The 62,173-nt window shown below is 43.0% G+C and overlaps 1 protein-coding gene and 1 long non-coding RNA gene across 9 annotated transcripts; one reads left to right on the top strand and one right to left on the bottom strand.

The window, feature by feature from the left end:
• Positions 1-29,656: 29,656 nt before the first annotated feature.
• Positions 29,657-41,640, top strand: LOC146755707 (uncharacterized). Of its 5 annotated transcripts, none has more exons than XR_014937943.1 (6): positions 29,657-29,737; positions 31,291-31,437; positions 31,763-31,848; positions 32,447-32,556; positions 32,863-32,986; positions 39,950-41,640. It is a non-coding gene; the product is annotated as an uncharacterized LOC146755707 (long non-coding RNA). The 5 variants fall into 5 exon arrangements; XR_014937942.1 differs by lacking the exon at positions 29,657-29,737 and having other exon boundaries at positions 30,032-31,437; positions 39,950-40,084; positions 41,099-41,640; XR_014937939.1 differs by lacking the exon at positions 29,657-29,737 and having other exon boundaries at positions 30,032-31,437.
• A 1,774-nt stretch (positions 41,641-43,414) lies between these two features.
• Positions 43,415-61,381, bottom strand: LOC146755706 (pre-mRNA cleavage complex 2 protein Pcf11-like). 4 transcript variants are annotated; one of them, XM_085525393.1, is made up of 16 exons: positions 60,959-61,381; positions 57,628-57,753; positions 55,339-55,527; positions 54,730-54,921; positions 52,705-53,813; positions 52,244-52,433; positions 51,517-52,156; positions 49,711-51,023; positions 48,682-48,769; positions 47,883-48,005; positions 47,249-47,354; positions 46,768-46,951; positions 46,247-46,369; positions 45,656-45,748; positions 44,947-44,982; positions 43,415-44,248 (listed from the first exon to the last, which is right to left on the bottom strand). In XM_085525393.1, the coding sequence occupies exons 1-16, from the start codon at positions 61,145-61,147 to the stop codon at positions 44,123-44,125; spliced, it is 4,827 nt and encodes a 1,608-aa protein (XP_085381519.1). In that variant the 5' UTR covers positions 61,148-61,381; the 3' UTR covers positions 43,415-44,122. The 4 variants fall into 4 exon arrangements, with proteins under 4 accessions (XP_085381519.1, XP_085381517.1, XP_085381518.1 ...); XM_085525391.1 differs by having other exon boundaries at positions 43,416-44,332; positions 60,959-61,378; XM_085525392.1 differs by having other exon boundaries at positions 43,416-44,332; positions 47,249-47,351; positions 60,959-61,378.
• Positions 61,382-62,173: the final 792 nt, after the last annotated feature.

Raw genomic sequence — 62,173 nt, 5'->3', positions numbered from 1 at the left:
AGCATCTTTCCAAAATCCCATTCACCCAGCCAACAGGAACAAACAGGTTGGTTCTGCAGAACAACTAGCAAGGATATGGCCTGCCTCACTGATTTCCACAGCAAAGCTGACTTATCCCAAGGAAGACAGTGAAATGGCATCTGAACTCCTTACAGAAATGTGAAGGAGAACTCTACGGGTGATTTTAAGGAACTCATCTGAGTTCAGACTCCTTCCACAGCATCCTGCTGAAGACCAAGGAGATTTTTTTGCCTAAGGCCCTGAAGCCAGCTGCTGTGACAGCCTGTGCAATGGGGCAAAGACATATCTGATTGCTCTGGATCTGGATCTTCAGGATGTTAGGTCTCACAAAAACTGCTCAGTTGCCTTTTTCAAGGGGCAGGAAAACCCATAGGAATGATACCAAAGCTTTGGTCAGTTACCTTGACATTTCCTATAATACAAGCCAGGTTAAAAAAAAAATAACAGGAAAAAAAAAAAATTAACAGAAATCTAACATTTGCCTTGTTTCTAATGTTGAAGGACAAATGAACAAAAATAGAAGTGTGGTTTTCTCTTTAATCTTCTCATTTGAGGACCAGACCTAAGAGGTTTCTCACTCTATTCTGCAGTTTTAGACGAGACAACCCTGTGATGAAGGCTCTGCTCTTTGAAGAATCCTTCAGACCTCACATTCTCAGAGGAGAATACAGACAGAGGGACACATTTGCTACAAAATCCTCCCCCTTCTGCATGGCACTCCAGCTACTTTCAGATCTTGGTCCTTTTCTCAACCTTTGGGAATACCCTATTTAGCTTCAATAAGGATGCAGTTTGGGTAGTATTTCCTCACTACCATCTTCTCCCCTCCTCTACTGAGTGCCCCAATTTCACTGAACATGCTTGAAGTATAGATGTCTCTGTGAGAAAGTTATTAAAAAAAAACCAAACCAAATCACATTATATCCACAGTCAGGTCACAGACTGAAGAGGTAAGATCTGGACTAGAAGCACTGCTGACTTCCTAAATCAGTTTCACAAACCACACCAAGCATTCCACTGCTCTGCGCCAGCCACCCAAAAGATAAACTGAGGAGGGAAAAGAGAAATAAAGATAAGGCGTGATCACCACGAAGAGGAGAACTGTACACTCAGACACAGAGCGCCTCTACAGTGACACAGGTTCATGCAGATAAATGCATTTCCTCAGCACTTCAATAGAGATCAATAGCAATCCCTTGAGATAAACACCGCAAACAATATGCCACCACGGGAATAAATCAGAAGATTAGAAGCAGAAAGGATTATTTATGTAAAAGAGCTGCATTGCGTTTATTCCTTGGTTTGTGCAGCAGGTTTCTGAACGTCTCTGAGGAATTCTAAACTGTTCACTTAAGGACTGCTCATTACTTATAGCACTGAAAGGCAGCCACCCCAGGCCCGCTCTCTAGCCTCCACTAGCAATAGAGCCAGCATTGTTATCGTACATTGTGCTTTCCTTGAAGATGTGGCCATGGTTTTCAGATTATACAAAGAAAAGTCTCAGTCCTTTATTGCATAAGGAGAAACATGAATGCACCCTTATGCCAAAAAACTTGATAGCTACAGGACTGACAGCTGGTGTGAGAGCATGATGACACCACTCACTCACCACCTCCCCTCCAGTTGTTTCACCAAATACGACAGTCTTAGCAGACCCTGGCCTGTAGCCTTGGTAGAGGCAGATTTGTCCAGGACAGGTTTATGCAAGATCAGGTATTTCCACTGGATGTAAGACACTTTCAAGCTGGCATCTAAGAAACGCATCCTATGGAGAGAGTTTATCAGGGCTCCTAAAGCAGTTTACAGTAATAAAAAACCAGTTCCTTAAAAGACAATAAAAAAAAATAAAATAAAAAAAAATAAAATAAAATAAAATAAAATAAAATAAAATAAAATAAAATAAAATAAAATAAAATAAAATAAAATAAAATAAAAATAGAAATAGGAAGAAATCACACACAGCACAAGTGTTCCTCGTGAAAGGTGCTAAGCCTTTGCAGTGCTGCAAGGAGTGCTGTTTCGTACAGTCCTGTTTTTAATTCAATTATCTCAAGCTCTGCTGGAGGTAAGGAAATGCTGTTTTGACACAAAGACTTTGACTTCATATGGTATACAAGGCTAGAGATGGTAATGTTGGGCCTTCAGAAAGCTTCAACTAAAGTCACAAAATTCAATGAAAAATAGTACGGATTTTCCTTTTTGATAGGCGCAAGGATTATCTTCCATCACTAGAAAAAGCTATAAAGTTATATTCTGTGAGAATACCTTGAATTGATATTTCAAAGGGCTTCTTTTGAAAGAATGATTTATAGATCACAAAGATCAATGGGTCTTTTATCAAAGAAAATGGATTCCTTTTCTGAACCACAAAGAAAAGAATAATGACATCCTAGACCATATTTTTGAAAGTTGTGTACAGCCAAGAAGACAATAGCTACAGCAGGTTACCACTTTACAGCAATGCGAACAACTCACTAATTACAGATGAAGTCCTTACGGTGCTTTGTGGAAGCCAGAAAGCAAAAGTTATAGTGCAGGAAAATTCACACTGAGAGTTATCTTACTCACTCAGCACATATTAAAAATTACATGGAGGTTTTCACTAATAAGTGCATATGACATAATAGAAAAATGGATACAAGTGTGCCAGTGTGCACACTTCATATCTTACCAGAACTCAAAACATGCATTTATGTTAAAGCATGCTCCCTGTATGAATGTTAAGTTACCTACTTCTTGACCACATCCCCTCCTCAGCTCAGCACTGAAACTCCTATCAAGTTTTTATTTGGATAGCCTGGATAGACAGGCTTTCCAAAATTATTTTCAGTGCTCAATGTGGTGGTACAGTTGATCTATTTCCATCATTTCATGCGCATCTGCTAAAGCATTACTCACCACAGCAGACATGAGATTCCCCCATTAGTTTCCTATAGAAAGTTCCTCCAACCCACCAAGCCCCAACCTTTTTCTGCAGCTCATGAGCTCACAGAACAGTCTAACCCATAACCCTTGGCACTCGACAACTGAGCTAAGTCAGGGTTAGCAAGCAAGAAGAAAAAGAGCATATTAAAATAACATAATGCAACCTGCAGCACGGTTTTTTTATTAGCTTAATCAAATAGACATGATAGTAAAGAAGATAAAATTAAGAGTAAATCCTTACACAAGTTTATCCCTTAGATTCCCAAGATATCCAAGGACAACATTATTTCTCCAATATTTTTATCAGTGCTTATTCCTCTAGTGCAGCATCACATTGTGCAAAGGGTACAGTCACAGGTAAGAAAAATCTTACTTCTTTGCTGCTTCCCTTTGTCTTTTTACTCTTCTTGTCGTCGAAAGCTTTGTTCTTTTGGGTTAATGTGGCATGTCTCCAACACAGCCTCGGAAAATGACTATAATGTGATTTGGGTTTGGTGTCATTAAACCTGATTACCAGGGAGTGCTCATGAAAATCCATAATTACCACACAAAACAAAAGAGACTTTTGTTTTTGTTTTGCTGGGGAACAACAAAGAGCTTCACTTCAATTTAACTATTTGGAGTACTCAAGAAAAGTTAGTCATATTTTTCTCCCTCTGCACTTCTCTGGGCTTTGTAAATATCATAAAATACCAAAATCTGCTGAAAACATCAATCTTCTCTCAAAACTGATTTCTTATATAATGCCAAATATACAGTCTTTATTTAAAATAAATAAATAAAAATAAAAAGCCCTAGAGAACATAAAGCGTCTTGATGGATGTGCTAGTGCTTTGGGTACAAGCTGGACTTTATGATTAGATCTATAATAGTGGAGGAAAAAAAGAAAAGTTGGCAATATCAGTGTAGTAAGCATTCAGATAATCGAACTGCCTCACCCCCCAGAACAGCAGTGTTGCAGGAGACATTAACCAGTAGCATGGTTCTCCTCCCCAGTTTTGGGGCAGTTCTACTACCATGGCTGATGGACAAGTGATGTCCACAAACCAGGAAAAGCTGGTTTAAGAGGCTTATAGTCTCTCCAGTTGTGTTAGATTAGAAGTTTATGTGGCCACAACCCTGGTTTTAAGCTAGTGGGTGTTCTTGAGCTACAAATGCCACAGACTCCTCCCCAAGCAGCTGTTATATCTGCATCCAGGGTTGTTCACCACAGGGTAAATACTGCCCCATTTTGACACTGAGACACACCAGGAATACCTGTGCAAAGCTTGCTGAACTCCATTCAGACACTTGATTAACTGTCCTCTATCTACCTGAACAGCAGGGTCTGTAGGCTGGGAAGCTGCCCTTGAAGTGCTCTAACATGCAAATTCAGCGCTGTAGGTGGAAACACTTGCTGTAAAATAATATTTGAGGAACTATCCAGCCCTAGGCAGTGAAGCTAAAAGACACTGACAATCTCAGTTGTAAAGTGAGAAATGTAAGAGGTAGACCAAAGTCACCTTCACGTTGTATGAGAGAAGTAAGCAAACTCTCTGTTGATTATATTAGAAGCAGGTAAAATTCCACTCACACATTTGCCCTCCACATGCAGGATGATCACGCTATCTAAATATGTGAAAAATAGCAAGTTTACTGCAGAAGCTCTTGGCTTGCCTCTCATGCACAGATTTGTAGGTACATGCAAGTACAGCTGATAGATTAGCTAGCTAAAAATTCCACCACTCCCTTCTGATCCAGTTTCGATTAATTCATTAGAAACAAATACCTGCATATCCTCCCCCTGGCCAGTTCCTTTTCAGCCCCACTGTATCAGAGACTTAAACACTGGGAGCCAGGTGAGAGCTTCCTAAAGCTGGAAACTGTCAGCAGTTCAGACTGAAAAAAGCCAGACAAACGGCTCCTGCATTTTCTAACCACTGAGAAGCTTTGGCTGCATGAGAGGTATTTAAGGCACCAAAAAGCTGTATGGTCATGTACAAAAGCACCAAATAACCCAGAGCTTCCATTTGCTTTCCAGTGAAAAAGAAAGCAGAACCTAGCTTACAATATGAAGGTGCATACAACAGACCTGGAGAGCTTTATCACACAAATCGAGTTGGTGGAAACAACCTCTTACACTTGCCACTTCCCCGTCATCTAAGAGTATTAAAAACAAATGAAAACCCCACCTGTTGGATTAACATTGAACCCGGACAAGGGACGATCACTTAATTTAGTAGAAAGTTTAAAACAACCTTCAAGTATCGTCAGCAAAGGCAGTGTAGAAATTCTCCTTTTTGCATGACACAGTTCTGCCAATTAGCCGAAAACAGCAATTACCAGTTCTTTGCTTTATTATTTGTGAAGAACCTAAACTTTCTGAGGATGATAAATGGCCTCGTGGAAAATGCAATGCTCAGTTCTGCTAAATTTGCACTTTTCTGTTGGTTTTTTTTTGTTCTTGTTTTTTCTTTTTCTTTTTTCCTTTAACTATTCTTCCATGTCATCTTTGAAGAGAAAGAGGCAGGGCCTGCTGGGGGAAACAAGGCAACAGGACACGTATCAGGGCAGAAAATGGCAGGGAATGGTTTAGAGAAGAACACAGAGCTGTTCTCATTTAGCTCGCTGACCAGGGCCAAGGCATATTCCTACACCTTCATTAATTAAACAGAAAAGTTAACATTGTTAGCAACATTAAGAACAAAACCTCATTTAAATTGTTCTGAAACAAAATTAAAAATAAAAAAATAAAAAAGCCGATATATTCAGAGGATGACCTTTGAGAATTCTGGCTTCATTAACATTTCAAACAGCAAAGCACAAAATTAAGACAGGAAATAGAATTACAGAGCTATTTGACTGCAGAAGTATATATCATTAGCATGCCCATAATTAACAGGATACCAGCGTTTGTCCCATTGTCTCTGCTAATAATGGTGTAACATGCAAATGGGATTTCTTCTAAGAAAGTTAAAGGGGATATTTAAGTTCATTCCACGTTTCAAGCATACAAGCACAGCCAGACAAGCCCCTTTCTGCTCTGTGAAAGGGATGTCTCCATGCCTGCCTGCCTGCCCTCCCAGACTCCCACAAAACAATTGCAGAGGGAGGGCACCAGCTGCTGTGCTTGAGGCACAAAGGCCAGCTATCCAAGGTCAGACATCTTTTCCCACCTCACCACAGCAGTTAATTCTTTGGGGAGCTACCAGTGACCCACTCAAGTGTCATGAAAAGCAGTTCAGAGGCTAACATCACCCATCAACATGATGCCCTACAGGATAGCAGATATCATTCCTCTTACGGGGATCATATTCCTTAGACATGACAGCACAGCTCTGCCTGTCTCTTGATCAAAATGCTGAGCTCCCATGACATCTGTCCATGACAGTTGTAAGCAGCCACACATCTCCACCGCCCTTACAGTGCTTGTAACTGAGCCTGCTCTTCTAAATGCTTCGGGACTTGGGATCCTGAAGCAAAAGGAGAAAAAGGCATAAAAAATAAAGCTTTACAGGCAAAATACAATTGACCACCCTATGTTAACAAAGGACTCCACTCTGGCCTAATTCACTAGAATAAGACATGAGTGCAACACACTGAAATCAGACTGAGCTGAAGTGCTACCAGGAGTCTTCCTCTGGCATAAATCAGTGAAAATGTCCACCTTTGGGCAGCACACTTGGATCCTTCATTAGACTGCAAACAACCAATTGATGTACAGTTTCCCCACCAGGCAGATAACAAGCTCCTCCTCCTTTACAGGGCAGTGTGCATGGGTTGGTTCATAGTTATCACCCCACTCTTAAGATCATTTCTGCTGTTTTCCCAGTCATACTCAGTAGTCCTCACTGCTGTGAAACATTGCTCTGATATTCTGCCCAGTCTCAATTTCATTCTCTTTCCCTGTGTTAGATCTTCTCAAACAGATGCTCTTCATGGTGTTTGTACTCCCAAGCTGTGGCACCTGGAGGCTGCCTGATTGTAAACTGACAGGATGTAGCATTTTTCCATCTCTCTTTCATCAGATCAGCCTGAAAATCTGGTAAGATCCATCTCTGCCTTGTGATAGAGAGGCGAGACTCAGCTCGGAGTTTCTGAAAGGATCCTGCTTCTTCCGAGGGCACAAGTAAAGGCTGGGTGTGAGGGAGACTTGAAGCATTGCTGCCAGCCCTATAATTCTACGATTAAACAAGTTACATAATTTCAGTCTATTCCCTCTTTACCTCTTTTCCATGCAAACAGCCTGAAGTAGCACGGAATGCAGCTTATTGACTTGTAAGGAATGGGATGGAGAGGGGTAGAGGATTATCCATCACCTCCCTTTCTTTACATTACATCAGGGCATCATTTAGATTATAAGTTTGCTTACAAACTCCTTGATAAAAAAAAATCAGACAGATACTTAGCTGGTCAGCTGCTTTGGTTGCATAATAAACATGGACAGAATTTCTCATCCTCAAGCCATTGTTACAGCACAAACAAACTAAGGGCTAAGGAAATAATTACTGTGGGGCTGAGAGACTCAATAAACAGCAGAAGCTGTGGGATGAACCAGATTTGTTGATCCCAGCAGATAACTACAATTAGGATGTAATATTTCCTTAAGTTTTTGTTTACCCCTTTATTGTTTATCAGTATTAAAAAGGCAATTTATACTTTGCAGTTCTCTAGATCGACCAGTGTATTTCACAGCAGGCAGGTGAGATTAAACTGTCCATCACCACAAGCTGTCCTTTCCCTGTTCTTATATTATCAAAGCCTATTGAGATTAGAGCCATAGGAAACTGGAGGAAATGCGTTCATTTGCTTCAAGTTCATAAGCTTATGAAGTTTGATTCCTACACACCTGTAGTCTTCTTTAATAAAAAAGCAAAATCCCAGAAGTTCCTTCAATGGTAATGAAAGAATTTAAGACTGAGAAACATTATATGCATTTTCTGAACTTTTCCGAGACATCACAGAATGTCTTCCCAGAGTGCCCTAACACAGCAGCCAATTGGAAAAGAAACCTCCTAGAGGCTGACCTGTTTAAATGGGGAAGCCATTTATCCCGCTTGGCAAGATCACAAGAAAAGCTTCAAGCTGCTTTACTTTTCACAGATCCCTTACCCAGCGTCTCCCTCACAAAGCAGTCAGAAGAGTGGTCTGCAGGTGAGGGACGCTTCAAAACGCTTCACTGGCTCCACATATGAGCACCCAAAAAAAGTCTTTCCATGACACATCAGAAAGCTGAAGGGATTTCTGTCTGGAGAAACTCTCTGCACTTTCCTAGGGGTCTGAACCAAAACTTTGAAGCCAGGGAAAACCATATATAAAATAGATTAGGGCTATAGCTGAGTTTGAACCCATGGAACAGAAAGATAAATAAATAAGAATACACTGAAATAAATAGACTCATTATAGTTGCAACATATCTTGTTCTAGTCAGCTTAGGCTGTAGGATTAAACTGACCAATAGACCTTTTTAAGACTCTGGCAGTCTGGAGCCATGACCACTGAGCTGGGGAGCCTGTTCCAGTGCCCAGCCTCCCCATGGCTGAAGCCTTTTCCTGATATCCAACCTGAACCTCCCCTGTGTTATTATATAGTTAACATTCAGGTAAATTACTTAGCATGAGCTAATTCAAGTCATAAAATCCACAGGACATCTTGACACCATGACAAAGAGAACAGCATAAGGAAGCAAGGAAAGAATAAGAAATTGCCCACAGAAAACTGCCCATGGAGCTCTGTGTCAGAACGTAGGCATATTGCATAGCTTTATTTCTAGTGTAGGCAGAATCTGTCTTTTTCTTTCTAGACCTCTTGTCAAGACCAGAGAAGTGGCTCTTCCAACCAGAGAAACTTGGGGAAAGAAGGCACTCTGGGCTGCCACATCCTTTTCTGCTCTCTGTGCTGATCAAACTTGGCCAAACTTTACCTTTGGATGCTCACTGACAAGTCCCTATTAGCACAGAATTAAAAGAATTTATGTGAGCATTTTTCTTAGAAGCCTCTACTAGATACCCTTTATAATTCCTAGTCAAAACCTCCTTTCTTCCCACTAAAGCCCCCTGCCACTTAAAAAGGAGAATTGCCTCAGGACAGATGTATCCCTACTGAGAAACCACTGAACACTTCCTGTCCATCCCTTAACTCATGAGTCACATCCTCTGGGGTGTCAGTCAAACACACTGAAATTAAAAGCTTTCACAGCTTGGAGAACACAATGAAAAGGCAGAAATGTGAAAGAGTGAAGGACTGAAAATAGTTGCTCCTCAATATGATTGATTTTTAAATCCCCCGCTTCACACATATTAAGCAGCAGTCCTGCATATCCAGATGTATGTTTAAGTCAAGATGAATGGGCTCAATAAATCCAGTAAACAGGAAACTGTTGAGGACAGGTGGGCATAATTCTTTTTTCCAGCTCCAGTCTGCTAATTGATAAAGTATACGACTGTTGGCAGTTCATTTTTCTCACCCATTTACAGGAACTACAGCTACATATTCTTATGAAACTCCTCAGCAGCTTTAGACTGCAGAAGCAGGGGATGGGGGAAGCAAAACCTTGCAGTTTGATAAACATACTGGAGCTAAGTGAAGATCTAATCTGGTACTATGATGGCTGACATTTTTGCAGGGTGAGACCTTTAGACAGAATCTACATCCAGATGCTTCTGTTTTCAGAAGTGGCCAAAATACACATCCTTGTGCTTTGCCCTCCCACCCTCAGATCTGGTAGCTCACAGTGCAGGATGTGTTTGAGGACATCTTTGGTGGGATCAAAACCAGACCTCACAATAATCACATTCAAGTTAATTGCTGCTATTGTGCTTGAGCACAACATCGACTGGAAGTGTCCAAATAAGTACTTTCATTTGGTGCTGTGCAAACTTAAAATTCATTGAGAGCGTCTCCTACCAATGACTCATCAGCAGCTATGGCGAAAACAAAAGGTGCCACATGGGTTTCATTGTCACATTTTCTAAAGGGAGAATTGCCCAAGTGCAAAGACGAGACCAGCTTTCAAAAATAGTACAGCAAGATGTATCAGTGAAAAACACTGTCAGCAAAGTATTTGTTTCCCAGAGCAGGCAAGGACTAACACTACAGAAGCCATCTTATAAAGAAGACTATGAAGAATAGCAGACATTCTTCCTGGCAGGATTCAGAAAATGATACGTTACTGCAATGCATGGCACAAACAGAAACGAAGAAGCACAGCCAAGATGAGATTCGGAGTCTATGTTTGCAAGGAGCTTTTACAGAGTAAGGGGACACGCTTGAGATTAACAGAGAAGCTTATTAACAGTAAGCCACCTTTCTATACTTACAGAAGTATCAAATCTAATGAGCAGAGGCAATGCCACAGCAGCAGTCCACAGAAGGACCTCAAGTCCCAGGAAAGAATCCAGACTTCAAGGGGCACATGCTGAGTGTGTTCCAAAACTTAGCACTAACCCTGTCTGCTCATCCAATATTGTTCAGCAGCAGCAGCCATCACAGTAGTCTGTCTACTTGTTAAAGTTCACAGACAGCAACGGGAGAACCAAAATCAGTTTCCAGGAAGATATATTACAAAAAGAAACAAGCCCAGCAGTAAGAAAAAAAAATCCCCATCCACTGGTACTGTTGAGTACCAGTCTCCCTGCATAGATGTTAATGGGCAATAACAAGGAATTTTCATTCCCACAGACTTCATGTGTTTGAACCTCATCAAGTATACTTACAGCAACATAAGTAATGTGAAAGAAAAGGCAAACCCTGCGTTGTGACAGACATCCATGTCACCTTTCTGGTCAGGCTAACAGCTGGGCAACCAGCAAAGAAACCAGCTGGGAGGCAGCCAGGCTTGTTATCCTGCAGTAAAGATGCCATAATTTAGCAGGCACAAAGAGAAATCAGAAAGATTTATTTGAGACACTTGAGAGACCCCAGATAGTTTGTGGTAAAGGAGGAAGAAAAAAATAACTGATTTTTCAGTTCTTAAATGGAAGGGGTAAGATTGGGCCAAACACCTGCAGACATGAGCAGCAGTCACCCCTCTTCAGAGGCACAAATTAATCCACACAGAGTCCACGTGCAGCAGCAGGAGATACAGCCAGAGCTCTCTAGCTCTAGAAGGAAACTGTAGATGACTAACTGAGGGCCAAATAGTATTATCATTATTCACGTTGCCTGGTATATTACGCTGTGAGCGGTCCCTTTGGTTTCAATTAGTTGTTATCCTGATGGGTGCTGACTTAATAGCAGATAAATGCCCTTCCTTGGCAAGTGCTGAAATACCACCTTACGTGTTCCTACTAGATGCCTTATTGCTTTGCAGCTCATCAGTGCACTTGAACTGATCTCAAATAGGTCTCAATGCTATACCTCTTGCTTCAGAAGCCAGCTTTTTCCAGAGATGCATACCTTGACCATCAGCAGGACCCAGAGGAGCAGCTGGCCCAGGAACAACCCCAGCACTGAAGCCGTAAAGTTCATGGATTGCTATCCCTCATCTTCTGCAAGGTACATGTTGGTGAAGTGTGGCCAGGAGGAGGAGGCTGGAGAAAACATTTTTGATGTCTCAGTTTTAAGAGAGAGATAGAGAGGTGCTGCAGTGTTAGTTACAGCAGAGCCAGTGAGCTCAGAAGCCACCCCACGTGTTTCAAAATGGAGCTGTTCTGATTTTATATATGCCCTCTGCACAGGGCTGTGTGAGGGTCAAACAATCCTAAGCAAAAATACTGAAGATAAACATAAACCTCCAGGAAGAAACATTCGTAAGAATCAGCTGCTACTTTTTCATTTCATAGCTTTTTAGGAGACTTTTACTGAAGGTTTTTTCATGGCTTCAAAAAAGTATGTTAAACACAGACTGGATGCCTTGTATTTATTATGCAGCCACTCTAGCTTGCATGGGAACAAGACATTGCTTTGCATTACATTTTTCTCCTAACATCTCCATTTGTATACAACACTAATCTTGCTCCGTAGCAGGAACAGACTGACATAATGTCTTCTAAAACTGCATGTTTTTCAATTCCAGAGAGGAAAAAAATAAGAAAAAAGAAAGACCAACTTATTATTTTCTCCTCCTCCACCCCCATCTTCAACAGACAAAGCAGTTTTCCTATGACCCCAAGGAGCACAGGCCAACAGAGAGTCATCAGCAGAGCAAGCCTGGGGGCAGCAACATTATAGAAAAAGTTGAAGCCTTTGATGAGAAGTTCCCTTTTCATCTGTAACTTTAAGCTCTATCAATTGCTCAAACTGCTTTTTTCACCTCTGATGACTTTGCTGAGCAGAATGGACTTTTCAGCACCAGAGTGCCTAGGAAGACCCCAGAGGTAAAGCTCCAGGTAATATCTCCTACACAGGAGAAAGCAAAGCATGCTCCCAGCAACACCCGCAATGGTCAGCAGGGATTGGATGGTCATGCACAGCTTGTTTTCTTCTTTCCAGCTGCTCTGTTGGGCCTACCTGACAGGTGGGTAAGAGGATTTATCTCCCCTGTGGTAAGTAGGAAAGTTACATAGGAGTTCAAATTACAAAAGTTTTGACTGTATCATGTGCCTGTTCCAGCCTAAGTCTTAAGTAGCTGTCTGACAAACAACAGGTGCTTCTGCTAGCAAAACACATGAGGAAAGATGGGAAAAACAGTCCAAGGGAAATAAGAGGGGAAAGGCTTTACATCTTATGTGCCTTCCTCAGGACTTTATTGGTTGCAGGCTCACCATTAGATGCAGACTGGCTAGATACTGGGGAAAGCAGCCTAGCTCACTATGTCCACCTTGGAGCCAGTGACTTGTATTTTTACTCATGTATTTTTTAATGACTGAGGCCAAAAAACTGCTGGTGTAGATCTAGGAGATGCCAGTGACACCAGCTGGGGACAGCTAATAGAAATGTGTCTAAGTTCGTCTGCAAGAGACCATCAGAAGCCGAGGGAATGAAGAAGAGGAAAAACACAAGTTATTCACAGCATGAACTAGGCACTTCCTACGCAGTCACTCATGGAAATAAATAGTCCCATTTTGACTCTCAGCCATTTATAATCACAGAAGAATTGAAGCCTTGTTACCTTAGAAGCTTGTAGACATTTAATCACTCTAAACCTCATCATTCTTTGAAAAAGCAGCTGACTGGCTCCTTTCCTCTTAACCAAAATGCTGAACCTTGGTCTATGCATGCATAGCTCAGTTCAGAGCAGGGAGACCCGCACAACCCCAGCAACATCCAAGCATCTTTTCTCACACAGGGCTTTGGATGACCCAGAAAAGCTTGTAAAACAAGCAGAGATTTTCCTAATTAAATGGAGAGCATCAAAAGTAATCTAAGTTCTTAGAGAAATGTTACAGTGTTTATAAAGGGAAGATGATGCTGTTCAAACTGCTCCTGTGAGGACCACAGGAGCAGCAAGTTTCCAGCATCTAGAGTATGTTTGTCTACTAGATACTTAGTAATATATCTATGTACACTTATTAAAAGTGAAAACATATACAAGCCTTGGCAGTCTAGACACCCGCTGTGGATTTAACACATACTGCTTCTATGCCCATTTATTTTCTCACATGCCTAGAGCGCACCCAACAAAGCCCAGAAGGCTTCAAGAAAAACCTTCTAGGGTGCAATACCACTGCCATAGGCAGAGGTAGAAAATAAATGACTTCAGGTGCTTTGGGAACATTAGTGGTGCTGCAGGCAGAGAGGCAGGCAGTGGAAAATAAATACAGCTAAGCAGCGGGAAGTAGATTACTTCTGCTCCTTCAGGTTTCCCACAGGGGAAGGGGATGGGAAATACAAGGCTAGAAAGGACTCCCAGAGTTACCAACACCCCTAGTTTCCAACTGAGGAAGTTATCCTCTTTCCTTTCAAACTCTTCAGCTCACCCTGCTAACATTGGGAAAAGCAAGCAGCGAGCTCTGGTGGAGTCCTGCACACCGGCTACCACCCACACCCCAGCTGGCAGCTCCAGGGCTGAGATATCTTGGCCAGAGAAAGGAAAAGAAAGCCTCAGGTGGAGCTCCTCTTGACTTGTAAAGCTGACACAACAGAGACTTGGCTAGCTTTAGCACATCAAGCAGGCAAGTTCCAGCCATGTGTCCTGCATAGCGCAAGTCTTGCATGGTGGAGCAGGAGAGAGGAGGCACCCAGACATCTTTTGCCAACCAAACTTGTGTTAAACAGAGCTAGGTACCCACCAAAACAGCATACATACACATACCTGCATGATCTGTAGCAGCTATCCTTTGGTGCAGACCTCAGAAGGGCTGAAACAGGGCCTGGGCAGGGGTGGGTAAAGGCCACAGGTGAGGCCTCACACAGCTGTTGGGGCAGAGGGGCCAGCGTGGCACTGGGAGGGGTCTTGCAGCCACCCTCACTCTCTGATGTCCCTCCTTTGCTCACACCAAGGAGTAGTTCACCACTTTTTCAAGTTAGTAGTCAGAAAAAATGCCGCCTCTAAGCATGTCCTTACCAGCTGTAGGCCCGCCCTTGGGGAGGCTGTTGGAGAGCCCGGATTGCCAGCACAGTGAATGTATGGCACCTAGGAACTGTTAAATCACTCTTCATCAATGATAATCTCTGCAATTGCCTTAAACAAGAGCAGCTTTTGAACAGTCCTCACAGGATGAAAATGCACGAAGACAAATCTTTGTACACTAACAGCCTTCCTACCCACCTGCCTGCACATTCTGCATTGTGCAGGGCAATGACTGCTCCCGAGGATTCAGACTTCCCTCTCTTACGGCTTTTTAAGCCACATAATCCCACAGGAAATTTAGCTATCTTTTAAAAAACAAAAGGAGAGAAGAGAACACAAACCTCCAGCCCTCCAGCCCTTAGAAAATAGTCCCACAGACACCTCAAAATTCCAAGATAGGGTGAGGAGAACTAATTTGTTTTTTCTTGTTTAAATCTCACACTATGACATTTTTTGCAGCTGGCAGTGTGCTCAGCACTCTTCAGCAGAGCAGCCTTTCTGCATGCTGCAGTACTACCTCTGTGTCACAGGCAAGAGAAAGGCAGAAAGAAATGCATAAGCCTCTCCCCAGTTTCCTCCCATTCTCCTAAGACCTGTGGGTGAACCATTGAACCAGTTGTTTGGAAAATTTCTGCTCCAGCAGGCTTATTCAATCATCCCAAAAAGAGACAGAGGCGAATCTTCAGCTCTCTCATTTTGAATTCACTGGGGCATTCCCCTGTGGAATGTCTCAAAGTACCGAGGGACACAGCCTCTATTTTATCATTATAGCCCAACAGTAGTGAGCCCTTCCCCCTTTTCCTATTGGCTGAAGTACTTGGGGTTCACGTTCTTCTCGGTTTGCCTGTCAGCCATCACCCCCAGTAGGTACCCCCCCTTGTTTCCTTTGGTTGTACAGACTTTGCAATCTGGGTTCAGAGTTTGTTGTTTTGCCCAGATTCTTCATTAACATCATATGAAACTAAAAAAGTTTCAACTCACATTTGATTTTTAGCTTTCTTAGTGGAGATATTTTTTGAAATAACACTGTGAAAACATAGGAAATAATTTTTAAAGTAGCACTTGGCTTTTTAACGTGAATAAATTTAAAACTCCAGATTTACTTTTAACTTCTTTGCTTTTTCATTATTAACTTTCCCATATGCTGTACTCATCATAGCCCGATGTAGAAATATGAGGAAGTAATTTAATATGAAGATGGAAAAGGCTTGGATAGATAGAGCAAGTTCAGTCAGTCTGTAGAAAAAATGATCTTGCAATCCTTTTTGACAATGAAGAATGAAAGAACATCCTGGCATTTATTCTTGTCTGGATATCTGGAAGCTACTGAGGGTCTAGCGAGATCGAAGAGAGACTTGTCAGGCACGATGCTCTCAGAAGAGAGTGGAAAGTTGTACAGCCTGCACTCCCAGGAGCAGCGTGACCCATCTTTATGCAGGATAAAGCATATCACTCTGTGCAACAGGAATCTGAACAAAGGGATCTGCAAAGTAAATGTGTTAGGTACAGCAAGCTCTGTATTTGGGGTTACTGTATTTTCATTGCATTGTGAGCACCCAGAGGTCACCTACACTTGCTCCAAATGAGCCCTGATTCCCACTGCACAGCACTAGCGGGAGGTGAAAAAGCCTCTGTGCAGGTGGAGAAGACCTTCTGTAACTCAGGAAAACAGGGCTTCATTGCACCCTGCTGCTAACACTCAGCAGCAGTGAGGCAGGTACAAGTCATATGTATTTGTAGACCAAAGGCTTTGAATTTTGTTATGAGAAAGGAAGGAAATACTCGATAAAATTCTACTTTTAAGACTACCTCTCATCCCAAAGTGGTTATCTAGCAAGCAAAAAGGTGTCTGTATTGAAATGCCAGAGCAGGCTGAATTCCTCTGCAGCTGTCAGAAAATGTTTGTTTTCTGCATAAGAAAAAGCTTAAAAGCCTCCATATGGAAGCAGGAAGACTTTTTGGCATTTAAAGAATTAGCACAGAGAAGAAGTCTATGCTTCAAGATATTTCTAGGGCTGACTGCAGCAGAACTGCAGGAGGGAAAAAAAAGAAGGGAAAGCAAAGAAGAAAACAAAAGCATTAACAATATGCACATTGACAAGCTACCTGGACAGTGGAACAAAAGTATATTTGGGAGTGCCACTGCTGTGGCTAAAATAATTAAATGAATAAACTGATGTCTTAAACAGTGCTACACTAAAATGGAGCAAACACAAATTAGTGGCCGTTCAAGAATTGTACACAGAAGATGTTAATTGGAAAGGGTATTCAAGTAACGTAGCACAGCTTGTACTAAGTTGTTTAGGAAAGATATTAGTTCTTTCCTTTAGGTTTATAAAAACATACACAAGGTCTGCAGCCTAGAAGCCATAGCCCACCTACGGCTCAGTCCTTGGGGAAAAAAAAATGTGATACAAGCCTTCCAAAACTGGAGGGATTCTGAAGATCACTGTTACCAAGAATAAGATGTTACTGAGCTAGATTTGCAGCCTCAAGTGAGTCACAGAAGAGAAGCATCAGTATGCTCCAGTTGGAGCAAAAGTGTTGGCTGCTTTCACAAGAGGCTGACTCCAATCTGAAATACAACACTGCCATTCTGCAAAACGTGTTTCTCCCTTCAGTCTTGATGTGATTGCAGCGTGGTGATATTCAGATACTATGAAGCTTAATTTAAGAGTCCATTTGCAGATGGAATGTTATTTGATAATCTGCATCTGTAAGCAAGAAGTTAGAGAAAATACAATGCAGAGCCAAGTTCAGGCACTGCAAACATGCTGTAGCAGTAATATAAAGGAAAACGGGGCAGAGGAAGAGAATATCTCCCCTCAGGGGAAAAGCAGTCTTACTGATGAACGAGATAAGACGATTAATAGCTAGAAGAGAGCAGATCAAAGGCTGGAAACTAAAATCAGTGTTAATATAAGCTGTCCACGCAGGTGACAAAAGCTCAGATCATGGTACAAAGACCAGATCAGATAAGAAAGAAGGCAGAAAGCTAACTTGCTTTTGACCCCTCTTTAAGATGGAAGAAGAAAGAAGCCTAAATGTCAGGCTGCCACACAGAGGGCTGCAGGAAGGCTCACAAGCCATAAAATCCAATCTAAGCATGCATGCAGGTAGCATTAAGGATCTTGTCTCTGCCAGCTCATAGCCAACCCAAACAAGGGCCAGAGCTTCACTTAGGAAAAGGCTTTTCAGGATCTTTCCTGAGGACAGAAAGCATTTGAGCCTCAGGACACTGGTACGTGTGTGCTTCATCTTGTGCCCACGGGCACGCTTTAGGAAGCATGAAGACCTGCAGGGGAGGAGCAGAAAGTCTGACTCCAAAGCTGGAAAGAGATGCTACACAAAAGGTCTTGAAGCACAAATATCCTTTAAACAACAATGGTAACGTGCACTGGTCTGCTCATAGCAAATATAAACCAGAGACAGGAATTTCTTCAAGGCTACTAAGGCAGAAAGCTCTGTAAATATTATCAGATGCAACAATGCGGGTTACAGTGAAATTTTCACCTCACCGAAGACAAAATACAGAGGTATCTTCAAGGGAGAAAAAAATCAACTGTAAGACATGGAGCCCTCATACCCTTCACTGAATACCCCATTGGTATTGGAGTTTAATAGTGCTGCTGGAGCCAGATGCAGCTGCTCATTGCTCTTGAGTTTTTTACTCAAGGGGTACAAAAGCTAAGGAATTGCCTTGCCAGGTAAGCATCCCTGCTAAGTAACCCTGATTAATCTATCAAATGATGACAGTGCTCTGAAAGGATGAGCAGCGCTGCGATCTTCATGGTTCAAGGCTTCACAGTTGAATGAAATCATCTCTTGTCAGCTTTCCACAGGCTCTGTCAACTCCACAGATACTGCATCACACAGGTTGAAATCCTGTCTCAGTTAACAAATGCCCTTGCTATCTGGGTCTAGAAGCGTGCCTGGGAAATTTTATGAATGAGGTATTACGTGCTACTACATGAGGTACTACATGCATGGGGGTACACAGAGAATGCAAGAGAAGGGCACCAGTATCTGGAGAAACAGAATATTGAAAGCAGCCTGCAAAAAAGAGAAATCAAAGGTCTACTCAAGGGGAAAACAGGACGACATGGCACATGGGGTGGGCTTGCAAAGAAACCACTAACTCCCATCACTGCTGGATTTCCTCTCCACAGGTGGCACAGCCCTAAGCAGAACATCTGTATAGGTTGGTGACTTGTGACTGGTCGTGGACACCCAGTGCTACCTGAGCAGATGTAGGAAAAGAAGAAAGCCAACAGGGAAAGATATGAACAGAGACTATCTGGCTGGACTGCATCAGATACAGAGCTCTAAATCTGCTGACAGCCAGAAAGTCTGTTCTCCCTTTTAGCCTACACAGATGTTTTCGTTAAGGTATTAGGTACAGCTCATTATAACAGCATCAAGATGTTTGATCGAGCATTACTGTTTATGGCAGAGAAAGAGCACTAGCTAACAGGGAAATTGGAGGCTCTTTTTCAAATATGCTGTGACTAGCAAATTTTAGCAACCTGTGCTGCGAAAACCCTATTTTTTATTGAGGGAACAACATGACCCCATTGTGACAGTATAGGTGTTTACCCATTTTTCCTGGACTGCAGACACAAAAACAGCTTTCTGTACAACAGCACTTATTGTATTTCAGATTGTTCCAAGTCGCCTTTTAGCAGACATACTGCTAATGCTGGAGATGCTAGATACACTGAGGTACAGCAAGGAATCAGTTAGCTGTAGCTCTTAGATATCCCATAGCCAATAGAGAAACACTGCCAACAGGACCCTGCTCTAGGCTCTCTGATGCACTGATGGTAACGGCAGTTTATCGAGATGATATGCCGAGTCTCCAGAGCAGTTCCCAGGTCCCCAGTTTTCCTCCTGTCTTGTGAGTCAGTTTACAAAAGCTGATTGCATTTACAGCTTTGATGAGCTCTGTGCATTCGTGAGAGCACAAATTAAATATTGCTTCAGCATATATGGGGATGTACAAAACCCCTTTGGTACACTGATGTTTTACCTCCACTCTTGCTGGAGGATTACATTTCCACCTCTCAGATACCTTCCTTCCCAGACCATACACATTGCACTAGGAACTCATTCCTGGATCTACAGCAACTTGTAATGTGTATGTAAGGAGAGACATCTGCTGTGGGGGCTCTCAGCCTAGCCCCTTCATGTGGTGAAGTGGTATCAGCCCTATACCAGCCCACGCAGGAGCCCCCAGGTGCAGCCAAAATGATGCTCCCTGACGTCCCTTCCTATTCTGGTACTGAACCACCTTACAGCCTCTCTCCCTTGGGCCCCTTTCCTCAGCCCACACAGACACTGGCCAGCACAGAGAGCTCATGGACCTGTGGAAGCAATGTTTCTGCACCAGCTGATCCATGGGCAGCACTTGCTCATATGAAGAGCCTCCTCCTGCAGCCCTGTGCAGACAGCTGGGAGCTGTCACCCTTTGCCTTGCGAAGGCCTAAAACAGACGAAGTCTATTTGCTGCTGTAGCATCACTGAAGTAGCAGAATCCTCAGCAGGGTGATGGGAAAGCAAACAGTGAACTGATGGGCAGGACATCCACAGCCTCTCAGGGCTCTGTGTGAGATGCCTACTTTGTTGTCTCGAGGGAGGCGTGCTGCCTGAGGAGCCCATCTTATAAGAAAGCTGTATTTTTAAAAGCTATTTAAAAAAAAAAAAAGTCTTTCTAAAAAGGATGAGGGATCAGTGAAGTACAAAAAAAGGAGCTGTAATGAAAAGTGCATGAAAAAAACGGGATAGTAAGGAACAGAGAAACTATGCAAGCTCATTGGAGGTTGCTTTTCTTACCACATGTGAGTCTCCCATGGTTTGTTAGTAGAACCTATACCTGCAAGCAGGCACGGAGAAAGCCCACTGTTGTTAACACTGGGTAACCTCTTCACCTGTACTTGAGTTAGATGAGACTTCACACCAAGAACAAAAGAGAAATACCTTTCTGGCACAGCACAGCCGTGCACTTGCATGTCTTGCCTGCAGCCAAAATGTCAAGCACGGCTGCAATAGGCAACCTCTAAGATCACCTTACCTTGAAATTTGGTTTCCTGAAAAACAGGGGGGCAAAATTTACCAGATGCTTTGTCAGATACTCGCTAAAATAACATCATCTCACAATTGTCAAATGCCCACGGATTGAAAGGGTGAGCAGCAAACTCAGCTGGCTCTATTAAGAACCTTATGGAATTTTTGCATGAGTTTGTCCTACTGAAAATAGGGCTTTAGTTATGCTTGGAAGGAGGTGAAGAGATTGTTGTTTCTGCGTTTCATGCGGAAGAGCCTGAAGCACACCCAGTGACACTGCATTTCACTTACCTTTAAGCTCTGAATCTACCTCTGGGGACCATAAAGTTCACACTGAGAAACAAAAACAGCAGAAGAAAGGCACTTCTGAGACAACATCAGAATATTTGAGAAACTCGATGGGGAGGCAGAGAGCACAGGAGTTTGCCATGCAGTCCTCTTGTCAGGAGTCTTTCAGAGAGGGGTGGATCTAGCAAATTAATGTTACTGGGATGATAAAGTTTCTATCACACTGGGAATGAAAAGGAAATCGCCCAGTAACAAAAACAGAGATGGAAAAAGATGCTAAGAGAACTTCACTGCAGCACTTTGCTTTCCTGTAATGCTTTCCCCTTGTCTCTGTGCTGGTTTCTTTTGATCTGTGGGTCTTCCTTTGTGTCAGCTCACAGTGGGCTGCCAGGAGGCTCAGAGAGTGGAGCAAATCAATTGGTTTGTGTGCAGGCTGGGAGGAGGTGGCAAGGTGGTTTCCAGGGACTGGCACAGCGAGAGAAAGAGTTGCCTTGGCCTTTCTCTACTGGCATCCCAGTGCTGCCATAGCAGAAAAACTTTGAACCAGAAGGTGTGCCAGCAATGCCCATGCTGTAGATCTGGCCAGCTTGGAAAGCACCAAGTAGGCTGGCAAAGTGTTTGTGCCATCTCCTTGGCATCATTGCCAAAACAGTAACGCAGAACCTAAAACTGGTGATGCTTCAGAAAAGAGAGAACAGCAACAGCCCACCGAATCTGTCTTCAGAGCACGGGAAGCCATACCCAAAATTCTGCTCCAGCTGACATCGCAAAGGGAAGCTTCATGTCTCTCTTCAACTCCTAACGCCCCACACAGGGAGAAGGAAGGGAGGCTGCTGCCCATCCCTATGAGCCTTGGCCTTTTGCCTAGGTGTCACAGTGCTGCAGAGGGAAGAAGGACCTTTCCCAAAATGAACTTTCTTATTATCACTATGACTTTTTAGAAATAAGCCAGTGGTTTCTGCTGAGAAATATTGCACTTTTTGTTAGTCAATAAGAAAGGCAATTGAAATCCCATTGCAGCCTCCAGCATGTAACACTCTGAAGGTTAGCTTCAAATGTTTCCCAGTGCAGAATTAACCAGAACATACATCATCGCTTTTACAGGCAGCATAATTTCTGATATCTCCAAAGATAACAGTATGGATCAGGGGGATTATCGTGGCATTAGCTGCTCTGATTACCTTCCCTACAGTTTAATAACAAGAGCACTTAGACTGTAGGTGTATCAACAGAGTTTTAGATTTGCGAGCAAGGAAAGTTGGGGGTTATTAGCAGAACAAGAGGAAAGAAAAGGTCACGCACTGCAATGTGCCTCTCAGGATGCAGCTGACATATTCAGTGGGGCAGGGAAGTGATTTTTCACTACAGCGTCATGAGTATTTTGACGAGAAGCAGTAAGGACTTTGAAGATCCATCTTGTCACATCCGGGCTGCTTTGGCTGCAAACTTAACCCATTAGAAAATAAGGCAACCACATTTGGCAACATCACCGCCTTTTAAAAACCTTACCTACGCTCTGCACACAGTTCACTTTGCTCCTGTTTATCTGCCTCTGTCTACAGTGACAATCCTGGATTGCACTGGTTTTATTTTAATCAGGAAGCAGACATTACTTCCCTGGAAATAAAAAGCCAGAAGATGGGGTCTCTGAAAAATGGTGTCTACTAGCTCCACTATCACTCCTCCTGCCCGACACCTTCCCCAAGGAGCTTCACTGCTCTCCCCAGAGGAACCACAGAATCACAGAATGACCCGGGTTGGAAGGGACCTCGAGGATCATGTAGTTCCAACCCCCCTGCCTAACAGGGCCACCAAACATACACATTTACTAGATCAGGTTGCCCAGGGCCCCGTCCAACCTGGTCTTGAACACCTCCAAGGATGGGGCAAGGAACCAACTGGTTGGTATTTTACTGTGGAAAACAGAGGGGTTGCTGAAGAACCTTACAGCTAAAATTACAAGCTACCAATGAGATTAAACATTTTTCCCAGGCGCACTTACCAGAGATAATATAGAATAAGTTTACATTTCTATTGTTCCTGCTCTCTCTGCTTGTTAAAGTGCAGAAGACAATCCGTGGTCGCTTATTTTGTATCTAAGCAACTGTCAGACTCTATATCTACTAATAAGAAAGGGTATAATTATATGCTGCTACTTTAATTAGCAGCAGATGCCTATGTTTATGAAGTAAAATGTAAGATTTTCTGAAGTGCAGTCTTGCTTATATGCAAATTGCAAGAGCACTTCCATGGGTTTTTAAAGCTTTTAGTGGGCCCGGGCAGCTCAAGTGGGGAAGGGCACGGGGTTCACACAACACACTGTTGGTGCTTCAGTGCTTTGCTGCCCCAAAGGCCTGTTTGGGAAAGCTGTGAGGTGAGGGCAGATCAGTGCCTGCAGTGCCCTTCCAACACCACCAGCACTTGAGCAAAGCAGGTGGCTGCCCTGAGCCAAAGGGCAAAAGCTGCCTGCTTTGGGCACCTGCTATAGTGCCCTGGAGACGCAGCTGCAAAGCAGCTGAGATGGGGAAGAATCCTTAACGTCAATTCTTGATCTCATTGAGGTGCTTCAGCAGCACATATTGATGCAATGCAGCATTTCTTTTCAGAAGAAATAACAGCAGGACTATTGCTGAGGGGCTCTGCATGTAAGAGCAGACGAGAGCACCAACAAAACAAAATGAAACCCCGTCTCCATGCAAACATGTGCAGGCACAGTATATAAATGAGAATAACCTTGTCCAGGATAGAAAACACTTGTTAGATGAGTCTCTAATTTCTGTTATTCTGTATTTTTAGTCTTGTTTCCATAGAAACAGCACTTGTGATGATACTGTCCTGCAAAGCAGCAAATGGATATACATAAGTGTATGTTAGTATATGCATTCCCTCCTACCTCCTGAAGCTTTGAATGTATTTGCCAGCAAAGTTGGAAGTTCCACGGATAGCCAGATGCAACCAGTTCTGGGAGAGCATCTGGGTAAGGAAGAAGTGATTGTGCAGTTCCCCAGCCAAAGAAATCTCATCAGAGGGCAGAGAGCCTGCCAAGAGGGGAACAAGAGGTGGGCCATGCCATTACTGCCGCATCTCCTTGAGCCTCTGTAGCAAAGCTCATCCTCGCATGGACACCAGCCTTACTGTCAGCCGTGAGCCACATGTCCATGGGAAATCTGCTCCCATGTCTGGAAATCAAGACTCCCGTTCAGACGCTGGGAAAGTGCAAGAACCCCATGTGAAGGCTCGGCCCACCAACATAAAAACTGATGTCCGTCTTCCTTCTTTGCCCATCTTTTGGGGTCTCTTGCCTTGCTATGCGTGCAATTCACAGATAAAAGGTGGAGCAGCCAACCAAATTTGGCCCATTTCTTCAGCAAAATCCACTGTGCTACCTCTCATGGCCTTACATGCTAGATAAAGGACAGGTCAGGGTCAGATCACCTATCTAAATTAGAGAGAAATGCTGATTGTCTGCACTCATATTTCTCATTCTAGAAAGTTACTGAATCCTTTAGCATACCTTTATATTCCTAGATCTTACACCCCTCTGTAGTGGGTGTTATTCCAATCACAAGACTTAAGTTACACAAGACTGCACCCTAGCAGGCAGCAAGGGCTTGCAAGCACACAGCCCTTGCCTTTGTCTTCTCTTCCTGCACTTTCTAATCCCTAATCCACCCTCTGTGAGAGTTGGCAGCCACGGCTGTGCTTGCTGCAGTGCAGGCTGGCAGCAGAGACTCACGCCAGATGCTTTCCCACAGAGCCTGGGTTTGCTCTCGCTCTCACTCCTCAGTTGTCAGTTCTCACTGAAGGTCACCCCAACAGAAAATGTCTGTTTGTGCTTGGCCTTCACGCACGTGGTGTTGAGGCAGCGCTCCTTTAGCAGGTACTGCTACGCGGTGGAGAAAAGCAGCAGTGAAAGCGAAAAGAAAGATTAAAGAGAAAAGCAGCAGTGAATAGGAAAAGCAAGACTAAAAGGGAAAAGCAAGACTAAAAGGGAAAAGCAGAAGGGAAAGTGAAAAGCAAGACTAAAAGGGAAAAGCAAGACTAAAAGGGAAAAGCAAGACTAAAAGGGAAAAGAGAGACTAAAAGGGAAAAGCAGCAGAGAAAGGGAAAAGCAGCAGTGAAAGGGAAAAGCAGCAGTGAAAGGGAAAAGCAAGACGAAAGGGGAAAAGCAAGAATAAAAGGGAAAAGCAAAATCAAAAGAGAAAAGCGGCAGTGAAAGGGAAAAGCAGCAGTGAAAGGGAAAAGCAGCAGTGAAAGGGAAAAGCATCAGTCAAAGAGAAAAGCAATACTAAAAGGGAAAAGTGGCAGTGAAAGGGAAAAGCAAGACTAAAAGGGAAAAGCGGCAGTGAAAGGGAAAACACCAGGGAAAGGGAAAAGCAGCAGAGAAAGGGAAAAGCAGCAGTGAAAGGGAAAAGAAGCAGTGAAAGGGAAAAGCAAGACTAAAAGGGAAAAGCAGTAGTGAAAGGGAGAAGCAGCAGTGAAAGGGAAAAGCAGCAGTGAAAGGGAAAAGCAGCAGTGAAAGGGAAAAGCAGCAGTGAAAGGGAAAATCAGACGTGAATGGGAAAATCAACAGTGAAAGGGAAAATCAGCAGTGAAAGGGAAAAGCAGCAGTGAAAGGGAAAAGCAGCAGTGAAAGGGAAAAGCAGCAGTGAAAGGGAAAAGAAGCAGTGAAAGGGAAAAGCAAGACTAAAAGGGAAAAGCAGTAGTGAAAGGGAAAAGCAGCAGTGAAAGGGAAAAGCAGCAGTGAAAGGGAAAAGCAGCAGTGAAAGGGAAAAGCAGCAATGAAAGGGGAAAGCAGCAGTGAAAGGGAAAAGCAAGACGAAAAGGGAAAAGCAAGACTAAAAGAGAAAAGCAAGACTGAAAGGGAAAAGCAAGACTAAAAGGGAAAAGCAGCAGTGAAAGGGAAAAGCAAGACGAAAAGGGAAAAGCAAGACTAAAAGAGAAAAGCAAGACTGAAAGGGAAAAGCAAGACTAAAAGGGAAAAGCAGCAGTGAAAGGGAAAAGCAAAACTAAAAGGGAAAAAGAGCAGTGAAAGGGAAAAGCAAGACTTAAAGGGAAAAGTGGCAGTGAAAGGGAAAAGCAAGACTAAAAGGGAAATCCAGCAGTTAAATTGAAAAGCAGCAGTGAAACTGAAAAGCAGCAGTGAAAGGGAAAAGCAAGACTAAAAGGGAAAAGCAAGACTAAAAGGGAAAAGCAAAACTAAAAGTGAAAAGCAAGACTAAAAGGGAAAAGCAAGACTAAAAGGGAAAAGCAAGACTAAAAGGGAAAAGTAGCAGTGAATGGGAAAAGCAAAACTAAAAGGGAAAAGCAGCAGTGAAAGGGAAAAGCAGCAGTGAAAGGGAAAAGCAGCAGTGAAAGGGAAAAGCAAGACTGAAATGGAAAAGCAAGATTAAAATGGAAATGCAAGACTGAAAGGGAAAAGCAAGACTAAAAAGGAAAAGTAAGACTGAAAATGAAAAGGAGCAGTGAAAGGGAAAAGCAGCAGTGAAAGGGAGAAGCAGCAGTGAAAGGGAAAAGCAGATGTGAAAAAGAAAAGCAAAACTGAAACGGAAAAGAAAGACTGAAAGGCAAAAGCAAGACTAAAAGGGAAAAGCAAGACTAAAAGGGAATAGCAAGACTAAAAGGGAAAAGCAAGACTAAAAGGGAACAGCAGCAGTGAAAGGGAAAAGCAGCAGTGAAAGGGAAAAGCAAGACTAAAAGGGAAAAGCAAGACTTAAAGGGAAAAGCAAGACTAAAAGGGAAAAGTAGCAGTGAATAGGAAAAGCAAGACTAAAAGGGAACAGCAGAATTGAAAGGGAAAAGCAGCAGTGAAAGGGAAAAGTGGCAGTGAAAGGGAAAAGCAGAAATGAAAGGGATAAGCAAGACAAAAAAGAAAAGCAGCCGTGAAAGGGAAAAGCAGCAGTGAAAGGGAAATACAAGACTAAAAGGGAAAAGCAGCAGTGAAAGGGAAAAGCAGCAGTGAAAGGGAAAAGCAACAGTGAAAGGGAAAAGCAGCAGTGATAGGGAAATGCAAGACTGAAAGGGAAAAGCAAGACTAAAAGGGAAAGTCAAGACTAAAAGGGAAAAGCAAGACTAAAAGGGAAAAGCGGCTGTGAAAGTGAAAAGCGGCAGTGAAAGGGAAATCAAGACTAAAAGACAACAGGGAATTGGCTCTTGTGCAGATGTCATGGTTTTGTAATTTTCATTAAAAACCAGTCAAGACTAATGTGGCCTCATAGCGCTCAATGGAGTCCCAAGGGAGATAGTGGGAATGAATAGGGGTTCACATCTGTATGCCCCGAGGCTGTTGCTCGCCTCTCTTACTGTGGCTTTAGGCTCCAGAGCTGATGTTGGCTTCCCTTACTGTGGCTTTATGGGCAGGGCCAGTGCCGGCCTCATGGGCTGGGGCTTCTACCAGCTGGATACAGCTGCTGGCTGAACTGGCCAGGATGGAGCCTTCCCTGCGCAGCCTCCCATGTGCATATCCACCCCAAGAATGGAAGTCCTCCTTCTATGCGTACCCCATTACACCACAATGAGGAAACCAAACCATTTAGGCACCTGAAATGCTTCTGCTCCTGCAGTCTGGCAGAAAGCAATGCCTCATGCCATCTCTGCACAAACTGGAAGGGAATGGGGATACATATGTCAGATCCAATGGGACAGGACTTCACTGGCTGCAGTTTAAAAGCAAATCACCCCAGCTCTTGTTGCCCTCTATTGCTGGGTACCCCTTACCCCTGGCCACTGGATTTCCACGCATGCATCCTTCCTTGGAGCTAAGTGTGCCTTTCCCAGCAGCAAGCAGCGAGCTGGAGTCAGCACAAAACCCAAAACCTTATTGTGCCTTTCCCAGTCCTTCTTTCACACATCGTCTTTTAGTTTCAGAAAATAGGGCCAGACCCCAGTGAAACAAGAGCTCTAAGACAAAGCAGCTGCTTTATTTTCCTCCTCCCCTTTCCTCATCTACACCCCACAGAAAGACCATTTGCCAAGTAAGGGATGCAGTGATCAGGTGTATGAGGGGCAAAGTGAATCAAGCTTAATTTCAAAGGCTTGTCTCTTCCACGTGACTTCCCTGAGGTCTGATACGTGACTTCCCTGAGGTCTGATACAATCGTACAGCCATAGACTCATAGAATAGCCTGGGTTGAAAAGGACCACAGTGTGCAGGGTCTCCAACCAGCAGACCAGGCTGCCCAGAGCCACATCCAGCCTGGCCTGGAATGCCTCCAGGGATGGAGCATCCACAACCTCCCTGGGCAACCTGTTCCAGTGCGTTACCACCCTCTGTGTGAAAAACATCAACCTAATATCCAACCTAAACGTCCCCGTATCACTTTAAAAACATTCCCCCTTGTCCTATCACTATCCACCCTCGTAAACAGCCATTCCCCTGCCTGTTTATATGCTCCTTTCAAATACTAGAAGGCCACAGTGAGGTTTCCCTGGAGCCTTCTCTTTTCCAAGCACAACAAGCCCAGTTCCCTCAACCTGTTCTCATAGGAAAGGTGCTCCAGCCCTCTGATCATCTTAGTGGCCCCCCTTAGCATTATCTGCATTTCTCTTTTGCCTTCCTGCAAGCACACCTGCTTCAGGGCACATTTCATCCCACTGTTAGGCCTTGTAAGAAGCACTATGGCAAGTCCATATGCAGAAAACACTGGCATTCCATTCACTAACAGAGAAACTATTCTGCCCTTGCTCCTGACTCTTGTCCCTGCCTCCTCCTGCACTGGGCAGTGTTTGTGGGCAATGAAAGAAATACCCACATTCTGGAAAATACAGACAAAAAAGAAACAGGCAGAAAAGCGGCACTAATACTTTGTCACTGGTGGGAATCTCCACAGAAAGTGCTGTGCTAAAGGTGTGAGGTTAAGGGATCATCACTATCAAGATAAAAGTCACAGCATGGAAGATTTAGCGATGGCGTGCTGACTAGAAGGAAAAAACAACACTTACCTTGGAGCTTGTTCATTTTCTCTCCTATCATCGGATATCTTCTCATCATCTACGTAGCTCTGAGGTTGGCCAAAGCCTGTTGCCATGAGCTTTGCTAAACGCAACAGTGCTGTGGCTCAGAGGTATTACACCGGCACATAGCATAGGAGAACTCCATAACCCAAGTGTCGAGGGAAGAAGGAAGGGGAACTGTTACAATTAATTACGTTCACTAAATTGATAATTGTAGGCTTCTTGTCACACACTACTGCCTACAGCAAAACAGCACAGATGTTGACAACTGTGATTTCTGCATACAAGCAACCACTCGAGGCTGAGCACACTCTCCTGTCCCTTTGCCATGTCTAGAAAGACCCAGAAGAGCTCAGTGTTCTCTTGCTGTTAGTTTACATCCTCCAAGCACTTCCAAAGGCACGCTGCTCTGTAGAAAAAGCTGAGCTGCCCAGAACGTTTGTGCAGGAAGAAGGCAGCAGTGTCAGTGCACGTCATCCTGGGGGATCTGAAAGCATTTGTGAAGAGAACAGGGAAAGAAGAGGGAAGAGAGCAAAACCAACAGGCACTAGCACTGCTGCCCACAGGGGGCGGGGCTTGAGGCAGGGCCTGTGCCAGAGGGGGGCCTGGCACAGTTAGGGCCAGCTCAGGGCCCAGAGCAGAGGGGGAGCAGGCAGAGGCAGGGCCTTGGGGCCCAGGATGGAGGAGGACCAGGCACAGCTGGGGCCAGCTCAGGGCCCAGAGCAGAGGGGGACCAGGCACAGCTGAGGCCACTGCAGGGCCCAGGTGAGAGGGGAACCCAGCACAGTCGGGGCTGCTTTGGGGCCTGGGCCGGAAGGGGGCCCGGCACAGCCAGGGCCTATCCCCCTTTTTTGCACATATGAAATGCTCCCAGCTGTGCTGCACAGCAGAACATCTTTCAATGGAGATGAAAGCCTGTGAAATGAAAGAATCCTTTCTTATTTCTTTCACATTTGTGTTTGTTAACTGCAGTTCCAACCAGGTGGACTCGCAGTGTCTTGCAAGTGCCACCTGGAAGCAGGTACAGACTGGAGACACAGCACCCTCAATGTCCAGGTGAGTAACAGCAGCCAAGGAGGCCTTTGGGCTCTGCAGGGTCCAAGTGTGGAGCATTACACACAAGAACAGCTGAGTATAAAGACAGTGGCAGAGCTGCAGAGCTTGCCATAGTAGGGAGGCACAGTGGCTCAGCTCATTTCCCACAGTAACACAGGAAATAAGAGCCATGAGGGAAATGCAGATGCCTTCTGCCCCCATCAGAGGGGAGGAATGAGCTGCACTTCCACAGAGACATTCCTCTCACAGCCACTCACACCTCAGGTGTGGAGGGACGAGCTGGGTCTGCTGGTGGCAGCTGTGGAACACTGCCATCTGTGGTGCTCCATCCTGCCCTGGAGGTGGGCATGTAGAGCTGAGGACCTTTGTCACTGCACAAATGACTGCAAGCAGAGATGTAGCAGAGGGAACATAAAGCATTTAATAACTTATACAAAGCAATGAGTAATAGAAATGACAATATTTCCAACCAAATATCCCCCATCCTAACAGTCATACCTGATCTCTACAATCCCACCCAAACAATTTCCCAGCCCCCTCCAATTCCTCCTCACTATCCCACCCCTGAATTTTCCTCCCCCAGTTCATACACAGTAATTGCCCACACTAATTACCAGCATGCAGGGCATAGAGAACACCTGTTCCTTGTGTGCAGACACCTGGAAAAAAAAGAAGTGGCAGGGAACTGGAGGTCTGTAGCACGTTCTGGAGGCTCTGCATAGAACGTAACCCCAGACCACAACCCCATCAGCTGCTGGAGCAGCATCATCCCTGTCATTGGGGGATGTTGCCAGTGGTGGACAGGGACACAGGGAGAAGCCACACCTTGGTGTAGCTCTGATCTGCTCATGTCCAGTCCAATCCTCTATAGCACTTTCCATCTTCTGTCCTTTGTTCTTAACCGTATCCTTCCTTCTCTTCTGCTCTTTTCCTTTCTTTTAGGTGTCTTACCTGTATCTGCTTTTCCCCTCTTCTGTTCTTTTACTGCTCTGGTCAGCATCCAGTGTCTGCACCGCAACTCTAGGTTTTGGGATGGAGAAAGGTACACAGGGCATAGATTTGTACAAGAAAAGCTCTCTTGCTGTGCCCAACAGATGACAAAAAGGAGTCCTCAGGACCACAAAGGCAGCTTGTTTCACCAAAGGCCACAGCGTAAGCTCGTGTAACTGGGAAGGACTCTGTTATACATCTCCTAGAAGTGCCTTTGAATGAATAATTTTCTGGTCTTGTTTCCAATTGTTGCTCAGAGGAAATGAGGTTTTTATCCTTGTATCTTTGCAGGAAGACAGAGAGGAGGGAACCTGTCTGGTGAAATGCTCAGGTGCTGTTTTCTTCCTTGCACCAACAGCCTGTTTGTGTCCACACGATGCCAGTTGTCCTCCTGACAGTTTCTACCGGTCCTTCTCCGAGTCCTTCTGCTAAGCACTGCTATTTCTGTATCCTCGGGGCCCTATTAGGACTAAAAAGAGGAGCGGATAACAGATGGAAGGATCTGGCCTTCTGCTGGGTGATAGCCGCCTGCATGTCCTGTTCCTGCTTTCTCTTTTCCCCAGGTGGCATTGTGCTTCCCAAGGAGCATATGGACCTTTTAGATGGGAGTGTGCAGCAAGGAACACGTGGGGTCTCATCTTCCTCCCTGCTCTACATCTGAGTGAGGGACACTGTGACCTGCTCAGGAGGCAAGATGTCATGTCAGGGAGGTGTGTTTTCCTTGTTGTTTTTTATCATCTGTGCCTTGCTTTGCTGTGTTATTTTTTTTCCTTTGCAGTTCTATGGTTTTCTTTCCTATTTGGTGTTTTCTATGTCGTGGTTTTTTTTTGTTTTTTTTTTTTGTTTTTTGTTTTTTGGTTTTTTTATAAGTTTTTTTCTGTTTTTCCTTGTCTTAGTTTTTTTCTTTTGTTTGAGTTATTATTTTTTCTTTGCTTTTATTATTATTATTTTTTTTAATTCTGTGTTATTTCCTAAAATCCTTCATGGTTTATTTGTTGTTTTGTTTTTCATCTATGCTTTGCTATTTTTCTTTAGATACACTGTATGAGAACTGTTGAATCACAGTCTGAGCCACTGATTATCACCTAGGGAAGGGACCTGGTCAGCCTTGGTTAGTGCAGGTGAGGCCAATGCAGCTGAGAGACTGGAAGGGATGGAGCCTGGCTGCACCTCTCTTACAGCTCATTTTTGAAGGCTGACTGCCCCTGGGTGGAATTTTTTTTGATGGTTTCTCCTCTGTGGAGTTTGTTCTGTGCACTTCCATCCTCAGTGGTGGGTGAGCCATTCTTTCCTTACCTTTGTAGTATATTCACACTGTGCTAGTCTTTCTGCTGTTACAGATAGTATGTGTTTTTTTTCTGTTTGTTTTCTGTGGTTTTTTAAACTTTGATTCCCTGGTTTTTGGCTTGCTTCTTTTCTTTATATTTCTTTTTTTTTTCTTTTTTTTTTTTTTTTTTTGCTGTGTCCTATTCTGCTTTACGGTGACATTTGCAAGAGACTGTGAATTCTCCTGGTTCAAATTGCAGTTGGCTTAATCAAATGTGTAAGAAATATATAAGGGCTGCTGAGGCCAGGCTGGAGTTGCATTTCTTTATGAACCTGGGTGTTGCTGCGGATGCGTTTCTCTCCTGTTTTGTCTCTTTTATGGCTGTTCAAGAATATTTGAACGTGCTATGTCAGTGTTTGTTGCCATCCTGCTTTCTCTTCTCTGTCTTGCAGGTCAGCTCGTGCTAGAAGTCAGTGGTATCACTGTATGAATGGAGGTCAGTTTAGGAGCAGCTGCTGATGGAAGGAATCAAGACCAGGCTAATAAATGGAAGCATCTCCTGGTAAGGTGTCAGAGGTGGCAGTAATGATGTCTGTCATCGTTAAAACCAGAGGGCAGGCTCATCCGAGTGCTTGCTGACTGATACTTCGGACTATCTCGTTCTCCAGCTGAACGATAAGAAAGCTAAATATGCTGAGCCATTACAGCTTGTGCTGAAGTTGTGAATGTGCTCCCAGATGTTTCCTTTAGTGGTAAATCATGTTCTGGCACTGTGGTAGCCCTATCTCTGTCATGATCTGGAGCACCGTGTCTTGTTGCGAGCCTTGTGTGCCTGTTTCCATGAACCTTGCTTTCTTTCTCTCTTCAGAGTAAGGGCAGGGTGCTTCCTTGCTTTTGGTGGATTCATCCAGGAGGCTGTTAGAAGGCCAAATGCAATGTTCATTACATGGAGGGACAGGATGGGAATGGACTGTCGTTGCCACCAGGCAAAAGTGAGTTTCTTATGTCATGAATGATATAATTTTGATTATTCTGAGCAGTTGCAGTGTGGTAGAGGATGTCACGAAACCATTTATTTGGGAGCGCAGGGAAGAGTCATGAGAACCGAAACCGTAGTTTCTGTTTTGGCTGTCAAAATGGTGGAGTTTCTTTGGAAGGGCAATAGCTGGGCTTCCTGTTAGCAGGCCCCCTCTGAGAGATTGGGCTTTGCTTGCTGCTTTGCTGTGCCTACCTGCCTGCTCCCTGTGCTTGTTCCTTTTACCTTTCCGTGCTTCTTTTCCCTTGCTTTGATGCTTTTCCATTTCAGGGCTCCTTTTCTCTTTCAGTGCTGCCTTTGCCCTTTATGTACTCCTTTTCCCTGTCAGTGTTACTTTATGCTGTTCCATTCCCTTTCGGGGCTCCTTCTAACTTTCAGGACTGCTTTTTCCTTTCAGGGCTGCATTTCTTTGCTTATTTTCTTTTTCAGGGCTGCTTTTCCCTTTCAGGGCTGCTTTTCTTTATCAGTTCTCCTTTTCCCTCTCACGGCTCCTTTTCCCTCTCACGGCTCCTTTTCTTTATCAGTTCTGCTTCTCCCTTTCAGTGCTGCATTTTCTTGTTCCTTTTCACTTTCAGTGCTGCTTTTCTGTGCTCCTTTCCCTTTCCCTGCCGCTTTTCCCTTTCCCTGCTGCTTTTCCCTTTTAGTCTTGCTTTCCCATTCACTGCTGCTTTTCCCTTTTAGTCTTGCTTTTCCCTTTCACTGCTGCTTTTCCCTTTCACTGCTGCTTTTCCCTTTCACTGCTGCTTTTCCCTTTCACTGCTGATTTTCCCTTTCACTGCTGATTTTCCCTTTTAATCTTGCTTTTCCCTTTTAATCTTGCTTTTCCCTTTCAGTGCTGCTTCTCCCTTTCACTGCTGCTTTTCCGTTTTAGTCTTTCTTTTCCCTTTCACTGCTGCTCATCCCTTTCACTGCTGCTCTTCCCTTTCACTGCTGATTTTCCCTTTCACTGCTGCTTTTCCCTTTCACTGCTGCTTTTCCCTTTCACTGCTGCTTTTCCCTTTCACTGCTGCTTTTCCCTTTCACTGCTGCTTTTCCCTTTCACTGCTGCTCTTCACTTTCACTGCTGCTCTTCACTTTCACTGCTGCTCTTCACTTTCACTGCTGCTTTTCCCTTTCACTGCTGCTTTTCCCTTTCACTGCTGCTTTTCCCATTTACTCTTGCTTTTCCCTTTCACTGCTGATTTTCCCTTTCACTGCTGCTTTTCCCTTTCACTGCTGATTTTCCCTTTCACTGTTGATTTTCCCATTCACGTCTGATTTTCCCTTTAACTCCTGATTTTCCCTTTCACTGCTGATTTTACCTTTCACTGCTGATTTTCCCATTCACTGCTGCTTTTCCCTTTCCCTGCTGCTTTTCCCTTTCCCTGCTGCTTTTCCCTTTCCCTGCTGCTTTTCCCTTTCACTGCTGCTCTTCACTTTCACTGCTGCTTTTCCCTTTCACTGCTGCTTTTCCCTTTCACTGCTGCTTTTCCCTTTCACTGCTGCTTTTCCCTTTCACTGCTGATTTTCCCATTAAGTGCTGATTTTCCCATTCACTGCTGATTTTACCTTTTTGTTTTGCTTTTCCCTTTCATTTCTGATTTTCTCTTGCACTGCTGATTTTCCCTTTCACTGCTTATTTTCCCTTTTAGTCTTGCTATTCCCTTTTAGTCTTGCTTTTCCCTTTTAGTCTTGCTTTTGCCTTTCACTGCTGCTTTTCCCTTTTAGTCTTACTTTTCCCTTTTACTGCTGCTTTTCCCTTTTAGTCTTACTTTTCCCTTTCACTGCTGCTCTTCCCTTTCACCTCTGATTTTCCCTTTCACCTCTGATTTTCCCTTTCACTGCTGCTCTTCTCTTTCACTGCTGCTCTTCTCTTTCACTGCTGCTCTTCTCTTTCACTGCTGCTTTTCCCTTTCAGTCTTGCTTTTCCCTTTCACTGCTGATTTTCTTTTTCATTTCTGCTTTTCCCTTTCACTGCTGCTTTTCCCTTTCACTGCTGCTTTTCCCTTTCACTGCTGATTTTCCCTTTCACTGTTGATTTTCCCTTTCACTGTTGATTTTCCCATTCACGTCTGATTTTCCCTTTAACTCCTGATTTTCCCTTTCACTGCTGATTTTCCCATTCACTGCTGAATTTCCCTTTCCCTGCTGCTTTTCCCTTTCCCTGCTGCTTTTCCCTTTCCCTGCTGCTTTTCCCTTTCCCTGCTGCTTTTCCCTTTCCCTGCTGCTTTTCCCTTTCAATGCTGCTCTTCACTTTCACTGCTGCTTTTCCCTTTCACTGCTGCTTTTCCCTTTCACTGCTGCTTTTCCCTTTCACTGCTGATTTTCCCTTTCACTGCTGATTTTACCTTTAACTGCTGATTTTTCCATTCACTGCTGATTTTACCTTTTTGTTTTGCTTTTCCCTTTCATTTCTGATTTTCTCTTGCACTGCTGATTTTCCCTTTCACTGCTTATTTTCCCTTTCACTGCTGCTTTTCCCATTTAGTCTTACTTTTCCCTTTTACTGCTGCTTTTCCCTTTTAGTCTTACTTTTCCCTTTCACCTCTGATTTTCCCTTTCACCTCTGATTTTCCCTTTCACCTCTGATTTTCCCTTTCACCTCTGATTTTCCCTTTCACTGCTGCTCTTCTCTTTCACTGCTGCTCTTCTCTTTCACTGCTGCTTTTCCCTTTCAGTCTTGCTTTTCCCTTTCAGTCTTGCTTTTCCCTTTCAGTCTTGCTTTTCCCTTTCAGTCTTGCTTTTCCCTTTCAGTCTTGCTTTTCCCTTTCGCTGCTGCTTTTGCCTTTCGCTGCTGCTCTTCCCTTTCACTGCTGCTCTTCCCTTTCACTGCTGCTCTTCTCTTTCACTGCTGCTTTTCCCTTTCAGTCTTGCTTTTCCCTTTCAGTCTTGCTTTTCCCTTTCACTGCTGCTTTTCCCTTTCACTGCTGATTTTCCCTTTCACTGTTGATTTTCCCATTCACGTCTGAATTTCCCTTTAAGTCCTGATTTTCCCTTTCATTGCTGATTTTACCTTTCACTGCTGATTTTCCCATTCACTGCTGAATTTCCCTTTCACTGCTGATTTTACCTTTCCCTGCTGCTTTTCCCTTTCCCTGCTGCTCTTCCCTTTCCCTGCTGCTTTTCCCTTTCCCTGCTGCTTTTCCCTTTCCCTGCTGCTCTTCACTTTCCCTGCTGCTTTTCCCTTTCCCTGCTGCTTTTCCCTTTCACTGCTGCTTTTCCCTTTCACTGCTGCTTTTCCCTTTCACTGCTGCTTTTCCCTTTCACTGCTGCTTTTCCCTTTCACTGCTGCTTTTCCCTTTCACTGCTGCTTTTCCCTTTCACTGCTGCTTTTCCCTTTCACTGCTGCTTTTCCCTTTCACTGCTGATTTTCCCTTTCACTGCTGATTTTCCCTTTCACTGCTGATTTTCCCTTTAACTGCTGATTTTCCCATTCACTGCTGATTTTACCTTTTTGTTTTGCTTTTCCCTTTCATTTCTGATTTACTCTTGCACTGCTGATTTTCCCTTTCACTGCTTATTTTCCCTTTCACTGCTGCTTTTCCCTTTTAGTCTTACTTTTCCCTTTCACTGCTGCTTTTCCCTTTTAGTCTTACTTTTCCCTTTTACTGCTGCTTTTCCCTTTTAGTCTTACTTTTCCCTTTCACTGCTGCTCTTCCCTTTCACCTCTGATTTTCCCTTTCACCTCTGATTTTTTTTTACCTCTGATTTTCCCTTTCACTGCTGCTTTTCCCTTTCACTGCTGCTTTTCCCTTTCACTGCTGCTTTTCCCTTTTAGTCTTACTTTTCCCTTTTACTGCTGCTTTTCCCTTTTAGTCTTACTTTTCCCTTTCATTGCTGCTCTTCCCTTTCACCTCTGATTTTCCCTTTCACTGCTGCTCTTCTCTTTCACTGCTGCTTTTCCCTTTCAGTCTTGCTTTTCCCTTTCAGTCTTGCTTTTCCCTTTCAGTCTTGCTTTTCCCTTTCACTGCTGTATTTCCCTTTCACTGCTGTATTTCCCTTTCACTGCTGCTTTTGCCTTTCGCTGCTGCTCTTCTCTTTCACTGCTGCTCTTCTCTTTCACTGCTGCTCTTCTCTTTCACTGCTGCTTTTCCCTTTCAGTCTTGCTTTTCCCTTTCAGTCTTGCTTTTCCCTTTCACTTCTGCTTTTACCTTTTAGTCTTGAATTTAGAAAGAATTTATTCCTACCATTTAATCTCCTTTTTTATTTTTAAGTTGTTCCCTTCTGTCTTACCAAACCATTATCATCCTATCAATGCTGCTTGTGTGTTTTATATATGATGTGCTAGAGTTATCACATCCACAACAAGGGCTGAAAAACCAAATGATTATTCCTGACATACCTGGAAGGTTTCCATCAGTATCCACATCACCTATGCGTGCTCCCCATCTAACAAGAAGCTGCAAACAGCCCAAGCCACCATGAAAAGCAGCATAATGAACAGGCTTCCAGTCATTCCTGTCTGCTGCGTTTACATTCTAAAACGAAAGCTGCAGGTTAGTTTGTTTATGAAGCTTAGACACGAGACATTCCATAAATAAGTATCAACAGTTCATTGTGCTACTTTATTTAAACAAAATCAAATATTTCTCCAAATTCAAGCCACGAAAGCAGCATAAGACGTATTTCTCACAGGTTCGTGGCTTCATTGAAATAAAACACACATAAAAGTTGTGTTTTCAGACATCTACCACCATGTTAGTCGTTATATAATACACAACTGGATTTTTTTAACATCTTACGATTAAAAAAATGCAAATTTACACTACAAATAAATTCACAGCGTCACCAATGAGAATGTACCAACAGAGGTTAATCTATAGTCCCAAACCTCAGTTAGTGAGGGGTTTGGTATGGAAAAGGATACCAGACTCTGGCTCCGCATTAGGGAATTGCAGGTAGAAGGCTCTCACCGCTCCACTTCGCAGTATGGTTTGCAATGTGTACGACTGCCCATGGGCTGCAGCCAGGTGTGATGGAGTGCACCCGCGGTCATCTTGAGCTTCTAGGTTTGCTCCATTTATTAACAAAGCCTACAAGAAATGCAAAGCTCACAGGCTGAAAGAGCAAACACTGTCTCACAGGGTGACTTGAGATGGTCAGCTGGGTTCCTCTGATAAATCTGATAGCACAGAGGGAACAAACGAGTGCAGTCATTTTACCAGTGACTTGGTTTCAGCTGTAAAGACACAGAGCCAGCTCCAGTAGGAGCACTTCCACTGATCTTCATAAGGAAGTGTCCAAACCAAAGGCCTGCCTTCCTTTTGCTGGAGAGTGAATATCTCTACATACCTGCATGCAAGCATCCTGCCCACGGATTGCCGCAAGGTGAGCTGCTGTCCAGCCTCTGACTGTCACACGTGTCACATCAGCTCCATGCCAGAGCAACCAGTGAAGGCACTGTGCAACCAAAAACAAGCTCTTATTCATTTAATAAACTCTTATTCCATAACAATTCTTATAACTCATCTGAGGCAAATGCTAACTATAAATCAACAGTAGATGTTACATTTCAAACAGTGTTAGGAAATGACATGGTCTCAAGGCTTCATCCAAGGGCACAAAAAGCACAACCAACCTACTAATTGCAATGACTTGCAGTGTGCCTTCTTTATCTTACAATTCCATACTTAAAATGCAGACTGTGAGAGCGTTGATGTGGCATGAGGTAAAAACACTGGGGAAAAATGGTGCAAAGATGCTCATTTGAAGTCCAGCTAAAATGAACAGCAGGAAAGATGCCATGAATCAAAAGTAAAGCCTCAGTTCATTTATTAGGCTTTCTTGAGTATATGTAATCCCATCTCTCCTCTCACCCATCACAGATTATTTTAACTTTATTCACCTTTTTTTCAGCAGGTGTTATTGCTTTCCATGGAAAGCTTAAAGAACAATTAAGAAAATAATAAACTACAAAACTAGTTAAAGCTTTTTGTTACACATCATTACTATTTACTGTCTTCTTTTAGGCTAGTCTCCAGCTCTCTTTCCTTTGGGACTTCATTTTTTATACGGTTATTTACAGCCTTGCTGTTTCAAAGTAAGATCGCTATAAACATTGCACAAGGAGGCTGTAACAGGAAGGTGAATGTTGTGCTGAATGCAGCAGCTCAGTCCTTCTGGAAATCAAATCATTTCTGCATCAACAGTCAGTGTTCTTGCTTATGAAAATGAACTGTATTTGAACTGTTTCTGTAGAGAATGAGGCATGGGACAGAACACTGGGAAATGAACAAACATTTCTGTGTCACTTCTCGCTTGGCTCAGTCACTTTCAGAATATTAAACATATCCTTATGGATTTTCCAAGTGTTCTGAGTGAAGGGGAAAACAAAAGGACAAAAGAAGGTAATGAGGCTAGAAGGGGAGACCAGAAGGCACACCTTGTTTGGTGTTAGAAAAGCTCTGATTTTGTAAAATCTGAGAACACTGATTACATAAACTGCCTGGGGCTTCAGAAAGGTAAAATGTAGTCCTAACAAACTGCACATCTTTCCTTAGTGAATACCTTAAATCAGAAAAAAAGAGCAGGCAGAGATTATAGATCTAGCTTGATCAAAGCTAGCAATGTTGTGTTCAGCCTCTCCCCAGAGGAAAATGTTAACCCATAAAACCTTGCTGTGTCCAAACACTAACATAAACAGGAGAGGAATGGCTGTTTTCAAGGGTAGATATTTTTAGGACAAGGGGGGATGAATTTAAACTGAGACAGGGGAGGTTTAGGTTAGAGATTAGAGGGAAGTTTTTCACACAGAGGGTGGTGACAGGTTGCCCAAGGAGGCTGTGGATGCCCCATCCCTGCAGGCATTCAGGGCCAGGCTGGATGTGACTCTGGGCAGCCTGGTCTGGTTGTTGCCAACCCTGCAGGTGGCTGAAACTGGATGATCATTGTGGTCCTTTTCAACCCAGGTTATTCTATGATTTTATGATTTTACCTCCAGGCTTCCAGAGTGTGCAGCACAGTGCAATGGTGTGAACTTGTGGACTAAATCCACCTCGTTGATAGAGGCTCCACGTTTTATCATTAATGCAAGCTGTTCTACATCACCAGCTTTCACTGCCTCATGTACACTGGTGTAAGTTTGCTTCTTCCTGACATCTAGTGAGGGATAATAAAAGCATTAGCCAGCTCAGTCACATTTCAGAGAGATGAAAGAAGTGATGAATCAAATAAGCATCAGGGTGACAGTTTATAAGAACCAGACAATAGTGTAACCTATGAGAGTGTAACTTGTATCAGCACAAGTCTTTAGCCCTTTGTGTTTCCCATAAGCAAACCAATGTTCAAGAACCTGAAAGAGCCACTTCCCCTCCAGCCACAGATAAAGAACAGGACAGCAGAGCAACTCCATCTATGTATACAGATGCTGGATCAAGTCCAACCCAATGCTGGCTCTCTTCCTAAACTGTTTCATCAATCACGCCTTCAGGTGTTCAGCCATTGCTCCTCAGGGGCTCTGCATGGCCACACTCCTTACTGCCACCCAAGGACACGGCACACCAAGGGCCCTTCGCTAAGTAGGCAAACCTTGCTAATAGGACATAAGGTCACGCAGATGCTCTTGACTGAGCTGAACCTATCAGTTAAAGCTGTTACATAAAAGCAATGCTTTATACAATGTGTTAGTCATCCTGCTCTGTTCTGCTGCTATACCCATAGCACTGCTCTGGCACAGGTTACTTTGTTAGAAACCTAGTATTTTTCTCCCACCAAAGTCAATAGTGTTTTCATGGACTTCAGTGGCTCAGAATCAAACTCTTAATGTAGACACAGCGTGGTCCAAAAAAAAAACAAAAAAACCATCACCAGGCCATGGGATCAAATAGTCTGTATTTTCCTTCAGGCCTAGTTACTGTTTGACACTGTAACTGTAAACAATGGGAGCTGGATATCTAAATCCTCTTGCAACATTTTGGCATTTTGCCTATATTTGCCAATAAAAATAAGTGATGTAAGTAGTTTTAATGGCTGGGATGGCTAACTTGAGATAGCTAAGCATATGAGTAAGCCAAAACAATTGATAATCACCTTCTGGAGTAGTCGTCATTCTGGAACCAAAACGCACCAACACTCTTTGATTAAATTTCAGGCTCTAAGAAGTCTTGAAGAGGCAGGTTGTTGTTCTGCAAGTCAAGCATACACAGAAATATTGGTCTTAAGTTATTAGAGCCTCAGTTTTCCTGCCCATGGAGAAGAAATTGAGGCAACAGTTCAAATAGTTATAAATGTGAGATCAAAAATGTTAAAGCATATCAATGAGTTGCTGCTCAAAGGTGCCTGGCGTACATAAAAGCAGAAATTATGATGAAAACAGCTGACGTTGTTTACCAGTACTTATACCTGTTCCCATGTAGTCTGTAGCATGAAAGTAATGCTTGGCCAGATTCAGCACTGCCACAGAGAGGAAAAGAGGGTGTTAAACTGTTTCATTAAGCAAAGCTGAGTGTTGTATCACACCCTGGTGTACCATCACTTCACTCCCACTCCCCCAAGCGCCAGGCTGTACCACTGCCCTGCACAGAGGCAGCAAAACAGTGCATGAACCAACACCAGCTGCAACTCAGAACAGCTCATGTTGGAAGGGACCTCCTGGGGTCCATGTTTTTAAATAGAACTTAAGTACATGCAGCATTCTCGTGTTGTGTTTTCTAAACAAAGCATCACTAGGACCTGATTTTCCCCCAAGGGAGAGACTTCTCACGATGCCAGGTGAGGGTTACAGACTTCAGCACGGTGATGCAGGCTGACATCAGAAGCATATCTAGCCAACCAGACTGCTTGCCAGAGCACAAATGTGCTTAACACCACGTACCAGTGCAATGGGTTCAAGGTAATATTTACTGTTTTTTAATCCAGAACAATTTTGCCCTCTTTTTTCTTCCGGAAGGGGCAATGAACTACAGCTGTGTGCAGGTGGGTGCCAAGCTGCAGCCCCATGGCTCAGGCACCACGAGCACAGCTGGGACTGGAGTTTAATGAACAGCTGTTAACACAAACTCCCTACAAAACACAACTGGTTTTGAGAGCAAGTGATATTTTCCATAAATATTTTCAGTGCACTTTGTTATCAAATGCTTGTTCCCTAGTTGCCCTGTAGAAAGAAGTAGATAAAAGAGTGAGTGTTACAATGGTACTTAACCAGAATTCACCCAAGAAATTACTCAGCCTGAGGGAGGGAGACAGTGTTAGGTTTTCCCTACATCTCCATAACACACAAAAATAAGCCATTGTGGTGCTTTTTGGCAGCAGTTGAAGGGGATGAGGCACAAAACCACACAGTGGGCAAAGACCGAGGTCCTGAGCCCTGTGTGGGGTTATAACCCCATCCCGGCAGTGCCCGTGGGGGTTATGCCACCTTTCTCCGCGTGTTTGGCAAATATCGATTAGTCTGGGGTATTTTAGGTGGGCCCAATACGAAATATGAAGTTAACTAACGGGCAAAACAACTGAGGAGAGCCGGAAAGCGCGGGCACAGCCGCCCCGCGGGCGTCCCCCTCACGGCCGATGGGGGGAAGCGGGACAAGGAGCAGCACAGCCCGGCCCGGCTGTCAGGGGAGGACGCGGGGATAAGGCTGCGGGCGGAGCGGTCTCACTGGCCGGAATAGGGCTGGAGCCGCGTTCTCCTCTTCTTCCAGTCCTTCCCCCACACCGCAGCAGGGTTGCTATGGGCGCAGTCCTTGCAGGAGGAAAATGGCAGGCGGCCATGGCGGCTCAGGGGGACGGGCCCTGCCCCACAGTGATGCGGGAGGTTGCTGTGGCTCCTCTCAGAATCATGAAGGCCATGTCCCTCAGTGCCACAGCACTTCCCCAGCAGCCTGTGCCAATGCATCACTGCTTTTAGACCGGATTTTCCCTATATCAAACCTCTCACTGCAGCCTTACATAAAGGTGTGGGTTATTGCTTGAGGTCTGGTTGTCAAAGTTCACAGCTGATACTTACAACATGCACTGGGATGAATTTGGATTTTCTGAGTACCCGACCGTGCAAGAGCCATCTATCCTAAGACAGTGACATTTCCTCTGACTTTTAGATGAAATCCACCCCTGCCCCTGAAATCCACACCTGGCAAAATGCATTTTTATCCCAAGACAAATACCCTATGACTTATGCACACTTACACTTCCATGCATACATACCTATGCAGCTTACTGCCCATCCCACAAACACACCCAACCACACAAACCCACTACAGAAAGAAAGAGACTGACACAAACATATGCTTCAATTTTATTTATTACATTTAAGAAATATTAACATCTCAGGATATCTGGTTTATCACCTAAATTCAGTCATAAGCAACGAAAAAATTAAAAAAAAAAAAAATTTAAAAAAAAACTTCAAATGAGCATTCTTAGATTCATACCTCCCCTGTAAAGAAAAGTTTGTCCAGCTGTATTAAACTCTTATGTGTGACTAATGGGCAAATTTATCATTGAAGATGTCTCAGCTACCAGGCATCCTGGTTTGTTAATGGTCTGTTGGCACTTGTGTTCACAACTGAGCAACTCTGGTTGCTTTGTTAAATTCTGGCATTTCTACCCAAAACAGTCTTATGGTTACTTGTTTTAACATCTGGATATGTAAAAGATTGTTCAAGTTAAGGTTAAGAAGAAATCTAGGATTTTATCTTGAGAAGTCCCAGCATTGCTTCCCTTGATCACCCGCTTATGAAATAACTGAAGGAAGTTGCTTGCTTTCACTTTTCTGAATCTGATTCAGCAACAGGTTTAAAACTGAGGTCTTTTTATTTCCATTTAAACTGAAAAAAGTACAGAAACGCTGTCTTTGTTTGATGGTGTGCATAAACATTACACTCCCCGTATATAGCAAAAATAGGTTTTATTTATAATTTACATTTCCACAAGTAAAAATTGTACATTTTTTACATATACAATTTCATTCCATTAAATTTTCACGCATCTACAGAATTTTCACATAATGACACCTGAAACAGTGCAGGCAATAAGAAATTTAAATACAAAAATGTATTTATTAACCAAACAGTCGCTGAGGCCCTGCCTCAATTTGAATGCTTTTATTTCCTATAAAAAGTATCTGCTTTCCAGAATTAACACAGGAGCTCTTCTGTAAAAAAAAAAATCAAACCTCATTCTAAACAGACTCATCTGGTTCTGTTTTAACATCTATAGAGGCAGGTGTGCTCTCTTCTGCACAGGCAGCAGGGGTGTCATCAGGTTCTTCTTTCACTTGAGGTGAGTCACAGGACTCATCCGTTTCCTGTTTAACAATGTTCAACATAATATTTAGGGGATCTTCTACAGGGGTCTTGCTGGGAGAGGGTGTGCAATCAAATGATGATGTCTATAAAACAAACATTCACACAGCATTAACACATTGTTCAAACAACCATTTTTTTTTACCTTCTTTTCCTTTCTGTCTCTTTCAAAGCGCAAACACGTGGGCAAGCAGAGCACTCAAAATCCAAACTTCCACTTATTACTTTCTACTTTATCTAATAATACAAAGTTACTATATCATAGCATTACTTTTCCATAATTACTATCAAACGGTATTATCCTCACAGCGATGAAATGCTTAATATGTTACTGTAAAATATTCCCAACTATTCCCCCCACTGTTAGCTCCCAACTCATAACAAATTTAACATATACTAACACTCATTTTCTCCGTTTCTTAAAATTCTTAAGATTACACATGCTAACAATAAAATCATAATGGCTTCACTTTAGTCTCACCTATATAACACGAAAGCTGTCATGGATACATCATAGCTAACTCTAACTATACATTACAAACTTGCCATTCCCAAGGCATTCCCTCTGATTCTTTGCCTAGGCACATGCAAGAGGAACTGATTCTGCAGACCTGCTCTATATAAAGACAGTGATCAAGCAAACAAACTGAAAGCAAAATAGTTTTAAAAAATATATATATGAAAGTAAAGGTTTTCTTACGTTTTGGTAATCTTCATAGCAGGATGGATGGAAAATCTGGAAAATAATTGTTAACCATTTAAATACATTAGGGATACAGTAAAAGCACCAGTCATAAACAGAACAAATCCAAATCACACTATTCCTCCAGGACAACAATGTGTAGAACAAGTATGGTGTCAAATGTGACTGGGAAGATATCTGGTGTATGCTTAGTTAGGAAAAGCCATCATATAAAAACCTTGTTTAGCACAGGGAAATAACTGGACCAAAACCAACACCCACACTCACAGGACATTCACAGAACAGAATGGGTGGAAGGGACATCTGGAGCCAAGCTGCCCAGCACCACATCCTTTGGCTTTTGAAGGCCTCCAAAGAGAAACAGGCTCCACCACTGGGCTCTTTCCAGCACGGTCTCTCTTGTAATGAGGGGCCCAGAAGTGGACCCAGTAATTTAGGCAGACTCAACAATGCTAAGTAGAGAAGATCACCTTCATTCATCCTTTAGCAACATATTACGAGGGAAGCCTATTGTGCCTGTACTAATGATCCCAGGACTTCAAGCATGTCCAAAGGTTGAGATATTTATACAACTAGAAGCAGGAAAACTAACAGGGGAGTCCTTCAGAAAAGATGGGTCACTGTGGTCTATTTCTGTAATTCTTCTCTTATGCTTTTGTTTTGCTTTTTAAATATAAATGAGTGCCACGTAACAAGATTGGATTACCTTCTCATGCATTCTGATAGCATTCTTTAGATGCCACTCTTCCTCTTCCTCATCCCAGTACTGCTCAAACTGCTCCCGGCAGATTTCACACCTCTGAAAGTTATTGAAGTAACATGATAGATACATGGTGTTATTAAAGCCATTACTGAACATCAACATCAAGAACTTGGCTAGTAACAGTCACATATATATATACATTAAGATAACACGAAAACTACATTTTACCTCCACGCTTCCAAAATATCTTTAAGAAAATGTTAATAGAAATTATTTGAGTACAGTTGGTAGAATGAGCAACAACATTTGTCAATTGAAAAAGTTAAGTCTTGTCCCTTTAACAAGGAAGTCTCAGCAAGACACTCTGTAACAATCTAATGCTGTTTTACTGTCAATTAAGACAATCTGGTGCAGGGATTTAGTTTATTTCATGGCATCTTCCAAAACTCAACTCTGAGTTAGAGTGAGAACTGCACAAAGCATTAACACCCTTCACACTTCTCTGCAAAATAAACAGCGACCTCTGAGAACAAGGCACAAGACTTGAATCTACTTACAGACCATATGGGTTACAGCAGGAAAACTGGAACTCACCTCAACTGCTCCAGCTGGTCCAGCAGGCACACTCTGAAACTGCTTTTCTTTTGCAGCTTTTTCAAAGAACTGGCTTTTTGCACGCTCCTCTAGGTCAGCTATTTCTTCAAACTCAATCCAATCCTAAGGACAAGAATTCAATCACAATCACAAACAGCCAGAAATCATTAAAAAATACGTTTGGAAAAAAAAAAAAGAAGAAGAAAAATGGAATCCCTGAAGTAACAGATATAATCAGCCTTAGTTCGTTAAACTGAAACAGTCTGTGAAAGGCCATTATACTTCAACTTCCATTTCATTCTTAGTCCAACCAAAGCAGTACGGATAACTCCAAGCTGCTTATTGTTCACCACATAACAGCCTTTTCTTTTGGCAAGTATGTCTGATATATCAAGTAGTTTTCATACATCACTGATCACCAAACTCCAATGGTAATACAACTTCAATCTCAATCCCACTCCATGTATGTGAAACACCAAACCCAGCCCTAATTAACAAGGCCCAGGTCCTGCATTGCTCACCGTTACGCTGTAGTACCACCTTCTGTGTGTAATTTTTCGGCGAACGTCTTCTTTCGAACGGTTCTGGCGATAGTGCCAATCTAAATGGTCTGCATAAACGTCTGTCTTTGAAGTAGTAAATCTCATTCCACACGAGCAGCACTGAATTCCAGTGTATAGTCGATTTATAACACTATCATAACGCCTAGAAAAACAAAAAGAAGTTAACATTTCTTTGGAAAGAAATTGGAAGTTCCTCAGTAAGTTGTTTCAAGTGACCTCAGGAGTAGAAGAAAAGCATGATTGTCCTATAAGGTTAAAGCATTTGACAGTCAAAGCATTCATGTAAGTACATTAAAAAGCATTCAAATAAGCATGAACTACTCACAGTGAACACACTAGCATTGTTATATCACACCTACTCAATTGCCTTGGATTAACCGCCTAGATACCACCATGCCATTATTCCTAGTGCAGAGTAAGCTCATGCTGCAATACGCACTGACTGAGTTCTTCAACTTTAAAGTTCGTGAGGTCTGGGACATCGTGATCACCCTGGTCATCATCCTTCTCTTCAGCAGCTGGCTGCGCCGATGTTTCATTCGCTTCTTTAAAAGAAAGAATTTCATCAAAATTTCAGCTCATTTTCAGAACAAAATAAGGTGCACCTGGATATTATTTTTATTCAAATACTAATAAATATAATCTGACTACATTAACCTGAATGTGCATAAGAGCTGAGTCAGTCTCATAGCTTTAAAAAGCGTACAAAAAACAGTATACAACTCCAAATGGCAATTTAACATGACTCTACTTCATCTAAGCTTCTGGCACTAAAATTCAGTATTTAGAGAGAGACAAATATTTCAGAGACTGACAGGAATCTGATTAGAATCACTGACAAGTTATTGAGGTGGGGCACCAAAAAAAAAAAAAAAAAAAGAAACGGAGGCTCTAAATAGCTTAAAAGATACATTTAGAAAGTTAATAATTCACTTTATCACACGCACCAAATGGTTTCCCACAAAGATCCATTTAAGAAAAAAGAATGCAATAGTTCACATAGTTCTTACATTTCACTTTACACTTTAGCTACGCGTAAACTGGTGAGTCAGAATGTAATGAAAGCTACATACGTGCTGAAGTGGAATCCGTTTTTGACAGTTTGAGGATTCCTGTTGACAACAGTTTAGCAAACAATTCGTTGACATCGAGCTGACCAACGTGGTTATCAGGATATGAATGTGGAACTGCTCCTCCTAGGAGAGGGGAAATAAGATCACAACACTCAAGGAAACCAAAGGTTAGCATAAAAAAAAAAAATCACCTCCATCAGCATTTCACAACACTCTTTTCCTTCTACCCCTTTTTACTTCCATTTTTAACTTCAATCTACTCATCCACTTCAGTTTGCCTCATACGCAGCCTTTGCCTCATTTCTGCCCCTACAACTTCCTTCCTAATGTGTTTTGAAATGCCATCTACCTGTTTTCTACTGAAATTCCCATGGAAAACGTAGTATTTTCTTGTTCTGTGCTTAAAGATCTCATGAGAATCCATCTACTTGTATCATTTACAACTTGATACAAGACTTTTATTACTAACAATTAATATAGTGGGAATGTGTATTCAGCCTGGCCAATTGAGGTGCCCTTCTGCTATGTGAAAAGCAATCCAAAAATTGGTTTCAGTGGTTCTGTTTTGTTTTAAAGTGTAACTACATACCAAAACCACGCAGTTAAAGCACTCACTGCTTGAGAGAAACCCCTGGAGAGATGACAGTACTCCTGAAACGCCACCTACTGCCATCTCACAGAGAAGGATGCCCTTTAGTGTACAAGGACCCACGGCACCATCACCGTACAGCACTAATTTTTGTGGTCATGAACAGAGAACAGTCCAAAGGACACAGAAGGAAGTTAACTATTACAGTACCTGCAGGGTTCTGAACAAAGCTTCCAGGATTTGGTAGATACTGTTGACCTTGGCCATAAGGTCCTGTCTGAGCAGACATGTGCGAAACCTGTAAAATTAAGCATTTAAGCAATCTTGGCAAGGCAATTTGTTTTTAATTATTCCATCATTAACCTCTACACACTTCTCAGTACAAACTTTTCTTCTACTTGCGCATCCTTCAAGCACATTTTCCACTTAAAGTATTTCAAAGCAATCCTTTTCACCAAAAAAAAGGGCTAATAGCAAAAGAAACTGGTAAACGTTCACCAAGATCACAATGAGGTTTTATCTAATAACTGAGATAGTACCCATGACATGAAATGCATCCTGAAAGATGGATTTTCAGCAAGCCAGCTGCAAGAAACTTCAGAAAGAAAATAAATTTTTACAGCACGCTTGTAGTATGTCCCCTACAACCTCCAATCTACTGGGAGAACAGACATTGTTTTCACTGATTTACAATTACTTTCTCCTTTAGAAGAGAGCGCTTCCAAGAAGCAAACGCAAGGACAACTGACACCATAAAGCCTGCCAGTGCCATGATCATTCTTCAGAAGCCATAGCTTAAAAGCCTGCATCTTTCTCAACTGCTCCCAAGTTATGGTTGTCTCCAAAAAGACTGCAATTATTTTGGTTCATTTTAATTCTAAACCTCTCAGAAAAAGTAATTACGTATATTCGCTTCAATAATCTCTCATGATTTGTAGGTAACATGCTTTGTGTAAGAGAAAACATCGCATTCTTCCTATTACTTAATTCATTTTCAAATAAAAGATACTGATGTCAGTGCAATATCCTCAGCTATAAAATGGTTGCAAAGAACTGGCTTTTAATTTCTAAAAACAAAGACTTAACAAATAGCAATGCCTGCCCCTTTTTCCTTGAATCATCCAGATACTACTTAAGGGTATTTTTAGTCTGCAAAAAAATGCTTTTAGAGGAAAAACTGCTAATTTTCTACACAAGAATACTTCTCTAAGTAAATTATTTACTAGAATCAGTTCTTACCTGATGACCTCCCATTGACATATTATTGAAGTTTCCGTATTGTGAACCTTGAAGTTTGTCATCAAAGTAATGTCCGGATGCTCTCAATGCAAAATTCTGTGCTCCTGGGCCAGCTGGCCCACTGAAATTTGGTCCTAGTGAACTGTCAAACATTTCAGGCCTTTGGAACTGCATTCCATGAGCTGGTCCGCTGTAGCCCTGTCTGGGATGGTCAACAAACGGACCACTTTGTCCATATGGCGACATCTCTAATCGTGAGGCAGGATGGCTAGCTATATTTTCAAAACGTGAACCATGAAGGCCAAGGGGCAGGTCAAATCTTGAGGCAGGCTGGTGAGGGCCATCAAATCTTTGAGGTATGGCTGCATCAAATCGTGGCTGTGCGGGCTGGCCAGGAGCCCTTTCAAATCTTGGGCCGGGCTGTCCATGAATTCCATAAAATCTTTGCAAAAGAGACAGTTGTCCAGGTTGACCATCAAAGCCAGCATGACAGCCATCAAATCTCGGACCGGTCCGTCCCATAGGACCATCAAATCTAAGTCCACCAACGCCCTGGTGCACTGGTCCATCAATCAACCTGGGCCCTACACCTGGCTGCCCATGTGGCCCCTCAAATCTGAGGCCGCTTCCAGGTTGACCATGGGGCCCCAATGGCTGTAAATGCGGACCCTCAAACCTGAGACCACCTTGACCATGAGGCCCCAAGGGCTGACCATGAGGTCCCTCAAACCTGAGACCACCTGAAGGCTGACCACGGGGTCCCTCAAACCTGAGACCAACTCCAGGTCCTTTGAATCTAGGACCACCAACAGGCTGGCCTGCAGGCCCCTCAAACCGCAATGGTCCAAGAGGTCCCTCAAGCCTCAAAGGACCTTCCCCACCAACCTGTCCGTGAGGTCCTTCAAACCTGAGAGCCCCTGCCAGCTGCCCTGGTGGCCCATCAAATCTTAGGGATCCAGCTCCCCCTGCTCCTGCCAGGGGCCCATCAAACTGAGAAGCACCTGCCCCCACCAAAGGGCCCTCAAATCTCAGAGCAGCTTGTCCAGTCGGTCCATCAATTCTAGAACTTGAACCAGCAGTAGGGCTATCGATAAAAGGACTTCCTTGTCCATCTGCCCCAACTCTTGCAGCAGATGGTCTAGATGAGCCATCAAATAAAGGTCTGTCTTCCATTAGTGCACTTATTCTCGGCTTTGCTTCTATGCCTCCAAATCTTGACCCTGGACTGTCAGGAAATGGTTCTTTATCTGGATCTTCGTATCTAGCTCTTTTGAAACGTTCATTGAATGGTGATCTTGGTTCATCTCGAACACCTGAAAGAGGAGAAAATAAAAGATAAGGCACTGTACAGAGAAGGACCTAGGTGTCCTGGTGGACAAAAGGTTGACCATGTATCAACAGTAGGCCCTTGTGGCCAACGAGACCAATGATAAACCTAGAGTGCGTTAAAAAGAGCACGGCCAGCAGGTCAAGGGAATAATAGATGAGGTCAGGCTCTTTTCAGCAGTGCTCAGCGACAAGATAAGGTGCAATGGGAACCAAACTGTAACATAGAAAGTTCCATAAAAACATAAAGAAAAAAGACAAAACACTTTACTCTGAGGGTTAAAGAGCACTGGAACGAACTGCCCAGAAAGGTTTTCCTTCTCCAGAGATAATCATAATCTGCCCAGACACTTTCCTACTCTAAGGTACTTGCTTTAGCACTGGGGCGTTGGACTATGTATCTCCTACAACTCAACAATAACTACTTGCAAAAAGATTGCAAATTATTTGACATCTGTAAAATAAGGCAAAAATACATACCAGATTTCCCAAGCAGCTGTCTTTCTTCACGGTTATCAAACCTACAGACTGCATCACCATCGATCTTCTGGAACTCTGTTGTACCTTTTCCCTGCTGTCTGAGAGCATCTCTGAATTCATCTGATTCTCCCCAGTTGTCGTAAGGGTCGAAGTTTTTTGAACCTCTTCCTCCTTTACTAGCATTTTGTTCCTCAAGCCTTTGTCGACCCTCCAGAGGTGAAAGGTTATCAGCAAAGGGTCTGCTGGTGCCACTTACAGGAGAGTGCCATCTTGATCTTTCTCCAAAGGGTTCTTTTCTTTCAAACTGCACTCCACACTTTGCTTTCCCTTGCTCACAGTTCACAGAGAGCAATGCATCAGGTACATGATAATCCAAAATATCATCAGGATCCAAGAGATCAAGTCTTGACAATGAATGCTGAACTTGTGTCCTCTTCAGTTTAGTTTTATGCTCATAGTATGTTAACTCCGCATCCGACAGAAGAGGCTTCCTTTTCAAAGAGCCTTTTTCATCTGTAGGGCTATCCCACACATTACATCTGTGCTTTCCTTCCTGGTACTGGAACAGCTGTAGAATCTGATGAGCTACCACAAGGAACTTGTCTTGTGTTATTTCACCAGATGCTAAGCGGTCATTGGCCTGTAACATAAAGTTTGGATTTCTAAGAAGAAAAGCAAAGCACAACTATATCCAAGACACCTCTACAAATCAATCAATCAGTATTACCTTTTTAAGTAATTCTCTCTTGCTTGCAGACGTCAGTTCTTTGGGAATTTGCAAATTGGCATCCACACTTAACCGGTGTTGCTGTTTCGGTGCTCGGGGTGACAGAATTCCTTTAGCAGCAGGCCAGTTTTCTCGGTGTTGTTGGTGAGGGGGTTTACCAACTGCTTGGTGTTCTTCAGTCTGCTGAGAGCTGTGAATAGGAACACGTTTAAAACACAAGTTAGTTATTTATTCAGGATGTATTACATCTCTATCAGAACCGATCATGGTAAAACATCACTATCGATTTAGAAAGTATGCATAATTGCCATTTTTTACTACAAGCAAATTATGAATCTCAATCAAGAACTTCTGTCAGCATGGGCTGTCTGAATGTTTCCTCCCAAACCTAACTGTACTTCAGCCAAGAGCAGAATTTCCACTTACTTCAGAGAGAATTTGTTTGAAATATGGTAACTTACTATTTATTTTCCTCCCAACCGGGTTTCCACCTCTTGCCTGCTTTGGATCCCTGCCAATTCTCTGCATTCTCCTTTGGATCAGGAGAACCTTTTGTAGAATGCTGGCTTGCTGTTTCTTGGGGCCTGTCTTCTTGGCTTTTTTTCACCCTCCTTGGATCTCGCACCTCTTGTTTAACATTTCGCTTATTAGAATTTCTTTCATCTCTTGCCCCTTGTGAGGCTTCTTCAGCAGGAGACTGTTCAGCGCCAATCTGGCATATCTTTCCAATTTTAGGAGTTGAAGAAGTGGGAGATAAACTCCTGAGTCTTCTTTTGGGTGATCTCCTCTCTCTTCGTTTTGGAGAATGTGTAGATGGTGACCGTGACTTAGGAGAACGGGATCGTGACCGTTTTCTATTACTGGATCTCCCTTGTTTTCCACCCTGTTTTTCTGATTCTTCTGTAGTCACATCTTGTTTCTGGACAACACCATTAATTGTTTTATTCCTGCTGCCTACTGGTCTATGCTCAGATGTCTTATGCTCATCTTTTTCTTTTTTCTCTGTATTTCTCCTCTTTTCTTTCACCTCATCCCCTTTGCTCTCTGGCTTTTCTTGAAGATGTTTTTTCAGTCTTGGATCCCGTTTACTCATTTCAGATACTTTTGTGCTTTCAGATTCTTGGGTTTTAGTATCTTTAGTATTGGGAAGCTTGTTTTTCAAAGGAGATGGAGATTTAGACTTCGTTTCCAACTGATCAGGTTCTTTCTTTTGTGGTTTTTCACCTGCTTTCATTTTCTCTGGCTTTGTTGAGCTTTGTTTTTCAGACTGGGATGTTTTGCTCGCCTTGGTATCAGACTGACCAGATGCGCTTGGTGGAAATTCTTTCCTATGGGACTGATCTTTAGCATGAGAAGAATGTTGTGACATTCTATTAAGTCGAGGATCTCTATTTACTATTTTGACATCGTGAAGTGGAGGACTTGGGGATGGTTTGATCTTCTCAGACTGTAACGAAGCCTGAGTAGGCGTCTTAACGGCCATGTGAGGTGTCTGGGACACATGTGGCTTGGAAGGTGCTGGAACTGAAGGTATAGAAGATGATCCTTGCTGAACACTAAGAGAAACAGCCTGAAATAAGGTGACAAGAAAAAAAAATAGCATTAATCTGTGTGATACAACACCTGCACAGAGATGATCATGTTCTGTTTTGAAAACAAAGATGAAAATAGAAATGTTTTGAAGTAGTTATCAGACTAATCCATTTAACTGAAAATGACCCATTCATTCCTCATCGCAGCAATTAAAATAACATAGTACCAACACAAAAGGCGAAGATCAAGTACAAAGTCAATACTACAAGGTCAACGCAGCAAAAAAAATCAACGAAAGCACACCTCAATACAGCTTTAGTTTTTCTATACATTCCTCATTTCCAAGACAACTAAACGGCCAAGCATGTTTATATATTTTCATTTCTACACTTCTACGATATTTCACTTTAGTATCATCAACTTTCAACACAAGATGACTTTCAATTATGAATGTAAAAACAAAACAGGTTTAACTGCCACCGCCTTCAGATTGTGACAGCCACCACCCTCAATGTCACCCTCAGATTGTGACATCAAACCAACCTGACGTAATGAAGACACCAACCTGACGTAAAGAAGAAACTGCCTTGACATTTCCAACAATCAGGATTCCCCGTTCCTTATGGAAATACTCAATTTTCTAAGCACAAATGTATTCAAAAAAAGCCTTGTTTATGGTGAGCCACAAAAAGAGGTGGAAGACACATCACAGGTAGACATAATTTTCAAGATGAGAACAAAAGACCACAAACATTTTTAATCTGTTCTGAATGTAATCCTTAAGATTTTTATGTAACAATTACTGGTCTAGAGGACCAGATCAACTTGCACTACTCTAGTCCTAAAACAGCTCCTCTTGTCTAAACTTAACTGCAGTTACCAGTATAGACGCTAAGGTACGACCAAACAAAGTGAGACCAAACTATGGACCATTCACCAACTATCCTACTCACCAACTGTGCTTTAGTCTGTTCCAACTCCAGCTCTAACTTTTTTTGCTGAAGTTCTAACAACTGTTTTTGCTTCACAAGCAATTGCTGCCTTATCAGTTGCTCCTGTGTCAAATTCTTTTGTATTTCTGGAACAGCTGGAGGAGTAGAGGCACCAGAAGTGACAGCAGAGGTAGATGCAGTAGATTCCTCTGGCTAAAAAATAGAACATAAGGTTACATTCAACATCTTAATGGATCCAGCTAACTCCATCTCTCTTAACTGCTAGTGTGATACAAAACTGGGACTTAGCTTGCACAAGTTAATGACTGCATTTTTTATGCAAAATACAAACAAAACAATTTCTGCTCCTCTAGGAATTGCCTACTGTCATAGGATTAACTGTGCCACCATGACAGAATATGGCATTTAACATAAATGTTTGGAAATCTAGAATTCAAGTTATAAATACTTACAATAAGCCCCTTAAATACTGAGTCCATAAATTCCTCTTGCCTGTCTCCAGAGATCAGATGCTTTATTCTTATCACACTACGTTTGTCAAAAGCAGCATACAAACAACAAAAACAACACGTACTGCCATCTGTTCATACAGTAGGTATAGAGACTTACCGATTTATTTAAAAACTTAGGATTCACATGGATGCTAGAAGTATTCACATTTAGGGGCAGAGGTTTAATTGGCCAAGCAGGATCTAATGAGTTGACTCTGACGTCAAGTGCATACAGTTTCTTCAAAGGAAAAATATCGTCCCATGTGGAGCGTAATTTAAATAAACTTTTCCTAGTATTTGCATCCACCTAAAACAATAAAACAATTCTATGGCTTGTTAAGTTAATATAAAACAACCTATACTTTTCTGTAGAACTTAAGATCTCATATGCTTTATATTCTTACCAAAGTTATCATTTTAACACAACGAACTGGCTACAAAGAACTTGTAAGTGGTGTAGATTGATACATCTACACCAACAGAATCGGTAACAGAAGTTCAAATGCGGACATGTGAAGGTTTAATTGTGTATTACCGTTCTCTGAGAATTTTCTTTCAGCTTTTCCATTACCAAAATTCTCATTTTACTTGGCCAATTTCTGTCAAAAAAAATACAGCGACAAAAATATCCAAAGAAAATGCCTCTGAAACAATACAGTAACTCAAATGTTCGTGCTGAGCGGCACACAGCAACAACAACCAAATCAGAGAACAACAAACTTTCTGAACAGAGAAAGTGTTTTGTTGAGCTGTTTAATCACTGAAGGTTTTTTTCCCCCTAATAAATCCCCCTAATAAATCCAACAAAAGGTGTATGAGTCAAAACGAACTCAAGTACATTTCAGTTCAACTGCAAAATCAGACCCATAAATCAAGCACTAATAGTGCTACAACCCATTTTCTCTTTGCAATCAGATGTAGCAATTAAGCTCAAAACTCACATTAAAGAAAAAATTCAATTAATCTCATAACTCAAGTAGTTAATTTAAACAAATGGAAAACATCTGCTGACAAAACACATGCTGCTGCTAACTCAACCATTACACATTGACCCTTTTTTTTTGGCTTTTCAACCTTTTTCAGGCTACAGTTTTATTTTAGTTGTCACATTAAGACACGTTGTCCAGAAAGTTCAGAAGTTCTTTGAAAAAGAGGGCAGGAACTTCAATAAAAGTAACTCATACTTAGCTAGTATGGGTGGGAGGTGCCTCTACACAACTTTCAGTGTGAGGGTATCAAGTTCACCGCTGCCATGACTGAGCCAGTTTCTGACATCGCTAAGTGTTTAAAGATACCTTCAGTGATCATTTACTGATAAAACAGAATCTCTAGCAATGTCAGGGTGAGAATTTCATCTTGCGATATCATGAGTTATCTAAAGTGACTGACACTTTACATATTGAATATCAATTTAATAGTTCTAGTTAGCTTATTGGACAGTTAACTACAAAACTCAGCAAATGAATTACCCAGAGCTTCAGCTGCAAGTTTAAATGCAACTATGTGAAAGAACACAAACCAATATTGGAAAAATAAGTAAATGCCTGCCTATCTACTCTATACAAAGGAGTTCAATATCTCTGAGCTCACTATTACAATCTACCCCTTATTTAGTCACTCATTGTACACCTGAAAAACAGATATAAAACCTTCTGGGATCACAGATCCTCGCTGCTATGCAATAACAAATACACCAAAGCTCCACTTATCTCATTCAGATGCAGTGCCACTTTGTTATGTTAGGGCATACAGGAAACCACAGAAATTAACCATTAATTCAACTTAAACCCATTCAAGTCCAGTCTTTCAAAAGCCGGACTTGGATTTGCCATTCTCATTGAGGAATAAGCACAATTACTTCACTGGGTTTAAAGACTTAGGAAAAAAAAAAAGTGAATACATTTGGCGGCAATTTTCAACACTGAATGAAATTAAAATGGGTATCTTTAATGTAACAAAGCAATAATATACTCTCACAACCTCCCCCCCTCGCCCATCATGTTTTTTAATCACAGACCACTTGAAGAATATCAGCTGCTAGTGGTATTTGTTGCAATTTAAGCACCCATTTTTCACATCAAAAATTAAGTGAATCAGACAAATCTAACTCAGAGAGCTCAGAAAACCTCTAAGAAACTGATTTTCAATATATTCCTGACACAAAGACTAGGTACTTCCTTAAAAAATAAATCAGCAATTCATAATTAACTGTTCTACTAACTTAACTTACAGGCTTGACAACAGCAGGAATGCCCTTCCACATTATAGATACAGTATTTGCCATTCATAAAAAGCAATTAGTTCTTCTGGTTCGGTACCCAAGAAAACCCAAAGCTGAGAGCATGTATTTATTTTACCAGGAACAACTTTGCTTAAATACAGAACTTTTCTGAAAGTGTAAATATACCTTTTCAAATACACAAATAAATGTTGCAACTAGGTTTTTAGTAAATGCAGTAAGATACTCTCTTCCAACTTTCTTGACAATGGAATCCATAAGGTACATAACAGGAAGCTTCTCTGACGCAGGAGCCTGGAGTAAGAAGAAGAAACTGAGAAGTTTAGTACAACAAAGACATACATTAAACTATATATAAAGGGATTACCAATCCCAGAAATACAGACCTCTCTTTTGGGTTGCCACTATCAACACCAAGGGATTTGCTTGGGATTTTGGTTTTGGTTTATACAAAAACTTAAAAACTTAAATCTGGAAAATCAATACTCAGTTCAAAGTATAACGCGGTGGGTCTACCACAGAGAAAAGGAACAACTTGGGTTAATCCTGTTTGTCTCAAAGCTTTGGGGTGAAAAAAGGGGGGGAAAAAAAAAAAGAAAAAAGAAGCCCACAAGACAGTATTACTGCTAGTGTACTGAGTGCAGCCTTTCAAAACCCACTGGAGAAAGTAACTTGAAATGAGCAGGAAGCCATCGCTAGCACTTCAAGGAACTTCTAAAAAATAGTTTATCACTTGGACCTCCCGAATGCTGCTTTTCTCCATCTCACAGAACACAAATCAGACTTCCTGTGAACAGCCCGAGTTAGAGAACTTTGGTAGTAGCAGATTATACGTTGAACATCACAGTCCTTTCACAAGCCACACGCAGAAAAGGTCACAACTATATCACTGTAATCCAAGGGAACGGAGCAAGCAGTCCCAGTCTCTGATGGCACTTCATGTGTTTGGGAGTAGTTAGAAGTAATCACACAGAAATTAAGGAAGCCTACTTCAAAACGTGACAGCATTAGTTTAGCAGTGCCCTCCTTCCAACATCAGCTACTCAGGTGGCACAGTCTAAGAACCGTGACTTCAAAAGAGTTGGGTTATTTAAGTCTTCATTTTTTGGTAATGTTTATTATGTTCTCTAGCCCACGTTCCAATAACCACACAAATGGAATCCCAGATTTGAACCTCTTGTTTTCAGGTGATCTAGACAGTACCCCCTAAGCAAAGAAAGAGACCCACACAGAGCTAAACCAACAGCAGGGAGGCTCCGCATACCACCAGAACACACAGAATGCTAACGCTGAGCTCATCACCACAGAATTCCCACTCTTCTTTCAAATAACGTATGAAAGCTATTGTTGGAAATGTGTGGCTTTGGTTTTTTTTTATTAGTTTCCTAAAAGATAACTTAAAAAAAAAAAAAAACAACTGAAAATCAAACCATAATCAAACCCCGAGTCACAAACTTGCAAAGAAAAAAAAGATTTTAAAAACCAACTTTGTACACAAAATGGGTCTCAGAAACAAACTCTGCACTATACAATGGTAAATAAAAAGACAAATACATATTTCACACTTTTTATTTACATATTTTTTTATCATAGCAGTCACACATTTCAGAGCCATTTATTCAGTCGTAAAGCAGAGCACTCCAGTTTTACACTAAACAAAACTGTCTCCAGGCAACACTTTTTAAAAGTGGCTTAAGCAAAGGAGAGCACTTTCCCCCCAAAAAAACAACTAAGAAAACTTGCCTTGAATAAACCACAGTCACAAATAGTAACTAAGGCAAAACTAACCATTGATACAAGATTAAAGACAGCTTTCAAAAGAAGGAGGAAAAAAAAATTAAAAACACACTTCAGGGCAGGCTCTAAAACACCCAGAAATGAAGAAATTTGACAGCATTGATATTTATCACATGTTATATACATCCACCACTGCCCTTTAGGAGATATAATGGTGAGATCTATTCGATTATGACGTCACCTCCCCAAGGAATGGCAAAACTTGGTCACTGGTACCATTTAAAACTAGACTGGAAGAGGTCTGTGGAACGCTAAAGAGCCATCCTGCATTGGTAGAAAGACAGATTAAATAATGTAAGAGATCTTTCCCTCCCCAGCATTAAGACAATACAATTCTCACCATTATAAACAGCGATTTAAAGCCAAAGGGGGGAAAAGAAGGCCTATATTAGAGGGAGCCTGGTATTAGAGGGAGCAAGGGAGACAATGGGGAAGGGGTGACTGGCAAGAACACATGGTGGATTGAAGAAATAACCCTTTTCTTACAGAAAGCTGCAATAGAAAGGTACAGTAACCCCCTACCCCACCCCCATCCGTGTTCTGAGGCTGACTGATGTCAGCAACTGCCTGGGTTGGGCTCAGAGGGAGCCTCCTCTTTCCCTTCCTTTTCTATCACAAGGCTTTCAGACGCCATGTTAGGATCCTACAGGCTTTTCTACACAGTCGGGGAGAATTTCTTCTTCCCATCCTCACCAAATCAACCTCGCTAACCAAGACACGTGAAGATAACACAGCACTCGCTTTACTTAGGGCAAACAGCCACCTGCAAGCCAAACGGGTTACCCCAAGCCCACATCGCTTTCTCTAAGCAGAAAACACAAGAATCACCCGACCAGCAACACACACACTTCCCTACTAAGAGCAGATGATCGCCTTTCACCTCAAAACTTCCCTGCAAGATCAGCCCCCCACCCTTACTCCTCCAGTTAATATCTCACTGGGAAAATAACCTTATCTTTCAAACTACAAACGATACTTTAAAATAAATCATTATACTTAGCCTTTCTAAAGCGGACGATTTCCGTGCTATAAACTCAACCTTATTTATATTCCTTCACGCTACCTGGATATAAATTGGGGGGGGGGGGGGGGGTGGACGACAAGAAACCTGCACAAGGTCAGGCTCTCACTAACGAGACTTATAAAATCGTTATCTACGTTAGAAATCGCTAAATTCAACGGTTTTGACACCAGTTTAAAGGGGAAAACTCAGTTCCAAGGGCGAGGCTCTGCCCAGTCACGGCCAGGCCGCCATGTTGCATCTGCTACCGAACCCAAGGGACCCCAACCCGTCCGGGTGCCCTCGGGTCCCCTGTTCCCTACGGGGTGTGGGAATAAGGGGCAGCCCTCAGCCTGGCCAGGAAGGGAGGGGTAAAAGGCCGCTTAGGGGAGGGCCATGCTCCCTGCCGAGCCACGCTGTCCTCCGCTTGCTCCCAACAGCGACCCCCAGGCCTGCTGCCCCCACCCCCCCTCCCTCAGCTCTCCCTGCTCCCCCCATTGCCATCTCTGACCCTGGGAGCACCTCACTTGAGGCCCCGAGCCCTGCTCCCCTTCCCTCCCCCTTCCAGCCTCGGCCCCGCTGCCTCCCTCTCTCGGGCCCTCCTTCTCTCCCTGCCTCCTCCGTCCCTCAGCCCTTTCTCCTGACCCCGGCCGGTCCCCCCAGCAGTATAGGTAGGAGTAGTAGGCAGTTGAATATAAAAACCTTGGCGATTTGCGCCTCGATCAGGGAGACGATGTCCTTGGCGAAGGGCACGTTCTCCTTGGCCAGGATGGTCAGCATGTTGATGTGAGGTTTGCTGTTGAACGTCAGGTCCTCCAACGATGACTGGTAATCGCGGCACACATCCTCCCGGGCCTCGCTGCTACCAGTGCTGCTCTCCGGGGCCGACATGTTCCTCCAACCGGGGCCCGCACCAGGACCCGACCCACCGACCGACGGCCCCCTCTCTGCGATTCCCCTGCCGCCTCCGCCACCGAGCGACGCTTCCCCCCCTCCGCTGCCGCTGGGCTCCTCTACCGCATCCTCCGAGCTGCGTCTCCGCTGCTTAATGACGCTGCTAATGCTGTCCGGATCGCCAATGCGCTTCCGACCGCCACCGGCTCAAGTCTCAACGCTCACAAAATGGCGGCGGCAACTACGGCTCGCAAACCGCTTCCTCCAACCGTTGCGTCATGTGAAATTGGGCTGAGGGAAAAAAGGGGCCGGCAGCTTGGAATGCCCCTTTTGTTCGCTCAGCGCGTCCCCATTGGGTGATGCTCAACCGCTCCGCATGCGATTGGCTCGACCTGAAGAACATGAATGTGATTCGCTGGACCATCTCAATCTACAGATGATTGGTTGCTATGGCCAAAAACCCGCCCTCACCTCTGCGTTCAGACTTACGATTGGTTGTTTTTCCCCACTCCCCTCCTCTAACTCCCTGGGCCAATCCCTCCCGCCTTCCCCTTCAGCCCTCAGTTCTGATTGGTGCTCCGCTGCGATCCTGCCTTTCCTCCTCACCCTCCACAGAGTCACACAGAATCAGTCACAGAATGACCCGGGTTGGAAGGGACCTCAAGGATCATGTAGTTCCAACCCCCTGCCTAGCAGGGCCACCAAACATAAACCTTTACTAGATCAAACATACACATTTACTAGATCAAACATAGATCTTTACTAGAACAGGTTCGCTATTGGCCAGCCGTTGTTGTGGTAACGCGGCTTTCCGTAGTCGTAGTAACAAAGCCTGCTCGTGATATTCTCCCAAAGATAATAATAAAGCTTGTGGAAATAAACTCGGTGGCGAAGTGTTTTCTCCACAGCCCTTCCAAAATGCTGCTCCTTTATGAGGAAACGAAACTGAACTTGATGCCTCTATGAGACAGGCAGGGCAGCCAGGTCTGATAGATAGATAGAAATACTATCATAGAATCACCA

Source organism: Coturnix japonica, chromosome 31 (genome assembly GCF_054131305.1).
Source record: "Coturnix japonica strain WE chromosome 31, WE-NBRP24, whole genome shotgun sequence".
NCBI lineage: Eukaryota > Metazoa > Chordata > Aves > Galliformes > Phasianidae > Coturnix > Coturnix japonica.
Note: the sequence above shows the minus strand (reverse complement) of the source record. Positions and strands in the feature narration are given on the sequence as shown.

Bases quoted from the DNA above. Each gene is read 5' to 3' on its own strand.
- LOC146755706 (XM_085525391.1), bottom strand. From the start codon at position 61,147: ATGTCGGCCCCGGAGAGCAGCACTGGTAGCAGCGAGGCCCGGGAGGAT. The intron at 57,754-60,958 runs GTTTTTATATTC...TTCTTACTCCAG, and splicing joins TCGAGGCGCAAATCGCCAAG to GCTCCTGCGTCAGAGAAGCT. The intron at 52,157-52,243 runs GTAATACTGATT...TTTATGTTACAG, and splicing joins AGAGAGAATTACTTAAAAAG to GCCAATGACCGCTTAGCATC.